General features: G+C 40.0%; 1 protein-coding gene across 1 annotated transcript; it reads left to right on the forward strand.

The window, feature by feature from the left end:
* Positions 1-23,783: 23,783 nt before the first annotated feature.
* TAF10 (TATA-box binding protein associated factor 10) lies at positions 23,784-47,854 on the forward strand. The gene is made up of 5 exons (XM_053708817.1): positions 23,784-24,096; positions 27,200-27,357; positions 31,344-31,408; positions 40,260-40,374; positions 47,328-47,854. Exons 1-5 carry the CDS (start codon positions 23,931-23,933, stop codon positions 47,415-47,417), a joined length of 594 nt encoding a protein of 197 aa, XP_053564792.1. The 5' UTR covers positions 23,784-23,930; the 3' UTR covers positions 47,418-47,854.
* Positions 47,855-72,089: the final 24,235 nt, after the last annotated feature.

Consider the following 72,089-nt stretch of genomic DNA (forward strand, 5'->3'; position numbering starts at 1 on the left):
CATTTTTGGCCAGACTTGGAAATACCGCAAATCCACTTACATAAATTGTGTATCCTCTTTTTTTTCAATGGGACTTGCATAGCGCCGGTATTATGAGTCTGACAAAAAGTGAGCGGTAAACCCTCTCCTGTCAAGACTGGTACCGCATTTTAAAGCCAGTAGATAAGAGTTTTACACTACATAGCCGTAGCATAAAACTATTAACTAAAGTGATAAAAAGTACACTAACACCCATAAACTACCATTAACCCCTAAACCGAGGCCCTCACGCATCGCAAACACTATAATAAATATATTAACCCCTAAACCGCCGCACTCCCGCCTCGCAAACACTAGTTAAATTTAATTAATCTCTAATCTGCCGCTCCTAACATCGCCGCGACACCTACCTACATTTATTAACCCCTAATCTGCCGACCCCAACGTCGTCGCCACTATATTAAAGTTATTAACCCCTAAATCTAAGTCTAACCCTAACCCCCCCTAACTTAAATATATTTAAAAGAAATCTATATATAAATTACTATCATTAACTTATTCCTCTTTAAAACTAAATACTTACCTATAAAATAAACCCTAAGCTAGCTACAATATAACTAATAGTTACATTGTAGCTAGCTTAGGGTTTATTTTTATTTTACAGGCAAGTTTGTATTTATTTTAACTAGGTAGAATAGTTATTAAATAGTTATTAACTATTTAATAAACTACCTAGCTAAAATAAACACAAATTTACCTGTAAAATAAAACCTAACCTAAGTTACACTAACACTTAACACTACACTATAATTAAATTAATTCCCTAAATTAAATACAATTAAATAAAATGAGCTAAAGTACAAAAAAAACAAACACTAAATTACAAAAAATAATAAACAAATTACAAGATTTTAAAACTAATTACACCTAATCTAACCCCCCTAACAAAATAAAAAAGCCCCCCACCAAATAAAAAAAGCCCACCCAATACCCCCTTCAAAAAGCTAACACTAACCCCTTGAAGATCACCTTACCAGGAGAAGTCTTCATCCAACCGGGCCGAAGTCCTCAATGAAGCCGGGAGAAGTCTTCATCCAAGCTAAGCGAAGTGGTCCTCCAGACGGGCAAAAGTCTTCATCCAAGCCGGGAAGAAGAGGTCCTCCAGACGGGCAGAAGTCTTCATCCAGACGGCATCTTCTATCTTCATCCATCCGGTGCAGAGCGGGTCCATCTTCAAGACATCTGATGCAGAGCATCCTCTTCTTTCCACGGCGACTGAAGAATGAAGGTACCTTTAAGTGACGTCATCCAAGATGGCGTCCCTTCAATTCTGATTGGCTGATAGAATTCTATCAGCCAATCGGAATTAAGGTAGAAAAAATCCTATTGGCTGATTGCATCAGCCAATAGGATTTTTCCTACCTTAATTCCGATTGGCTGATAGAATTCTATCAGCCAATCAGAATCTAAGGGACGCCACCTTGGATGACGTCACTTAAAGGAACCTTAATTCTTCAGTCGCCATGGAAAGAAGAGGATGCGCCGCGTCGGATGTCTTGAATATGGAGCCGCTCCGCGCCGGATGGATGAAGATAGAATATGCCGTCTGGATGAAGACTTCTGCTCGTCTGGAGGACCACTTCGCCCGGCTTGGATGAAGACTTCTCCCGGCTTCGTTGAGGAGTTCGGCCCGGGTTGGATGAAGACTTCTCCCGGTAAGGTGATCTTCAAGGGGTTAGTGTTAGGTTTTTTTAAGGGGGTATTGGGTGGGTTTTAGAGTAGGGTTGGTTGTGTGGGTGGTTGGTTTTAATGTTGGGGGGGGGATTTGTAATTTTTTTACAGGTAAAAGAGCTGATTACTTTGGGGCAATGCCCCGCAAAAGGCCCTATTAAGGGCTATTTGTAATGTAGTGTAGGGTAGGGCTTTTTTTTTGGGGGGGGGGGGGGCTTTTTTATTTTGTTAGGGGGATTAGATTAGTTTAAAAATCTTGTAATTTGTTTATTTTCTGTAATTTAGTGTTTGTTTTTTTGTACTTTAGATAATTTTATTTAATTGCATTTAATTTAGGGAATTAATTTAATTATAGTGTAGTGTTAGGTGTTAGTGTAACTTAGGTTAGGTTTTATATTACAGGTAAATTTGTCTTTATTTTAGCTAGGTAGTTTATTAAATAGTTAATAACTATTTAGTAACTATTCTACCTAGTTAAAATAAATACAAACTTCCTTGTAAAATAAAAAACATAATTTATGCTTAACTGATACATTTATTTCTCTTGTGATTTATCGAGTCCACGGATTCATCTTTACTTGTGGGATATTCTCCTCCTCTACAGGAAGTGGCAGAGAGAGCACCCACAGCAGAGCTGCCTATATAGCTCCCCCCTTAGCTCCACCCCCCAGTCATTCGACTGAAGGCTAGGAAGAAAAAGGAGAAACTATAGGGTGCAGTGGTGACTGAAAGTTTAAAAATAAATATATATATGCCTGTCTTAATAAACAGGGCGGGCCGTGGACTCGATACATCACAAGAGAAATACATTTATCAGGTAAGCATAAATTATGTTGTAAGATGTATCGAGTCCACGGATTCATCCTTACTTGTGGGATACCAATACCAAAGCTTTAGGACACGGATGAAGGGAGGGACAAGACAGGGACCTTAAACGGAAGGCACCACTGCTTGTAGAACCTTTCTCCCAAAAATAGCCTCCGAAGAAGCAAAAGTATCAAATTTGTAAAATTTGTAAAAAGTATGAAACGAAGACCAAGTCGCCGCATTACAAATCTGTTCAACAGAAGCCTCATATTTAAAAGCCATGTGGAAGCCACAGCTCTCGTAGAATGAGCAGTAATTCTTTCAGGAGACTGTTGGCCAGCAGTCTCATAAGCCAAATGGATGATGCTTTTCAGCCAAAAGGAAAGAGAGGTAGCCGTAGCCTTCTGACCTCTCCGCTTACCAGAATAAACAACAAACAATGAAGATGTTTGACGGAAATCTTTAGTTGCTTGCAAGTAGAACTTTAAAGCACGAACCACATCAAGATTGTGCAACAGACGTTCTTTCTTTGAAGAAGGATTAGGACACAGTGAAGGAACAACAATCTCTTGATTGATATTCTTATAAGAAACAACCTTAGGAAGAAACCCAGGTTTGGTACACAAAACCACCTTATCTGCATGGAAAATAAGATAAGGGGAATCACACTGTAAAGCATATAGCTCAGAAACTCTTCGAGCCGAAGAGATAGCGACTAAAAACAAAACTTTCCAAGATAGAAGCTTAATATCCATGGAATGCATAGGTTCAAACGGAACCCCTTGAAGAACTTTAAGAACTAAATTTAGGCTCCATGGCGGAGCAACAGGTTTAAATACAGGCTTGATTCTGACCAAAGCCTGACTAAATGCTCGAACGTCTGGGACATCTGCCAGACGTTTGTGTAGAAGAATAGACAAAGCAGATATTTGTCCTAGGAACTAGCTGATAATCCCTTCTCCAAACCTTCTTGGAGAAAAGACAATATTCTAGGAATCCTAATCTTACTCCACGAGTAACCTTTGGATTCACACCAATAAAGATATTTGTGCCAAATCTTATGATAGATCTTCCTGGTGACAGGCTTTCTAGCCTGAATCAGGGTATCAATGAACGACTCAGAGAAACCACGCTTTGATAGAATCAGGCGTTCAATCTCCAAGCAGTCAGACGCAGAGAAATTAGATTTGGATGTGTGAACAGACCTTGGATTAGAAGGTCCTGCCTCATTGGCAGAGTCCATGGTAGAACCAAGGACATGTCCACTAGGTCTGCATACCAAGTCCTGCGTGGCCACGCAGGTGCTATCAAAATCACTGAAGCTCTCTCCTGCTTTATTCTGGCAACCAGACGTAGAAGGAGAGGAAATACATAGGCCAGATTGAAGGACCAAGGCACTGCTAGAGCATCTATCAGTACCGCCTTGGGATCCCGGGACCTGGACCCGTAACGAGAAAGTTTGGCATTCAGATCCAATTCTGGTGTGCCCCATAGCTGAATCAGCTGGGCAAATACCTCCGGATGGAGTTCCCACTCCCCCAGATGAAAAGTCTAACGACTTTAGAAATCCGCCTCCCAGTTCTCTACACCTGGGATGTGGATTGCTGAGAGATGGCAAGAGTGATCCTCAGCCCATCGGATTATTTTGGTTACCTCCATCATCGCTAGAGAACTCCTTGATGACTGATATAAGCTACAGTCGTGATGTTGTCCGACTGAAACCTGATGAATTTGGCCGCAGCAAGCTGAGGCCACGCCTGAAGCGCATTGAATATCGCTCTCAGTTCTAGAATATTTATCGGAAGAAGGGATTCCTCCCGAGACCATAAGCCCTGTGCTTTCAGGGAGTTCCAGACTGCATCCCAGCCTAGCAGGCTGGTATCTGTCGTTACAATGAGCCACTCTGGCCTGCGGAAACACATTCCCTGAGACAGGTGGTCCTGAGACAACTACCAGAGAAGAGAATCTCTGGTCTCCTGGTCCAGATGCAGTTGAGGAGACAAATCTGCATAATCCCCATTCCACTGTTTGAGCATGCATAGATGTGGTGGTCTGAGGTGTAGGCGGGCAAAAGGAACTATGTCCATTGCCGCTACCATGAGTCTGATTACCTCCATATACTGAGCCACTGATGGCCGAGGAATGGAATGAAGAGCTCGGCAAGTGGTTAAGAGCTTTGATTTTCTGACCGCCGTCAGAAATATTTTCATTTCTACCGAGTCTATCAGAGTCCCTAGGAAGGAAACTCTTATAAGAGGGAAGAGAGAACTCTTTTTTATGTTCACCGTCCACCCGTGAGATCTCAGAAAAGCCAACACAATGTCTGTGTGAGACTTGGATAGCTGGAAAGTTGACGCCTGAAATAAGATGACGTCTAGATAAGGCGCCACTGCTATGCCCTGTGGTCGTAGAACCACCAGAAGGGACCCTAGCACCCTTGTGAAAATTCTATGAATAGGGATGTGTAGATACGCATCCTTTAACTCCACGGTGGTCATATATTGACCCTCCTGGATCAGAAGTAGAATAGACTGAATAGTCTCCATCTTGAATGATGGAACTTTGAGGAACCTGTTAGAATTTTGAGATCCAAAATTGATCTGAAAATTCCCTCTTTTTTGGAAACCACTAACAGGTATGAGTAAAAACCTAGCCCCTGTTCCTCTTTTGGGACTGGGCGGATCACCCCCATGGTATGTAGGTCTTCTACACAGCGTAAGAACGCCTCTCTCTTTGTCTGTTTACAGACAATCGAGAAATGTGAAAAGTCCCCCTTGGAAGAGAGCCTTTAAATTCCAGAAAATATCCCTGGGACACAATTTCTAAAACCCAGGGATCGTGAACATCTCTTGCCCAGGCCTGAGCAAAGAGAGAGAGTCTGCCCCCTACTAGATCCGGTCCTGGATTGGGGGCTACCCCTTCATGCTGTCTTAGAGGCAGCTGCAGGCTTATTGGCCTGTTTACCCTTGTTCCAAGCCTGGTTAGGTCTCCAGACTGACTTGGATTGGGAAAAATTCCCCTCTTGCTTTGCAGCAGAGGAAACTGAAGCGGGACCACTCTTGAAATTCCAAAAGGAACGAAAATTATTTTGTTTGGTCCTCATCTTATTTGATCTATCCTGAGGGAGGGCATGACCTTTCCCTCCAGTGATGTCTGAAATAATCTCTTTCAGTTCAGGCCCGAATAGGGTCTTTCCTTTGAAAGGGATGTTCAAAAGTTTAGTTTTAGATAACACATCAGCAGACCAGGATTAAGCCATAACGCCCTGCGTGCTAAAATGGCAAAACCTGAATTCTTTGCCGCTAATTTAGCCAGTTGAAAAGCGGCATCTGTAATAAAAGAATTAGCCAATTTAAGGGCCTTAATTCTGTCCAAAATTTCTTCTAATGGAGTCTCCATCTGAAGAGCCTCTTCTAGAGCCTCAAACCAGAAAACAGCTGCAGTAGTTGCAGGAACAATGCACGCAATAGTTTGAAGAAGAAAACCTTGATGAGCAAAAATTTTCTTCAGGAGACCCTCTAATTTTTTATCCATAGGATCTTTGAAAGCACAACTGACTTCAATAGGTATAGTTGTACGCTTAGACAGAGTAGAAATAGCTCCCTCCACCTTAGGAACTGTCTGCCACGAGTCCCGCATGGTGTCAGATATGGGAAACATTTTCTTAAAAACAGGAGGGGGAATAAACGGAATGCCTGGTCTATCCCACTCCTTAGCAATAATATTCACAATCCTCTTAGGGACTGGAAAAAAAACATCAGTGTAAACAGGAACCTCTAAGTATTTATCCATCTTACACAATTTCTCTGGGACCACTATAAAGTCACAATCATCTAGAGCCGCTAATACCTCCCTGAGCAATAAGCGGAGGTGTTCAAGCTTAAATTTAAAGGCCGTCATATCAGAATCTGTCTGAGGAAGCGTCTTTCCTGAGTCAGAAATTTCTCCCTCAGATAACAAATCCCTCACCCCTACCTCAGAGCATTGTGAGGGCATATCAGATACGGCTACTAAAGCGTCAGACTGCTCAGCATTTTTCCTTAACCCAGAGCTGTCCCGCTTTCCTTGTAAACCAGGCAGTCAGGATAAAACCTCTGTGAGGGTTGTATTCATAACTGTGGCCATGTCTTGTAAAATAAATGAATTTGACGCACTAGAGGTACTTGGCGTCACTTGTGCGGGCGTTACTGGTTGTGACACTTGGGGAGAGCTAGGTGGCGAACCCTCATTTACTTCTGACTGAGAATCATCTATTGCTCTATATTTAAGTGCTAATATATGTTCTTTATAGTTTATAGACATATCAGTACAATTGGGACACATTCTAAGAGGGGGTATCACAATGGCTTCCAAACATATTGAACAAGGATTTTCCTTGGTGTCAGACATGTTAAACAGGCAAGTAATGTAACAAGCAAGTTTGGAAAACACTGTAATCAAAGTAAATAACACTTAGAAATAAAACGGTACTGTGCCTTTAAGAGAAAAAAAGCTGCACAAATTCTGCAAAACAGTGCAAAAAAGCAGTAAACATAACAAAATTTTTACAGTAGTATCATATAGCCTTAGTAACTTTGCACAGCTATGCAAATAAACAATTAACCCCTTAATGGCAAAACCGGATTGAAAAAACATCAAAACCGGTAAAAAAGACTTTCAGCACCTTGCCACAGCTCTGCTGTGGCTCCTACCTGCCCTTCAGAACAATTTGTGGGGGAAAAAACTTCTTTTACAGCCCTCAAAAGACGGTAGGAACCTCTGGAGAAGCAGTTAGAAGTCTCAGAGGAAAAGAAACTGCACAACTGAGGCCCGAAAATAGGCCCCTCCCACCTCACTCGAGTTTTAAGGCCTAACAGACAAACACTAGTGTCTCTAAATTAACCATGTGGGTTAGAAAACTCAAAACCAAGCCACAATTACCCCTTTAGTCCCTTAAAAAAATGTTATAATTGCATCATTTACTGAATAAACAAAAACGTTTTTACCAAACAGTGTCACCAGTAACTAATGAGCCCTTCATGCAAGCTGAAATTCCTATCCAAGTGTCTGAATACAGCTTACCTTTCCCTTATGGGGAAATTGCCAGCCTTTTCTAGAAATAACATAGTCTGTCTAGAAAAAAATAGACTGAACATACCTTAATGCAGTTTAGACTGCAAACTGTTCCCCCAACTGAAGTTTTCCTGTACTCTTCAGCCCTTGTGAGAACAGCAGTGGATCTTAGTTACAAAATGCTAAGATCATCATCCTCCTTGCAGAAATCTTCATCCCTTTTTCTGCAGAGAGTAAATAGTACACACCGGTACCATTTAAAATAATAAACTTTTGCTTGAGAAATAAAAACCTAACATTTTTGTCACCACACTCCTCTTTGCCCTTCCTAGCAGTTAAGGAGGCAGAGAGAATGACTGGGGGGTGGAGCTAAGGGGGGAGCTATATAGACAGCTCTGCTGTGGGTGCTCTCTCTGCCACTTCCTGTAGGGGAGGAGAATATCCCACAAGTAAGGATGAATCCGTGGACTCGATACATCTTACAAGAGAAATAAACCCTAAGCTAGATACAATGTAACTATTAGTTATATTGTAGCTATTTTAGGGTTTATTTTATAGGTATTTAATTTTAAATAGGAATTATTTGGTTAATGATATTAATTTTATTTAGATTTATTTAAATTATATTTAAGTTAGGGGGGTTAGGGTTAGACTTAGGTTTAGGGGTTAATAACTTTAGTATAGTGGGGGCGGCAAATGAGGGGTTAATAAATGTAGGTAGGTGGCGGCGATGTTAGGGACTGCAGATTAGGGGTTAATATGTTTATTATAGTGGTGGCGACGTTGGGGGCGGCAGATTAAGGGTTAATAAGTGTAGGTTGGTTGCCGCGACATTGGTGCGGCAGATTAGGGGTTAATAAATATAATGTAGGTGTCGGCGATGTTGGGGGCAGCAGATTAGGGGTTCATAAGTATAATGTAGGTGGCGGCGTCCGGAGCGGCAGATTAGGGGTTAATAATATAATGTAGGTGTTGGCGATGTCAGGGGCGGCAGATTAGGGGTTAATAAGTGTAAAATATGGGGTATTTAGACTCGGGGTTCATGTTAGGGTGTTAGGTGTAGACATGACTTTTATTTCCCCATAGGAATCAATGGGGCTGCGTTAGGAGCTAAACGCTTCTTTTTTGCATGTGTTAAGCCTTTTTTTCAGCCGGCTCTCCCCATTGATTCCTATGGGGAAATTGTGCACAAGCACGTTACACCAGCTCATCGCTAACGTAATTAGCGCTGGTTTTGGAGTGAGATGTGGAGCAAAATTTTGCTCTACGCTCACTTCTTGTCTTTTAACGCCGGGTTTGTAAAAACCCGTAATACCAGCGCTGTCTGTAAGTGAGCGGTGAGCATAAACTGCTCGTTAGCACCGCATACCCTCTAACGCAAAACTCGTTATCTAGCCGAATGATCTCTTATCAGCTGCTTGCCTGAATACATTGTCCCTTTAGAGGGACACAATACTCATATGCTAAATCACTTGAAACTGATGTAGTATAACTGTAAAAGGCTGAGAAGAAAATATCACCTGAGCATCTCTATGTAAAAAAGGAAGATATTTTACCTCACAATTACCTCAGCTCACCAGAGTAAGTGCTGTGTAAAAAGTTATAGTTCAGCTACTGCCCAGCTGCAGGTAAAAAAAAAAATGAAGAAATGAACTGCAGCCAATCAGCATCAGCAGTGCTGAGGTCATGAAATCTTTTACTGTGATCTCATGAGATTTCACTTAACTCTCATGAGGTTTCATAGTTAACTTCCTTAAACTGAATAGGGAAATAAGCTGAGTGTGCACAAAGATCACTCCCTTAGCTGACCCGGGACATACTGATTTGCTGCTTAAAACCAATACAATGGGATGTGGCTACTGAGGACCTTTTGAGGTAAAATATCTTTCTTTTTACATAGAGATGTTTAGGTGATATTTTCTAGTCAGTTTTTTACAGCTATCATGGCCCTTTAAGTTAGCATTCACTTAGGAATCCCAATAAGTAGAATATTATAAACAGGTTTTTTATATATTATAAATAGTATAAACAGGTATTTTATATATTATAAATAGTACAAACAGGTATTTTATATATTATAAATAGTACAAACAGGTATGTTATACATTATAAATAGTATAAACAGGTACTTTATACATTATAAATAGTATAAACAGGTATTTTATACATTATAAATAGTATAAACAGGTATTTTATATATTATAAATAGTATAAACAGGTATTTTATATATTATAAATAGTATAAACAGGTATTTTATATATTATTAATAGTATAAACAGGTATTTTATATATTATAAATAGTATAAACAGGTATTTTATATATTATAAATAGTATAAACAAACTGGTATTTTATACATTATAAATAGTATAAACAGGTGTTTTATATATAATAAATAGTATAAACATGTATTTTATATATTATAAATAGTATAAACAGGTATTTTATATATTATAAATAGTATAAACAAACTGGTATTTTATACATTATAAATAGTATAAACAGGTGTTTTATATATAATAAATAGTATAAACATGTATTTTATATATTATAAACAGTATCAACAGGTATTTTATATATTATAAATAGTATAAACAGGTATTTTATGCATTATAAATAGTATAAACAGGTATTTTATATATTATAAATAGTATAAACAGGTATTTTATATATTATAAATAGTATAAACAGGTATTTTATATATTATGAGTAGTATAAACAGGTATGTTATGCATTATAAATAGTATAAACAGGTATTTTATATATTATAAATAGTATAAACAGGTATTTTATATATTATAAATAGTATAAACAGGTATTTTATGCATTATAAATAGAATAAACAGGTAGTTTATATATTATAAATAGTATAAACAGGTATTTTATATATTATACATAGTATAAACAGGTATTTTATATATTATAAATAGTATAAACAGGTAGTTTATATATTATAAATAGTATAAACAGGTATTTTATATATTATAAATAGTATAAACAGGTATTTTATATATTACACATAGTACAAACAGGTATTTTATATATTATAAATAGTACAAACAGGTATGTTATACATTATAAATAGTATAAACAGGTATTTTATACATTATAAATAGTATAAACAGGTATTTTATATATTATAAATAGTATAAACAGGTATTTTATATATTATAAATAGTATAAACAGGTATTTTATACATTACAAATAGTATAAACAGTATTTTATATATTATAAATAGTATAAAAAGGTATTTTATATATTATAAATAGTATAAACAGGTATTTTATATATATTATAAATAGTATAAACAAACTGGTATTTTATACATTATAAATAGTATAAACAGGTGTTTTATATATAATAAATAGTATAAACATGTATTTTATATATTATAAATAGTATAAACAGGTATTTTATATATTATAAATAGTATAAACAGGTATTTTATGCATTATAAATAGTATAAACATGTATTTTATATATTATAAATAGTATAAACAGGTATTTTATATATTACAAATAGTATAAACAGGTATTTTATATATTATGAATAGTATAAACAGGTATGTTATGCACTATAAATAGTATAAACAGGTATTTTATATATTATAAATAGTATAAACAGGTATTTTATATATTATAAATAGTATAAACAGGTATTTTATGCATTATAAATAGAATAAACAGGTAGTTTATATATTATAAATGGTATAAACAGGTATTTTATATATTATACATAGTATAAACAGGTAGTTTATATATTATAAATAGTATAAACAGGTATTTTATATATTATAAATAGTATAAACAGGTATTATATGCATTATAAATAGTATAAACAGGTATTTTATATATTATAAACAGTATAAACAGGTATTTTATATATTATAAATAGTATAAACAGGTATTTTATGCATTATAAATAGTATAAACAGGCATTTTATATATTATAAATAGTATAAACAGGTATTTTATATATTATAAATAGTATAAGCAGGCATTTTATACATTATAAATAGTATAAACAGGTATTTTATACATTATAAATAGAATAAACAAACAGGTATTTTATATATTATAAATAGTATAAACAGGTATTTTATATATTATAAATAGTATAAAAAGGTATTTTATATTTTATAAATAGTATAAACAAACAGGTATTTTATATATTATAAATAGTATAAGCAGGCATTTTATACATTATAAATAGTATAAACAGGTATTTTATACATTATAAATAGAATAAACAAACAGGTATTTTATATATTATAAATAGTATAAACAGGTATTTTATATATTATAAATAGTATAAACAGTTATTTTATATATTACAAATAGTATAAACAGGTATTTCTCTTGTAAAGGTGTATCCAGTCCACGGGTTCATCCATTACTTGTGGGATATTCTCCTTCCCAACAGGAAGCTGCAAGAGGACACCCACAGCAGAGCTGTCTATATAGCTCCTCCCCTAACTGCCACCCCCAGTCATTCTCTTGCAGCTCTCGACAAGAAAGGAAGTATCAAGAGATATGTGGTGACTTAGAGTAGTTTTTACTTTCAATCAAGAGTTTGTTATTTTTAAACGGTACCAGCGTTTTACTGTTTTAATCTCAGGCAGAAATTGGAAGAAGAATCTGCCTGGAGGTTGATTATCTTAGTGGTTTGTAACTAAGGTCCATTGCTGTTCTCACACATAACTGAAGAGTATGGAAAGAAAACTTCAGTTGGGGGGACGGTTTGCAGATCACCTGCTTTGAGGTATGTTCAGTATATTTTTTTCTAGAGAGATGATAAGGTCTAGAAAATGCTGACAGTGCATGGTATATTTAAGGTAAGCCTTAAACAGTGATTTAACAACGACTGGGATCATGCTTACAAGATAAGGGTAATATTCATGTTAACTCTCATATTACTTAGTGTAAAAACGTTTGCATAACTTACAGAAAAAAACATTTTTTCTCTGAGGGTGATAACATTTTTTTGGGGCCTAGTTTTCCACATGGCTTGTTAGATTACTCCTAGGAGTACTTTTTTAAGGCCCTCTGACATTGAGTGCATGGTGGGAGGGGCCTATTTTCACGCACTTTATGCGCAGTTGATATCCAGACTGAGACATCCAGCTTCCCTAAAGGAGTCCTCTGGCATCTAGGACCACTATAGAGGGTTTTTTCCTGCAAAAATCGTGTTTAAGGGCAGGTAGGAGCCACATCAGAGCTGTGGCAGTGTGTTTGACTGTTTTTTTAACGGTTTTACTGTTTTTCTAATCTGGTTTGGGGCCTAAGGGGTTAATCATCCATTTGCAAGTGGGTGCAATGCTGCTTTAGTCTCTTATACACACTGTAAACATTTTGTAGAGTTTACTACTTTTTAACACTGTTTAGCAGTTTATGTGGTAGTTTTTTTCTCTTAAAGGTACAGTACCGTTTTTGTTTAATTGCTTTTTCACATTTATTAAAGTGTTTTCCAAGCTTGCTGGTCTCATTACTAGTCTGTTAAACATGTCTGACATAGAGGAAACTCCTTGTTCATTATGTTTAGAAGCCATTGTGGAACCTCCTCTTAGACCAGTCACTGCTGCAGCGGCTTTCTGGTTCGAGTCTCTTGAAGAGGCTCTACAGGTGGAGACCCCGTTGGATGATATCCTAGACAGGTTTAAAGCTCTTAAGTTAGCCAATTCATTTATTTTGGACGCCGTTTTTCATTTAACAAAGCTAACGGCTAAGAATTCAGGTTTTGCCATTCAGGCACTTAGGGCGCTATGGCTTAAATCCTGGTCAGCTGACGTTACTTCAAAGTCTAAGCTTCTCAACATCCCCTTCAAAGGGCAGACCCTATTCGGGCCTGGATTGAAGGAGATCATTTCTGATATTACTGGAGGAAAAGGCCACGCCCTTCCCCAGGATAGGTACAACAAATTAAGGACCAAACAGACTAATTTTCGTTCCTTTCGAAACTTCAAGAGTGGCGCAGCTTCAACTTCCTCTACTGCAAAACAAGAAGGAAATTTTGCCCAGTCCAAGCCAGTCTGGAGACCTAACCAGGCTTGGAACAAGGGAAAGCAGGCCAAAAAACCTGCTGCTGCCTCTAAGACAGCATGAAAGAGTAGCCCCCGATCCGGGACCGGATCTAGTTGGGGGCAGACTTTCTCTCTTCACCCAGGCTTGGGCAAGAGACGTCCAGGATCCCTGGGCTCTGGAGATTGTTTCCCAGGGATATCTTCTGGATTTCAAAGCCTCATCTCCAAAGGGGAGATTTCATCTCTCACAATTATCTACAAACCAGATAAAGAGAGAGGCATTCTTACGTTGCGTTCAAGACCTTCTGGTTATGGGAGTGATCCACCCAATTGCAAGGGAGGAACAGGGGCAGGGATTCTATTCAAATCTTTTTATAGTTCCCAAAAAAGAGGGAACTTTCAGACCAATCTTGGATCTCAAGATCCTAAACAAATTTCTCAGTGTCCCATCCTTCAAGATGGAGACTATTCGAACCATCCTACCTATGATCCAGGAGGGTCAATATGACTACCGTGGACTTAAAGGATGCTTATCTCCACATTCCGATACACAGAGATCATCATCGGTTTCTCAGGTTTGCCTTCCTAGACAGGCATTACCAGTTTGTGGCTCTTCCCTTCGGGTTAGCCACGGCACCAAAAATCTTTACGAAGGTTCTAGGGTCCCTACTGGCGGTTCTAAGGCCACAAGGCATAGCGGTGGCTCCTTACCTAGACGACATTCTGATACAGGCGTCGAATTTTCAAATCGCCAAGTCCCATACGGACATTGTTCTGGCATTCCTGAGGTCTCACGGGTGGAAGGTGAACGAAGGAAAGAGTTCTCTCTCCCCTCTCACAAGAGTTTCCTTCCTAGGAACTCTGATAGATTCAGTAGAAATGAAGATTTTTCTGACAGAGGCCAGGTTGTCAAAGCTTCTAACTTCCTGCCATGCTCTTTATTCCACTTCTCAGCCGTCAGTGGCTCAGTGTATGGAAGTAATCGGCCTAATGGTAGCGGCAATGGACATAGTTCCGTTTGCCCGCCTACATCTCAGACCACTGCAACTTTGCATGCTCAATCAGTGGAATGGGGATTACACAGATTTGTCCCCTCTGCTAAATCTGGATCAAGAGACCAGGGATTCTCTTCTCTGGTGGCTATCTCGGGTCCATCTGTCCAGGGGAATGAGTTTCTGCAGGCCAGAATGGACTATAGTGACGACAGATGCCAGCCTTCTGGGCTGGGGCGCAGTCTGGAACTCCCTGAAGGCTCAGGGTTCATGGACTCAGGAGGAAGCCCTCCTTCCGATAAACATTCTGGAACTAAGAGCGATATTCAATGCTCTTCAGGCTTGGCCTCAGCTAGCTGCGGTCAGGTTCATCAGATTTCAGTCGGACAACATCACAACTGTAGCCTATATCAACCATCAAGGGGGTACAAGGAGCCCCCTGGCAATGTTGGAGGTTTCAAAGATAATTCTATGGGCAGAGGTTCACTCTTGCCATCTCTCAGCTATCCATATCCCAGGAGTAGAGAACTGGGAGGCGGATTTCCTAAGTCGGCAGACTTTTCATCCGGGGGAGTGGGAGCTCCATCCGGAGGTATTTGCCCAGTTGGTTCAACTATGGGGCAAACCAGAACTGGATCTCATGGTGTCTCGTCAGAACGCCAAGCTTCCTCGTTACGGGTCCAGGTCCAGGGATCCCAAGGCAGCGCTCATAGATGCTCTAGCAGTGCCCTGGTCCTTCAGCCTGGCTTATGTGTTTCCACCGTTTCCTCTGCTCCCTCGTCTGATTGCCAAGATCAAGCAGGAGAGAGCTTCTGTGATTTTGATAGCTCCTGCGTGGCCACGCAGGACTTGGTATGCAGATCTGGTGGACATGTCATCCTTTCCACCATGGACTCTGCCGCTAAGACAGGACCTTCTACTTCAAGGTCCTTTCAAACATCCAAATCTAATTTCTCAGCGTCTGACTACTTGGAGATTGAACGCTTGATTCTATCAAAGCGTGTTTTTTCCGAGTCGGTCACTGATACCTTAATTCAGGCTCGAAAGCCTGTCACCAGGAAAATCTATCATAAGATATGGTGTAAATATCTTCATTGGTGTGAATCCAAGGGTTACTCATGGAGTAAAGTCAGGATTCCTAGAATCTTATCCTTTCTCCAAGAGGGATTGGAGAAAGGATTGTCTGCTAGTTCCTTAAAGGGACAGATTTCTGCTCTGTCTATTCTTTTGCACAAACGTCTGGCTGAGGTTCCAGACGTTCAGGCGTTTTGTCAGGCTTTAGTTAGAATCAAGCCTGTGTTTAAACCTGTTGCTCCGCCATGGAGTTTAAATTTAGTTCTTAAAGTTCTTCAAGGGGTTCCGTTTGAACCTTTGCATTCCATAGATATTAAACTTTTATCTTGGAAAGTTCTGTTTTTAGTAGCTATCTCCTCGGCTTGAAGAGTTTCAGAGTTATCTGCTTTACAGTGTGATTCCCCTTATCTGATTTTCCATGCAGATAAGGTAGTTTTGCGTACCAAACCTGGGTTTCTTCCTAAGGTAGTATCTAATAAGAATATCAATCAGGAGATTGTTGTTCCTTCATTATGTCCTAATCCTTCCTCAAAGGAACGTCTTTTACACAATCTTGATGTGGTTTGTGCTTTAAAGTTTTATTTACAAGCTACGAAGGATTTTCGTCAAACATCTGCTTTGTTTGTTGTCTACTCTGGACAAAGGAGAGGCCAAAAGGCTTCGGCAACTTCTCTTTCTTTTTGGCTGAGAAGCATAATCCGCTTAGCTTATGAGACTGCTGGCCAGCAGCCTCCTGAAAGAATTACAGCTCATTCCACTAGAGCGGTGGCTTCCATATGGGCTTTTAAAAATTAGGCCTCTGTTGAACAGATTTGTAAGGCGGCGACTTGGTCTTCGCTTCATACTTTTTCTAAATTCTACAAATTCGATACTTTTGCTTCTTTGGAGGCTATTTTTGGGAGAAAGGTCTTACAGGCAGTGGTGCCCTCCGTTTAAGTTCCTGCCTTGTCAGTCCCTTCATCCGTGTCCTAAAGCTTTGGTATTGGTATCCCACAAGTAATGGATGAACCTGTGGAATGGATACACCTTTACAAGAGAAAACAAAATTTATGCTTACCTGATAAATTTATTTCTCTTGTGGTGTATCCAGTCCACGGCCCGCCCTGTCATTTTAAGGCAGGTGTTTTTTATTTTTAAACTACAGTCACCACTGCACCCTATAGTTTCTCCTTTTTTCTTGCTTGTCTTCGGTCGAATGACTGGGGGTGGCAGTTAGGGGAGGAGCTATATAGACAGCTCTGCTGTGGGTGTCCTATTGCAGCTTCCTGTTGGGAAGGAGAATATCCCACAAGTAATGGATGAACCCGTGGACTGGATACACAAGAGAAATAAATTTATCAGGTAGGCATAAATTTTGTTTTTATACATTATAAATAGTATAAACAAACAGGTATTTTATATATTATAAACAGTATAAACAGGTATTTTATATATGATAAATAGTATAAACAGGTATTTTATACATTATAAATAGTATAAACAGGTATTTTATATATTATAAATAGTATAAACAGGTATTTTATATATTAACCAAGACTGGTTCTACTAGATCTTTTATAGTGATCACACATGCATATTACGAATTACGCCACCATTTAGATTTTCTTCTGTTCTCTATTCCTTCATTATCGTCAAATAGAGACACATTGTGTTGGCTACTTTGCCCATAGCGTTAGTTTACTGACAGGTTATTTACAGATTAAGCGTATTTTCTCTATCGTCATTGGGAGTTCTTTTTCACTTTGGGGGTGGGGATTCGTATAGCTGACCAATCAGATCACCTTCCTTATGGTGGCTTGTTTAGCCTCAGTATGATTGGTCTGTTCACCACACACACACCCTCTTGTATGATAATGACCGATCGAGGGTTTATTGCAACTAAGTTTGCTAGGATAGATGTAGGATCACAAACACACAGTGGGGCGTTAGGATGTCTTAACTATATGTAAATCCCTTAGCACGTATCTCGTTCCACAAGTATAGAACGACTTGGTAATGTATGGAGGTTGGGCCTCTGTGGGTGTAGGCACTGAAGTCACCAATTCATCTATGTTAGCCTCAAGTGACTGTCCTTATTGGATAACAACCGTTACACACCCCTTCTTGAGATAAGTCCCTTTTAGTTGAGTGTAATGTTGATTGCCATCGCATGTTCAAATCATCACTTTTTAGATGGTAGGTGCCTGGGTTTTTTTATTATTAGGTATATTGAATGCATCACATTTCCCAGATCTATGTTATAAGATGACATTTAGTTACGATTAGTCTGATGTATAGGTATATGAACTAATTTTAGAATTAAGAATCATAAATTTACCCAATGCAGCAAACATAGAGAAGTATGTTTTAGACAATACATATTTTTATTATGATTATCACATTTGATGTTACTTTCTGGGCCAGTCTATTTATCCTGCGATGGGTTAATGTGTTTTCACTTAGGGAACCCTGTATGTTTGGGGGACCTTTATAATTCATTTATTTTATTTTATGTATATATCATGTTTATATTTTGTATTAGCATAACTTTTTGTATGCATATAGACTTCTTGCTGCTATGTCGCAGTTATGTTTGTATGATGGCACAGATAACATATTAATCAGGATTCTGGGCCATTGGGTGCGCTGCGTTTGTGAGTACCCATTCTTTTATATTTTAATATCCACTTGTCTGATGGTACTAGGCCATGTTGGCACCTCTGTCTCTTTTTTTTCTTCAGAATAAACAGGTATTTTATATATTATAAATAGTATAAACAGGTATTTTATATATTATAAATAGTATAAACAGGTATTTTATATATTATAAATAGTATAAACAGGCATTTTATATATTATAAATAGTATAACCAGGTATTTTATATATTATAAATAGTATAAACAGGTATTTTATATATTATAAATAGTATAAACAGGTATTTTATATATTATAAATAGTATAAATAGTATAAACAGGTATTTTATATATTATAAATAGTATAAACAGGTATTTTATATATTATAAATAGTATAAACAGGTATTTTATATATTATAAATAGTATAAACAGGTATTTTATATATTATAAATAGTATAAACAGGTATTTTATATATTATAAATAGTATAAACAGGTATTTTATATATTATAAATAGTATAAACAGGCATTTTATATATTATAAATAGTATAAACAAACAGGTATTTTATATATTATAAATAGTATAAACAGGTATTTTATATATTATAAATAGTATAAACAGGTATTTTATATATTATAAATAGTATAAACAGGTATTTTATATATTATAAATAGTATAAACAAACAGGTATTTTATGCATTATAAATAGTATAAACAGGTATTTTATATATTATAAATAGTATAAACAGGCATTTTATATATATATATAAATAGTATAAACAGGTATTATAAATAGTATAAACAGGCATTTTATATATATAAATAGTATAAACAGGTATTTTATACATTATAAATAGTATAAACAGGCATTTTATACATTATAAATAGTATAAACAAACAGGTATTTTATATATTATAAATAGTATAAACAAACAGGTATTTTATATATTATAAATAGTATAAGCAGGTATGTTATACATTATAAATAGTATAAGCAGGTATTATAAATAGTATAAACAGGTATTTTATATATTATAAATAGTATAAACTGGCATTTTATACATTATAAATAGTATAAACAAACAGGTATTTTATATATTATAAATAGTATAAACAAACAGGTATTTTATATATTATAAATAGTATAAGCAGGTATGTTATACATTATAAATATTATAAGCAGGTATTTTATACATTATAAATAGTATAAACAGGTATTATAAATAGTATAAACAGGTATTTTATATATTATAAATAGTATAAACAGGCATTTTATACATTATAAATAGTATAAACAAACAGGTATTTTATATATTATAAATAGTATAAACAAACAGGTATTTTATATATTATAAATAGTATAAGCAGGTATTTTATACATTATAAATAGTATAAGCAGGTATTTTATACATTATAAATAGTATAAACAGGTATTTTATACATTATAAATAGTATAAACAGGTATTTTATATATTATAAATAGTATAAACAGGTATTTTATATATTATTAATAGTATAAACAGGTAGTTTATATATTATAAATAGTATAAACAGGTAGTTTATATATTATAAATAGTATAAACAGGTAGTTTATATATTATAAATAGTATAAACAGGTAGTTTATATATTATAAATAGTATAAACAGGTAGTTTATATATTATAAATAGTATAAACAGGTAGTTTATATATTATAAATAGTATAAACATGTAGTTTATATATTATAAATAGTATAAGTAGGTATTTTATACATTATAAATAGTATAAGCAGGTATTTTATACATTATAAATAGTATAAACAGGTATTATAAATAGTATAAACAGGTATGTTATATATGATAAATAGTATAAACAGGTATTATAAATAGTATAAACAGGTATTTTATATATTATAAATAGTATAAACAGGTATTTTATACATTATAAATAGTATAAACAGGTATTATAAATAGTATAAACAGGTATTTTATATATTATAAATAGTATAAACAGGTATTTTATATATTATAAATAGTATAAACAGGTAGTTTATATATTATATATAGTATAAACAGGTATTTTATATATTATAAATAGTATAAACAGGCATTTTATATATTATAAATAGTATAAACAGGTATTTTATATATTAGAAACAGTATAAACAGGTATTTTATATATTATAAATAGTATAAACAGGTATTTTATATATTATAAATAGTATAAACAGGCATTTTATATATTATAAATAGTATAAACAGGTAGTTTATATATTATAAATAGTATAAGCAGGTATTTTATATATTATAAATAGTATAAACAGGTATTATAAATAGTATAAACAGGTATTTTATATATTATAAATAGTATAAACAGGTATTTTATACATTATAAATAGTATAAACAAACAGGTATTTTATATATTATAAATAGTATAAACTGGTATTTTATACATTATAAATAGTATAAACAAACAGGTATTTTATATATTATAAATAGTATAAACAAACAGGTATTTTATATATTATAAATAGTATAAGCAGGCATTTATACATTATAAATAGTATAAACAGGTATTTTATACATTATAAATAGTATAAACAGGTATTTTATACATTATAAATAGTATAAACAGGTATTTTATAAATTATAAATAGTATAAACAGGTATTTTATATATTATAAATAGTATAAACAGGTATTTTATATATTATAAATAGTATAAACAGGTAGTTTATATATTATAAATAGTATAAACAGGTATTTTATATATTATAAATAGTATAAACAGGTAGTTTATATATTATAAATAGTATAAACAGGTATTTTATATATTATAAATAGTATAAACAGGTAGTTTATACATTATAAATAGTATAAACAGGTATTATAAATAGTATAAACAGGTATTTTATATATTATAAATAGTATAAACAGGTATTTTATATATTATAAATAGTATAAACAGGTAGTTTATATATTATATATAGTATAAACAGGTATTTTATATATTATAAATAGTATAAACAGGCATTTTATATATTATAAATAGTATAAACAGGTATTTTATATATTAGAAACAGTATAAACAGGTATTTTATATATTATAAATAGTATAAACAGGTATTTTATATATTATAAATAGTATAAACAGGCATTTTATATATTATAAATAGTATAAACAGGTAGTTTATATATTATAAATAGTATAAGCAGGTATTTTATATATTATAAATAGTATAAACAGGTATTATAAATAGTATAAACAGGTATTTTATATATTATAAATAGTATAAACAGGTATTTTATACATTATAAATAGTATAAACAAACAGGTATTTTATATATTATAAATAGTATAAACAGGTATTTTATACATTATAAATAGTATAAACAAACAGGTATTTTATATATTATAAATAGTATAAACAAACAGGTATTTTATATATTATAAATAGTATAAGCAGGCATTTTATACATTATAAATAGTATAAACAGGTATTTTATACATTATAAATAGTATAAACAGGTATTTTATACATTATAAATAGTATAAACAGGTATTTTATAAATTATAAATAGTATAAACAGGTATTTTATATATTATAAATAGTATAAACAGGTATTTTATATATTATAAATAGTATAAACAGGTATTTTATATATTAGAAATAGTATAAACATGTATTTTATATATTAGAAATAGTATAAGCAGGTATTTTATATAAATAGTATAAACAGGTATTTTATATATTATAAATAGTATAAACAGGTATTTTATATATTATAAATAGTATAAACAGGTATTTTATATATTATAAATAGTATAAACAGGTAGTTTATATATTATAAATAGTATAAACAGGTATTTTATATATTATAAATAGTATAAACAGGTAGTTTATATATTATAAATAGTATAAACAGGTATTTTATATATTATAAATAGTATAAACAGGTAGTTTATATATTATAAATAGTATAAACAGGTAGTTTATATATTATAAATAGTATAAACAGGTAGTTTATATATTATAAATAGTATAAACAGGTATTTTATATATTATAAATAGTATAAACAGGTAGTTTATATATTATAAATAGTATAAACAGGTAGTTTATATATTATAAATAGTATAAACAGGTAGTTTATATATTATAAATAGTATAAACAGGTAGTTTATATATAATAAATAGTATAAACAGGTATTTTATATATTATAAATAGTATAAACAGGTAGTTTATATATTATAAATAGTATAAACAAACAGGTATTTTATATAAATAGTATAAACAGGTATTTTATATATTATAAATAGTATAAACAGGTAGTTTATATATTATAAATAGTATAAACAAACAGGTATTTTATATAAATAGTATAAACAGGTATTTTATATATTATAAATAGTATAAACAGGTAGTTTATATATTATAAATAGTATAAACAAACAGGTATTTTATATAAATAGTATAAACAGGTATTTTATATATTATAAATAGTATAAACAGGTATTTTATAGTTCACAGATGGAGGATGATTTCTTGGTACTAATGTTTTGTTTTTTGATAGTAAGAACATCTGAGCAAGCCCTAGACCTATGGTTGCCACCTTGACCGTGTTTCCTGAACACTTATGAGTTACACATGCTGCAGGGTAAGCAGAGGGGAACATGCATTTTGCTGCTGGACAGCACAACAATAGTGACCCTGGGCTAGGGTTGCCACCCGTCCCTTAAAATACAGAACACTTACACATGCTGCAGGGTGTGCAGGGAGGAATATGAATAGTGCTGTCCAGAAACACAATACATGTTCCTCCCTTCACACCCTGCAGCAGCATGTGTAACTCGTAAGTGTCCAGGAAAACATGGCTGAAGTGGCAACCCTAACCTGGGCAGCACTATTCGTGTTCCTCCCTGCAGCATGTGTAACTCGTAAGTGTCCAGGAAAACATGGCTGAGGTGGCAACGGTAGATAGACCATGCATTTACTCCCAAAGTGACAGAATTTAGAGCATCTTTTAAGAACATTGTGATGTATAGCTGGATATCTTCTACCTAATGATGCAAACTGGGAAATGACTTTGTTCTTTTTGTAACCTTTGTTGAAAAGCACACCCCTGGGAGTTACCAGATGTGCTCAGCTAGCTCACTGTAATGCATTGCTGCTCTAGATCTGACGTGACTCGATACTGCGTTAGATTTTTTTACTGCTGCATTAACAAAGAACAACACTTGTTCTATCACTGGTTGAAGGATTAGCGCATTAATCTGTTGCAACTAACTAAATGGCGATTTGCTAAGACAATCAGTCTGAGATCACCACGGATAACCGCATGTTACAAATACCAGGAGTGGAACGGTTAATAACCCGCAGGTGACTCATAACACACAGCATCCTCAGGAGTCACTGAGCGGCGCCATATTGACTCACGCAATAGCGTCACATCACGTAAGGAAATGCGTCATTACGTCACACCGAGCGACCCGGAAGTTATCGAAGAAAGTTATCATAAACTCTAATGAATATTGACGTCATCACATGGCGCCCGAAGACCGGAAGTTCCGCTCTTTAACGGAAGTCACCTCTCAGAAAAATTAGCGGTATTGGAGTCTTGGACGAAATTTCGCAGTGCTGGTAGAGTCAAGAAGACTTCGTATTGTCATATTAGCAGGATGAGCGGGACGGAACCGCCACCGCAGGACCTACAGCCTACGGGGGTTCCAGCGCAGCCCGGTCCCGCCACCGAGAACAAGCCGAGCCCGGCTAATATCCCGAAACCGGGTCTTGGGGCCACACCAGGTGTGCCAGGGAGAGACCCTGGCGAGAGAAGGGCCAGCGGTGAGAACCGATGAGAATGAGACACAGGGCTGGGGTATTGGGAAGGCAAATGTGACATAGGAAGAGTGAGAGACAGGGAGAGAGATCCTGGGGAGGGTAAGAAAGAGAGAGAGCCCGGGGAGGGTGAGAGAGAGCCCGGGGAGGGTGAGAGAGAGCCCGGGGAGGGTGAGAGAGAGCCCGGGGAGGGTGAGAGCCCGGGGAGGGTGAGAGCCCGGGGAGGGTGAGAGAGAGCCCGGGGAGGGTGAGAGAGAGCCCGGGGAGGGTGAGAGAGAGCCCGGGGAGGGTGAGAGAGAGCCTGGGGAGGGTGAGAGAGAGCCTGGGGAGGGTGAGAGAGAGCCTGGGGAGGGTGAGAGAGAGCCTGGGGAGGGTGAGAGAGAGAGCCTGGGGAGGGTGAGAGAGAGAGAGAGAGCCTGGGGAGGGTGAGAGACAGGGAGAGAGAGCCTGGGGAGGGTGAGAGACAGGGAGAGAGAGCCTGGGGAGGGTGAGAGACAGGGAGAGAGAGCCTGGGGAGGGTGAGAGACAGGGAGAGAGAGCCTGGGGAGGGTGAGAGAGAGGGAGAGAGAGCCTGGGGAGGGTGAGAGACAGGGAGAGAGAGCCTGGGGAGGGTGAGAGACAGGGAGAGAGAGCCTGGGGAGGGTGAGAGACAGGGAGAGAGAGCCTGGGGAGGGTGAGAGACAGGGAGAGAGAGCCTGGGGAGGGTGAGAGACAGGGAGAGAGAGCCTGGGGAGGGTGAGAGACAGGGAGAGAGAGCCTGGGGAGGGTGAGAGAGAGAGAGAGCCTGGGGAGGGTGAGAGAGAGAGAGAGCCTGGGGAGGGTGAGAGAGAGAGAGAGCCTGGGGAGGGTGAGAGAGAGAGAGAGCCTGGGGAGGGTGAGAGAGAGAGAGAGCCTGGGGAGGGTGAGAGAGAGAGAGAGCCTGGGGAGGGTGAGAGAGAGAGCCTGGGGAGGGTGAGAGAGAGAGAGAGCCTGGGGAGGGTGAGAGAGAGAGAGAGCCTGGGGAGGGTGAGAGAGAGAGAGAGCCTGGGGAGGGTGAGAGAGAGAGAGCCTGGGGAGGGTGTGAGAGAGAGAGCCTGGGGAGGGTGAGAGAGAGAGAGCCTGGGGAGGGTGTGAGAGAGAGAGCCTGGGGAGGGTGTGAGAGAGAGAGCCTGGGGGAGGGTGTGAGAGAGAGAGCCTGGGGAGGGTGTGAGAGAGAGAGCCTGGGGAGGGTGTGAGAGAGAGAGCCTGGGGAGGGTGTGAGAGAGAGAGCCTGGGGAGGGTGTGAGAGAGAGAGCCTGGGGAGGGTGTGAGAGAGAGAGCCTGGGGAGGGTGTGAGAGAGAGAGCCTGGGGAGGGTGTGAGAGAGAGAGCCTGGGGAGGGTGTGAGAGAGAGAGCCTGGGGAGGGTGTGAGAGAGAGAGCCTGGGGAGGGTGTGAGAGAGAGAGCCTGGGGAGGGTGTGAGAGAGAGAGCCTGGGGAGGGTGTGAGAGAGAGAGCCTGGGGAGGGTGTGAGAGAGAGAGCCTGGGGAGGGTGTGAGAGAGAGAGCCTGGGGAGGGTGTGAGAGAGAGAGCCTGGGGAGGGTGTGAGAGAGAGAGAGCCTGGGGAGGGTGAGAGAGAGAGAGCCTGGGGAGGGTGAGAGAGAGAGAGCCTGGGGAGGGTGAGAGAGAGAGTGCCTGGGGAGGGTGAGAGAGAGAGAGTGCCTGGGGAGGGTGAGAGAGAGAGAGTGCCTGGGGAGGGTGAGAGAGAGAGAGCCTGGGGTGAGAGAGAGAGAGCCTGGGGAGGGTGAGAGAGAGAGAGCCTGGGGAGGGTGAGAGAGAGAGAGAGTGCCTGGGGAGGGTGAGAGAGAGAGCCTGGGGAGGGTGAGAGAGAGAGCCTGGGGAGGGTGAGAGAGAGCGAGCCTGGGGAGGGTGAGAGAGAGCGAGCCTGGGGAGGGTGAGAGAGAGCGAGCCTGGGGAGGGTGAGAGAGAGCGAGCCTGGGGAGGGTGAGAGAGAGCGAGCCTGGGGAGGGTGAGAGAGAGAGAGCCTGGGGAGGGTGAGAGAGAGAGAGCCTGGGGAGGGTGAGAGAGAGAGAGAGCCTGGGGAGGGTGAGAGAGAGAGCGAGCCTGGGGAGGGTGAGAGAGAGAGCGAGCCTGGGGAGGGTGAGAGAGAGCGAGCCTGGGGAGGGTGAGAGAGAGAGCGAGCCTGGGGAGGGTGAGAGAGAGAGCGAGCCTGGGGAGGGTGAGAGAGAGAGCGAGCCTGGGGAGGGTGAGAGAGAGAGAGCCTGGGGAGGGTGAGAGAGAGAGCGAGCCTGGGGAGGGTGAGAGAGAGAGCGAGCCTGGGGAGGGTGAGAGAGAGAGCGAGCCTGGGGAGGGTGAGAGAGAGAGCGAGCCTGGGGAGGGTGAGAGAGAGAGAGAGCCTGGGGAGGGTGAGAGAGAGAGAGCCTGGGGAGGGTGTGAGAGAGAGAGCCTGGGGAGGGTGTGAGAGAGAGAGCCTGGGGAGGGTGAGAGAGAGCCTGGGGAGGGTGAGAGAGAGCCTGGGGAGGGTGAGAGAGAGGGAGAGAGCCCGGGGAGGGGGAGAGAGGGAGAGAGCCCGGGGAGAGAGGGAGAGAGCCCGGGGAGAGAGGGAGAGAGCCCGGGGAGAGAGGGAGAGAGGGAGAGAGCCCGGGGAGGGGGAGAGAGGGAGAGAGCCCGGAGAGAGGGAGAGAGGGAGAGAGCCCGGGGGGAGACGGAGAGAGCACGGGGAGAGAGCCCGGGGGGAGACGGAGAGAGCACGGGGAGAGAGCCCGGGGGGAGACGGGGAGAGAGCCTGGGGAGGGGGATAGACGGAGAGAGCCTGGGGAGGGGGAGAGATGGAGAGGGGGAGAGAGCCTGGGGAGGGGGAGAGAGCCTGGGGAGGCGCGGGGCGAAGAGAGAGCCTGGGGAGGGAGAGGCGCGGGGCGAAGAGAGAGCCTGGGGAGGGGGAGGCGCGGGGCGCAGAGAGAGCCTGGGGAGGCGCGGGGCGCAGAGAGAGCCTGGGGAGGCGCGGGGCGCAGAGAGAGCCTGGGGAGGCGCGGGGCGCAGAGAGAGCCTGGGGAGGGGGAGACGCAGGGCATATGTGCTTACTGAGCCGCAGGTGTTTGTCTGCCAGTCACATATAGTTTGTTTACCCTTCAGTGCCTATTTCTGCTGCTGGAGCTGCTGCACCCTCTGAAGGATCACTCTCTAATGGTGTTTACCTGCCACCTGGTGTGGCAAATGGAGACATTAAGCCTGTGATTTCTACAACTCCTTTAGTGGATTTCCTGATGCAGTTGGAAGACTACACACCCACGGTAATGCTAAAATAAATGTGTCAATTACAGATATACTTAAAGATCCAGAAAAGTGTGTTTATGATTAGTACGTAACGGGCCCCAGATCTCATATGCACTGAGCTTTATGCTTTACTTGTAACCCTCTTTATTCTGTGCACATTAATAGTGTGTTTATGATTAGTATGCAACGGGCCCCAGATCTCATATGCACAGAGCTTTATGCTTTACGTTATTCTGTGCACATTAATAGTGTGTTTATGATTAGTATGTAACGGGCCCCAGATCTCATATGCACTGAGCTTTATGCTTTACTTGTAACCCTCTTTATTCTGTGCACATTAATAGTGTGTTTATGATTAGTATGCAACGGGCCCCAGATCTCATATGCACAGAGCTTTATGCTTTACGTTATTCTGTGCACATTAATAGTGTGTTTATGATTAGTATGTAACGGGCCCCAGATCTCATATGCACAGAGCTTTATGCTTTACGTTATTCTGTGCACATTAATAGTGTGTTTATGATTAGTACGTAACGGGCCCCAGATCTCATATGCACTGAGCTTTATGCTTTACTTGTAACCCTCTTTATTCTGTGCACATTAATAGTGTGTTTATGATTAGTACGTAACGGGCCCCAGATCTCATATGCACTGAGCTTTATGCTTTACTTGTAACCCTCTTTATTCTGTGCACATTAATAGTGTGTTTATGATTAGTACGTAAGGGGCCCCAGATCTCATATGCACTGAGCTTTATGCTTTACGTTATTCTGTGCACATTAATAGTGTGTTTATGATTAGTACGTAAGGGGCCCCAGATCTCATATGCACAGAGCTTTATGCTTTACTTGTAACCCTCTTTATTCTGTGCACATTAATAGTGTGTTTATGATTAGTATGTAACGGGCCCCAGATCTCATATGCACAGAGCTTTATGCTTTACGTTATTCTGTGCACATTAATAGTGTGTTTATGATTAGTATGCAACGGGCCCCAGATCTCATATGCACAGAGCTTTATGCTTTACGTTATTCTGTGCACATTAATAGTGTGTTTATGATTAGTATGTAACGGGCCCCAGATCTCATATGCACAGAGCTTTATGCTTTACGTTATTCTGTGCACATTAATAGTGTGTTTATGATTAGTATGCAACGGGCCCCAGATCTCATATGCACAGAGCTTTATGCTTTACTTGTAACCCTCTTTATTCTGTGCACATTAATAGTGTGTTTATGATTAGTATGTAACGGGCCCCAGATCTCATATGCACAGAGCTTTATGCTTTACGTTATTCTGTGCACATTAATAGTGTGTTTATGATTAGTATGTAACGGGCCCCAGATCTCATATGCACTGAGCTTTATGCTTTACGTTATTCTGTGCACATTAATAGTGTGTTTATGATTAGTATGTAACGGGCCCCAGATCTCATATGTACAGAGCTTTATGCTTTACTTGTAACCCTCTTTATTCTGTGCACATTAATAGTGTGTTTATGATTAGTATGCAACGGGCCCCAGATCTCATATGCACAGAGCTTTATGCTTTACGTTATTCTGTGCACATTAATAGTGTGTTTATGATTAGTATGTAACGGGCCCCAGATCTCATATGTACAGAGCTTTATGCTTTACTTGTAACCCTCTTTATTCTGTGCACATTAATAGTGTGTTTATGATTAGTATGCAACGGGCCCCAGATCTCATATGCACTGAGCTTTATGCTTTACTTGTAACCCTCTTTATTCTGTGCACATTAATAGTGTGTTTATGATTAGTATGCAACGGGCCCCAGATCTCATATGCACAGAGCTTTATGCTTTACGTTATTCTGTGCACATTAATAGTGTGTTTATGATTAGTATGTAACGGGCCCCAGATCTCATATGCACTGAGCTTTATGCTTTACTTGTAACCCTCTTTATTCTGTGCACATTAATAGTGTGTTTATGATTAGTACGTAACGGGCCCCAGATCTCATATGCACTGAGCTTTATGCTTTACTTGTAACCCTCTTTATTCTGTGCACATTAATAGTGTGTTTATGATTAGTACGTAAGGGGCCCCAGATCTCATATGCACTGAGCTTTATGCTTTACGTTATTCTGTGCACATTAATAGTGTGTTTATGATTAATACGTAACGGGCCCCAGATCTCATATGCACTGAGCTTTATGCTTTACTTGTAACCCTCTTTATTCTGTGCACATTAATAGTGTGTTTATGATTAGTATGTAACGGGCCCCAGATCTCATATGCACAGAGCTTTATGCTTTACGTTATTCTGTGCACATTAATAGTGTGTTTATGATTAGTACGTAAGGGGCCCCAGATCTCATATGCACAGAGCTTTATGCTTTACTTGTAACCCTCTTTATTCTGTGCACATTAATAGTGTGTTTATGATTAGTATGTAACGGGCCCCAGATCTCATATGCACAGAGCTTTATGCTTTACGTTATTCTGTGCACATTAATAGTGTGTTTATGATTAGTATGCAACGGGCCCCAGATCTCATATGCACAGAGCTTTATGCTTTACGTTATTCTGTGCACATTAATAGTGTGTTTATGATTAGTATGTAACGGGCCCCAGATCTCATATGCACTGAGCTTTATGCTTTACTTGTAACCCTCTTTATTCTGTGCACATTAATAGTGTGTTTATGATTAGTATGTAACGGGCCCCAGATCTCATATGCACAGAGCTTTATGCTTTACGTTATTCTGTGCACATTAATAGTGTGTTTATGATTAGTATGTAACGGGCCCCAGATCTCATATGCACTGAGCTTTATGCTTTACGTTATTCTGTGCACATTAATAGTGTGTTTATGATTAGTATGTAACGGGCCCCAGATCTCATATGCACTGAGCTTTATGCTTTACTTGTAACCCTCTTTATTCTGTGCACATTAATAGTGTGTTTATGATTAGTATGTAACGGGCCCCAGATCTCATATGCACTGAGCTTTATGCTTTACGTTATTCTGTGCACATTAATAGTGTGTTTATGATTAGTATGTAACGGGCCCCAGATCTCATATGCACTGAGCTTTATGCTTTACTTGTAACCCTCTTTATTCTGTGCACATTAATAGTGTGTTTATGATTAGTATGTAACGGGCCCCAGATCTCATATGTACAGAGCTTTATGCTTTACTTGTAACCCTCTTTATTCTGTGCACATTAATAGTGTGTTTATGATTAGTACGTAACGGGCCCCAGATCTCATATGCACAGAGCTTTATGCTTTACTTGTAACCCTCTTTATTCTGTGCACATTAATAGTGTGTTTATGATTAGTATGCAACGGGCCCCAGATCTCATATGCACAGAGCTTTATGCTTTACGTTATTCTGTGCACATTAATAGTGTGTTTATGATTAGTATGTAACGGGCCCCAGATCTCATATGCACTGAGCTTTATGCTTTACGTTATTCTGTGCACATTAATAGTGTGTTTATGATTAGTATGTAACGGGCCCCTGATCTCATATGCACAGAGCTTTATGCTTTACGTTATTCTGTGCACATTAATAGTGTGTTTATGATTAGTATGCAACGGGCCCCAGATCTCATATGCACAGAGCTTTATGCTTTACGTTATTCTGTGCACATTAATAGTGTCACAATACACACTAATGCTTACAGATAAATATATTTTTATTTGCATACACTGAAAGAAATCTAACCTTAGGGACTAATTTAACATAAAAGGAGGGGGGGTCTGTTTCAGTATTTAAAGCTGCATTTTAATCACTAAATCATTTTTCAACTGAAAATAAAAACTGGCTTTAGTTTATGACTGAGATACGGGATTTCACAGAATCACTAAATGTTACTAATATGCTTGTTTGTAATGTAACTTATGTTTTGAAGCTTTACATTTTATTCTCTTTGAGTTTCAATTTTTTTATTGCATGGCCTTTAAAACAAGTTTAAATGCCTTTAACCGTCTCTGTGCCCATATAGTGACTGACAATAAATGCTTTTATTCAGATCCCAGACGCTGTGACGGGGTATTACCTAAACCGAGCTGGCTTTGAGGCCTCAGACCCACGCATGTAAGTTGATTTACTCTCTTGTAGTTTCATGTACGCGTCTGACACTTATACAGGGAACACGATTTCCTTGCTTCATCAAATTCTCTGGTAACATTTATAGACTTAGGGCAGCATTAAATTAGTCTCTTTCTGTCATCAAATTATGACTTTTGGTGTTTTTCATCATTTGTGATTTTCATTTGCACATTTAGAAGTGATATTAGCTATTAGGTAAGTCATTCTGTGCTGCAGTAATAAGGTGACGACCCCTCTCAGTAACCTTCCACACGTGCTACAGATCCAACACAATAACCATACAGTGTATTCCCAGCAGAGGTGTGGGGGGGGGGTCATGTGGTTACTTTTCCCCTTTTTTAAGTATATATTTTTTTTTTAATTACATTTGAAGATGCATAATTACAGGAAAAATGAAACCTAATATAATACATCATTTGGTACATATATCTAATAACCTAAAGATACATTGCATACATTTTTTTTCTAATATTTCAGGCCACTCGTCTTAAAGTTATTTTGACTTGGGTCGCAAAAACAAATACTTTTCATCAGTAAATCTATATCCGGCAGGTTTAGAGGGGGAATAGCAAATAAGAGAGTAGGGGGGAAAAAGGAATACTTTCCATGGGGTGGTTACCTTTTTTAATTAATATTTTTTTTTTTTTCTCATTTGAAAGCACATGGAAGTCTTTTGCATACAAGCACTATGCTGAATTGAATATGTTAAGGGGACGTTTAATGACGTTTTATGGTATATTTTAATTGGTCAAATAATAGCGCATTGCATCCCTTAAGATTTGATTCCTGCAACAGAAAAATTTATAAAATATGTAGTACATGCTAATAAGCAGCAGGGTATTACGGTCTCACGTGTTTATTCTGGTACATCAACTACATTGTAAATTCATTTTCTCTGCTACTGTAAATACTGTGAGATGCAGCACTTAATATCTGTGCACTGATTCGTGATGTAAAGGAAACACTCTCTGCCTAAAAACGTTATCAGAATACTTGCTTGGTAGCTGTATATATTGCAGAATGAGGCTCCTCAATCTTAGTATCCCCTGCAGCATTTCTGATGTAGTGATGAGGTGTCCAGAGACAGTTGCACTTCCTCTGTGCTTGCTGGGGCATTTCTGATGCAGTGATGAGGTGTCCAGGGGCAGTTGCACTTCCTCTGTGCTTGCTGGGGCATTTCTGATGCAGTGATGAGGTGTCCAGGGGCAGTTGCACTTCTTTGGTGCTTGCTGGGGCATTTCTGATGCAGTGATGAGGTGTCCAGGGGCAGTTGGACTTCCTCGGTGCTTGCTGGGGCATTTCTGATGCAGTGATGAGGTGTCCAGGGGCAGTTGCACTTCCTCGGTGCTTGCTGGGGCATTTCTGATGCAGTGATGAGGTGTCCAGAGGCAGTTGCACTTCTTTGGTGCTTGCTGGGGCATTTCTGATGCAGTGATGAGGTGTCCAGGGGCAGTTGCACTTCCTCTGTGCTTGCTGGGGCATTTCTGATGCAGTGATGAGGTGTCCAGGGGCAGTTGCACTTCCTCGGTGCTTGCTGGGGCATTTCTGATGCAGTGATGAGGTGTCCAGGGGCAGTTGCACTTCTTTGGTGCTTGCTGGGGCATTTCTGATGCAGTGATGAGGTGTCCAGGGGCAGTTGCACTTCCTCGGTGCTTGCTGGGGCATTTCTGATGCAGTGATGAGGTGTCCAGGGGCAGTTGCACTTCTTTGGTGCTTGCTGGGGCATTTCTGATGCAGTGATGAGGTGTCCAGGGGCAGTTGCACTTCCTCGGTGCTTGCTGGGGCATTTCTGATGCAGTGTCCAGGGGCAGTTGCACTTCCTCTGTGCTTGCTGGGGCATTTCTGATGCAGTGTCCAGGGGCAGTTGCACTTCCTCGGTGCTTGCTGGGGCATTTCTGATGCAGTGATGAGGTGTCCAGGGGCAGTTGCACTTCCTCGGTGCTTGCTGGGGCATTTCTGATGCAGTGATGAGGTGTCCAGGGGCAGTTGCACTTCCTCGGTGCTTGCTGGGGCATTTCTGATGCAGTGATGAGGTGTCCAGAGGCAGTTGAACTTCTTTGGTGCTTGCTGGGGCATTTCTGATGCAGTGATGAGGTGTCCAGGGGCAGTTGCACTTCCTCGGTGCTTGCTGGGGCATTTCTGATGCAGTGATGAGGTGTCCAGGGGCAGTTGCACTTCTTTGGTGCTTGCTGGGGCATTTCTGATGCAGTGATGAGGTGTCCAGGGGCAGTTGCACTTCCTCGGTGCTTGCTGGGGCATTTCTGATGCAGTGATGAGGTGTCCAGAGGCAGTTGCACTTCCTCGGTGCTTGCTGGGGCATTTCTGATGCAGTGATGAGGTGTCCAGGGGCAGTTGCACTTCCTCGGTGCTTGCTGGGGCATTTCTGATGCAGTGATGAGGTGTCCAGGGGCAGTTGCACTTCCTCGGTGCTTGCTGGGGCATTTCTGATGCAGTGATGAGGTGTCCAGGGGCAGTTGCACTTCCTCGGTGCTTGCTGGGGCATTTCTGATGCAGTGATGAGGTGTCCAGGGGCAGTTGCACTTCCTCGGTGCTTGCTGGGGCATTTCTGATGCAGTGATGAGGTGTCCAGGGGCAGTTGCACTTCCTCGGTGCTTGCTGGGGCATTTCTGATGCAGTGTCCAGGGGCAGTTGCACTTCCTCGGTGCTTGCTGGGGCATTTCTACAAACGCAGTTTTAGAAATATATGTAAGAGAATAAATAGTTTGTGTGAGTACCTCACTATTTCTATACAACCAGTGCAAGTAGAAAATGCTGCAGTCAATAGTGCGATTTCTCCAACATAGGTGTGTCCGGTCCACGGCGTCATCCTTACTTGTGGGATATTCTCTTCCCCAACAGGAAATGGCAAAGAGCCCAGCAAAGCTGGTCACATGATCCCTCCTAGGCTCCGCCTACCCTAGTCATTCTCTTTGCCGTTGTACAGGCAACATCTCCACGGAGATGGCTTAGAGTTTTTTAGTGTTTAACTGTAGTTTTTTATTATTCAATCAAGAGTTTGTTATTTTGAAATAGTGCTGGTATGTACTATTTACTCAGAAACAGAAAAGAGATGAAGATTTCTGTTTGTATGAGGAAAATGATTTTAGCAACCGTAACTAAAATCCATGGCTGTTCCACACAGGACTGTTGAGAGCAATTAACTTCAGTTGGGGGAACAGTGTGCAGTCTCTTGCTGCTTGAGGTATGACACATTCTAACAAGACGATGTAATGCTGGAAGCTGTCATTTTCCCTATGGGATCCGGTAAGCCATGTTTATTACGATCGTAAATAAGGGCTTCACAAGGGCTTATTTAGACTGTAGACTTTTCTGGGCTAAATCGATTCATTATTAACACATATTTAGCCTTGAGGAATCATTTTATCTGGGTATTTTGATATAATAATATCGGCAGGCACTGTATTAGACACCTTATTTCTTAGGGGCTTTCCCAAAGCATAAGCAGAGTCTCATTTTCGCGCCGGTGTGGCGCACTTGTTTTTGAGAGGCATGGCATGCAGTCGCATGTGAGAGGAGCTCTGATACTTAGAAAAGACTTTCTGAAGGCGTCATTGGTATCGTATTCCCCTTTGGGTTTGGTTGGGTCTCAGCAAAGCAGATACCAGGGACTGTAAAGGGGTTAAAGCTTAAAACGGCTCCGGTTCCGTTATTTTAAGGGTTAAAGCTTCCAAATTTGGTGTGCAATATTTTTAAGGCTTTAAGACACTGTGGTGAAAATTTGGTGAATTTTGAACAATTCCTTCATGTTTTTTCGCAATTGCAGTAATAAAGTGTGTTCAGTTTAAAATTTAAAGTGACAGTAACGGTTTTATTTTAAAACGTTTTTTGTACTTTCTTATCAAGTTTATGCCTGTTTAACATGTCTGAACTACCAGATAGACTGTGTTCTGAATGTGGGGAAGCCAGAATTCCTATTCATTTAAATAAATGTGATTTATGTGATAATGACAATGATGCCCAAGATGATTCCTCAAGTGAGGGGAGTAAGCATGGTACTGCATCATTCCCTCCTTCGTCTACACGAGTCTTGCCCACTCAGGAGGCCCCTAGTACATCTAGCGCGCCAATACTCCTTACTATGCAACAATTAACGGCTGTAATGGATAATTCTGTCAAAAACATTTTAGCCAAAATGAACCCTTGTCAGCGTAAGCGTGGCTGCTCTGTTTTAGTTACTGAAGAGCATGACGACGCTGATATTAATATCTCTGAAGGGCCCCTAACCCAATCTGAGGGGGCCAGGGAGGTTTTGTCTGAGGGAGAAATTACTGATTCAGGGAACATTTCTCATCAGGCTGAATCGGATGTGATTACATTTAAATTTAAGTTGGAACATCTCCGCATTTTGCTTAAGGAGGTATTATCCACTCTGGATGATTGTGAAAAGTTGGTCATCCCAGAGAAACTATGTAAAATGGACAAGTTCCTAGAGGTGCCGGGGCTCCCAGAAGCTTTTCCTATACCCAAGCGGGTGGCGGACATTGTTAATAAAGAATGGGAAAGGCCCGGTATTCCTTTCGTCCCTCCCCCCATATTTAAAAAATTGTTTCCTATGGTCGACCCCAGAAAGGACTTATGGCAGTCAGTCCCCAAGGTCGAGGGAGCGGTTTCTACTTTAAACAAACGCACCACTATACCCATAGAGGATAGTTGTGCTTTCAAAGATCCTATGGATAAAAAATTAGAAGGTTTGCTTAAAAAGATGTTTGTTCAGCAGGGTTACCTTCTACAACCCATTTCATGCATTGTCCCTGTCACTACAGCCGCATATTTCTGGTTTGATGAACTGATAAAGGTGCTCGATAGTGATTCTCCTCCTTATGAGGAGATTATGGACAGAATCAATGCTCTCAAATTGGCTAATTCTTTCACTCTAGACGCCACTTTGCAATTGGCTAGGTTAGCGGCTAAGAATTCTGGGTTTGCTATTGTGGCGCGCAGAGCGCTTTGGTTGAAATCTTGGTCGGCTGATGCGTCTTCCAAGAACAAGCTACTAAACATTCCTTTCAAGGGGAAAACGCTGTTTGGCCCTGACTTGAAAGAGATTATCTCTGATATCACTGGGGGTAAGGGCCACGCCCTTCCTCAGGATCGGCCTTTCAAGGCAAAAAATAGACCTAATTTTCGTCCCTTTCGTAAAAACGGACCAGCCCAAAGTGCTACGTCCTCTAAGCAAGAGGGTAATACTTCTCAAGCCAAGCCAGCTTGGAGACCAATGCAAGGCTGGAACAAGGGAAAGCAGGCCAAGAAACCTGCCACTGCTACCAAGACAGCATGAAATATTGGCCCCCGATCCGGGACCGGATCTGGTGGGGGGCAGACTCTCTCTCTTCGCTCAGGCTTGGGCAAGAGATGTTCTGGATCCTTGGGCGCTAGAAATAGTCTCCCAGGGTTATCTTCTGGAATTCAAGGGACTTCCCCCAAGGGGAAGGTTCCACAGGTCTCAGTTGTCTTCAGACCACATAAAAAGACAGGCGTTCTTACATTGTGTAGAAGACCTGTTAAAAATGGGAGGGATTCATCCTGTTCCATTAAGAGAACAAGGGATGGGGTTCTACTCCAATCTGTTCATAGTTCCCAAAAAAGAGGGAACGTTCAGACCAATCTTAGATCTCAAGATCTTAAACAAATTTCTCAAGGTCCCATCGTTCAAGATGGAAACCATTCGAACTATCCTTCCTTCCATCCAGGAAGGTCAATTCATGACCACGGTGGATTTAAAGGATGCGTATCTACATATTCCTATCCACAAGGAACATCATCGGTTCCTAAGGTTTGCATTCCTGGACAAACATTACCAGTTTGTGGCACTTCCTTTCGGATTAGCCACTGCTCCAAGGATTTTCACAAAGGTACTAGGGTCCCTTCTAGCGGTGCTAAGACCAAGGGGCATTGCAGTAGTACCTTACCTGGACGACATTCTGATTCAAGCGTCGTCCCTCCCTCGAGCAAAGGCTCACACGGACATCGTCCTGGCCTTTCTCAGATCTCACGGCTGGAAAGTGAACGTGGAATAGAGTTCACTATCCCCGTCAACAAGGGTTCCCTTCTTGGGAACAATTATAGACTCCTCAGAAATGAGGATTTTTCTAACAGAGGCCAGAAAAACAAAACTTCTGGACTCTTGTCGGATACTTCATTCCGTTCCTCTTCCTTCCGTAGCTCAGTGCATGGAAGTGATCGGGTTGATGGTAGCGGCAATGGACATAGTTCCTTTTGCGCGCATTCATCTAAGACCATTACAACTGTGCATGCTCAGTCAGTGGAATGGGGACTATACAGACTTGTCTCCAAAGATACAAGTAAATCAGAGGACCAGAGACTCACTCCGTTGGTGGCTGTCCCTGGACAACCTGTCACAAGGGATGACATTCCGCAGACCAGAGTGGGTCATTGTCACGACCGACGCCAGTCTGATGGGCTGGGGCGCGGTCTGGGGATCCCTGAAAGCTCAGGGTCTTTGGTCTCGGGAAGAATCTCTTCTACCGATAAATATTCTGGAACTGAGAGCGATATTCAATGCTCTCAAGGCTTGGCCTCAGCTAGCGAGGACCAAGTTCATACGGTTTCAATCAGACAACATGACGACTGTTGCATACATCAACCATCAGGGGGGAACAAGGAGTTCCCTAGCGATGGAAGAAGTGACCAAGATCATTCTATGGGCGGAGTCTCACTCCTGCCACCTGTCTGCTATCCACATCCCGGGAGTGGAAAATTGGGAAGCGGATTTTCTGAGTCGTCAGACATTGCATCCGGGGGAGTGGGAACTCCATCCGGAAATCTTTGCCCAAGTCACTCAGCTGTGGGGCATTCCAGACATGGATCTAATGGCCTCTCGTCAGAACTTCAAAGTTCCCTCCTACGGGTCCAGATCCAGGGATCCCAAGGCGGCTCTAGTGGATGCACTAGTAGCACCTTGGACCTTCAAACTAGCTTATGTGTTCCCGCCGTTTCCTCTCATCCCCAGGCTGGTAGCCAGGATCAATCAGGAGTGGGCGTCGGTGATCTTGATAGCTCCTGCGTGGCCACGCAGGACTTGGTATGCAGATCTGGTGAATATGTCATCGGCTCCACCTTGGAAGCTACCTTTGAGACGAGACCTTCTTGTTCAGGGTCCGTTCGAACATCCGAATCTGGTTTCACTCCAGCTGACTGCTTGGAGATTGAACGCTTGATTTTATCGAAGCGAGGTTTCTCAGATTCTGTTATCGATACTCTTGTTCAGGCCAGAAAGCCTGTAACTAGAAAGATTTACCACAAAATTTGGAAAAAATATATCTGTTGGTGTGAATCTAAAGGATTCCCTTGGGACAAGGTTAAGATTCCTAGGATTCTATCCTTCCTTCAAGAAGGATTGGAAAAAGGATTATCGGCAAGTTCCCTGAAAGGACAGATTTCTGCCTTGTCGGTGTTACTTCACAAAAAGCTGGCAGCTGTGCCAGATGTTCAAGCCTTTGTTCAGGCTCTGGTTAGAATCAAGCCTGTTTACAAACCTTTGACTCCTCCTTGGAGTCTCAATTTAGTTCTTTCAGTTCTTCAGGGGGTTCCGTTTGAACCCTTACATTCCGTTGATATTAAGTTATTATCTTGGAAAGTTTTGTTTTTAGTTGCAATTTCTTCTGCTAGAAGAGTTTCAGAATTATCTGCTCTGCAGTGTTCTCCTCCTTATCTGGTGTTCCATGCAGATAAGGTGGTTTTACGTACTAAACCTGGTTTTCTTCCAAAAGTTGTTTCTAACAAAAACATTAACCAGGAGATTATCGTACCTTCTCTGTGTCCGAAACCAGTTTCAAAGAAGGAACGTTTGTTGCACAATTTGGATGTTGTTCGCGCTCTAAAATTCTATTTAGATGTTACAAAGGATTTTAGACAAACATCTTCCTTGTTTGTTGTTTATTCAGGTAAAAGGAGAGGTCAAAAAGCAACTTCTACCTCTCTCTCTTTTCGGATTAAAAGCATCATCAGATTGGCTTACGAGACTGCCGGACGGCAGCCTCCCGAAAGAATCACAGCTCATTCCACTAGGGCTGTGGCTTCCACATGGGCCTTCAAGAACGAGGCTTCTGTTGATCAGATATGTAGGGCAGCGACTTGGTCTTCACTGCACACTTTTACCAAATTTTACAAGTTTGATACTTTTGCTTCTTCTGAGGCTATTTTTGGGAGAAAGGTTTTGCAAGCCGTGGTGCCTTCCATTTAGGTGACCTGATTTGCTCCCTCCCTTCATCCGTGTCCTAAAGCTTTGGTATTGGTTCCCACAAGTAAGGATGACGCCGTGGACCGGACACACCTATGTTGGAGAAAACAGAATTTATGTTTACCTGATAAATTTCTTTCTCCAACGGTGTGTCCGGTCCACGGCCCGCCCTGGTTTTTTAATCAGGTCTGATAATTTATTTTCTTTAACTACAGTCACCACGGTACCATATGGTTTCTCCTATGCAAATATTCCTCCTTAACGTCGGTCGAATGACTGGGGTAGGCGGAGCCTAGGAGGGATCATGTGACCAGCTTTGCTGGGCTCTTTGCCATTTCCTGTTGGGGAAGAGAATATCCCACAAGTAAGGATGACGCCGTGGACCGGACACACCGTTGGAGAAAGAAATTTATCAGGTAAACATAAATTCTGTTATTAATGATCTATTTGTTAAGCTCCTGCAAACAATATAGTTAATTAAAGGTCCAGCAACTGTGAGCTAGCTGAGCACATTGGGTGAGCCAACGACACAAGGCATATGTGTAGTGACCAATCACCAGCTAGCTCCCTGTTCTCTTTGCTGTTACTGAACAAGTTTTCTTTTTCTCTACCTAGAATCCGACTGATCTCCTTAGCTGCCCAGAAGTTCATCTCGGATATTGCAAATGATGCTCTGCAGCACTGTAAGATGAAGGGCACAGCGTCTGGAAGCTCGCGCAACAAAAGCAAGGTATAGCGTTCCCTCTGTAATCCCTGGGCACCTTAGGATACGCTTACTGTCTTGTGCTTAAAGGGACAGTCTACAATAGAATTTTTATTCTTTAAAAAGATAGATAATCTCTCTATTCCCCATTCCCCAGTTTTGCACAACCAACACTGTTATAGAAATACACTTTTTACCTCTGTGATTACCGTGTATCTAAGCCTCTTCTGACAACCCCCTGATCACATGACTTTTTATTTATCATCTATTGACTTGCATTTAATATTGTGTTGTGCTAACGCTTAACTCCCCGGGCGTTAACACATTGTTATCTATATGGCCCACAAGAACTAGCAGTCTCCTGTTGGGAAAAACAAATAAAAAAGCATGTGATAAGAGGCTGTCTGTAGGGGCTTAGAAACGAGCAGAAATGTAGAGGTTTAAATGTTATAAAGTATATTAAAGGGACACTAAACTCCAAATTTTTTCTTTCATGATTCAGATAGAGAATACAGATGTAAACGACGTTACAATTTACTTCTATTATATATTTTGCTTCATTTTTTAAATATCCTTAGTTGAAGAAAATGCAATGCACATGGGTGAGCTAATCACACAAGGCTTCTAAGTACAGCAACCAATCAGCAGCTACTGAGCCTATCTAGATATGCTCTTCAGCAAAGAATATCATGAGAATAAAAACAAATTGGATAATAGAAGTAAATTAGAAAGTTGTTTAAAATTGCATGCTCTTTCTAAATCATGAAAGAAAAAAATGTGTGTTTCATATCCCTTTAATATATTAACCCTTTGGCTGCTAAGCCATTTCCCACCTGGGTGCTAATATTTTATTTATTTTTTATTATTATTATTTAAAAAAAAATTTAGCTTTTTTTATTTTTTTTTTACCCCCAAGACTTACACTGTTGGAAATGTTAGGCGATTACCTTTCCAACAATGGGTCTTGGGGGTCTGTAGCTGCTTAGATGCCTGAGATACAGGCTTCTAAGCAGCATGCCCCCTCCTCCTATACTTAACATTGTTAAGTATAAATAAAGTTGCGCAGTGACATCATCGCGTAATTGCGCGTGACGTCACTGCGCATCACGTGAAGCCCTGGCGATGCCTGTCACTCTACAGGCCCGATCGCCGGGGTAGGAGCAGTAAGGAGCCCCTAGATCTCCCTCAAAGTGGGAGAGTGCTCATGACGGCTCTGAGCCGTCATTAGCACCAGAGTGAGAAACTCTGTGACGGCTCAGAGCCGTCATTAGCACTCAAAGGGTTAAAGGGACACTGAACCCAAATTTTTTTCTTTCGTGATTCAGATAGAGCATGCAATTTGAAGCAACTTTCTAATTTACGCCTATTAAATTATTTTCATTCTCTTGGTATCTTTATTTGAAATGCAAGAATGTAAGTTTAGATGCCGGACCATTTTTGGTGAACACACTGTGTTGTTCTTGCTGATTGGTGGATAAATTCACTCACCAATAAACAAGTGCTTTCCATGGTTCTAAACCAATAAAATAGCTGATGCCTTCTTTTTCAAATAAAGAAAGCAAGAGAACGAAGAAAAATTGATAGTAGGAGTAAATTAGAAAGTTGTTTAAAACTGCATGCCCTATCTGAATCACAGAAGAAAAAAAAATGGGTTCAGTGTCCCTTTAATGTTGGTTGTGCAAAGCTGGGGAATGGGTAGTAAAAGTGTTATCTATCTTTTTAAACAATAAAAATTTTAGTGTAGACTGTCCCTTTAATCTTTTTAAAGGGAGAGTCTAGTGGAAAAGTGACCTGCTCAAATTCATCAGAGCAGCATGCAATTGTAGCCTTGCTAATAAAGATAACTGCATTGCAGCTCCCTATTGGGACACAGACTATCAGCCAGTCAGGAGCCAAAGTCACAAATACCCATCTCGGTTCTGCTCCAGATTCATAATGTTCGTCATCAGATTGTGACTTTACCTATGTGCTTAACGTCCTAATCCTACAGCTGGGGTTGGTAATGCTATAATTGGTTTGAGGATGTCATCTTTGCAGTAGAATGCCCCTTTAAGACTTCCCTGAGTCTCCCTGGCATTGTATAGGATGCCAATGCACTTTACACCTAAATCATCACCTCCCTCCGCTAGTGAGGAAGACAGAAGAATATTGTATAACTCCAGCTTCTGCTGACTGCCTCCTTATCTCAGATCTTTTGACAGACTTGCATTTCAGGCAATTAGTGCTGACGGCGTTCAAGGGGTTAGAAATTAGCATATGAGCTTTAAATAAAGAATACCAAGGGAACAAAGCAAATTTGATGATAAAAGTAAATTAGAAAGTTGTTTAAAATGATGTCCTATCTGAATCATGAAAATTTAATTTGGACTTTACTATCCCTTTAGGTTTCGCTACAGCTGTTTATAGAAACAAGTACACGTGTCCTGCAGCTCTTTATAGAAGCTAAACCTAGGAGCCTCATATGCTGATTTTGAAGGCTGCCTCTTATCTGAATGCATTTTACAGTTTTTCACAGCTAGAGGATGTTTTTTTTTGTGTGTGCCATACAGATAACATTGTGACCACGCCCATTAAGTTACAAATGAGGGCACTGATTGGCTAAATGCAAGTCTGTCAAAAGAACTGAAATAAGGGGCCAGTCTGCAAAGGCTTAGATGCAGGGTAATCACAGAGGTAAAAAGTATATTAATATAACTGAGATAAGGAGCAGTCTGCAGAGGCTTAGATACAGGGTAATCACAGAGGTAAAAAGTATATTAATATAACTGAGATAAGGAGCAGTCTGCAAAGGCTTAGATACAGGGTAATCACAGAGGTAAAAAGTATATTAATATAACTGAGATAAGGAGCAGTCTGCAGAGGCTTAGATACAGGGTAATCACAGAGGTAAAAAGTATATTAATATAACTGAGATAAGGAGCAGTCTGCAAAGGCTTAGATACAGGGTAATCACAGAGGTAAAAAGTATATTAATATAACTGAGATAAGGGGCAGTCTGCAGAGGCTTAGATACAGGGTAATCACAGAGGTAAAAAGTATATTAATATAACTGAGATAAGGAGCAGTCTGCAAAGGCTTAGATACAGGGTAATCACAGAGGTAAAAAGTATATTAATATAACTGAAATAAGGAGCAGTCTGCAGAGGCTTAGATACAGGGTAATCAGAGGTAAAAAGTATATTAATATAACTGAGATAAGGAGCAGTCTGCAAAGGCTTAGATACAAGGTAATCACAGAGGTAAAAAGTATATTAATATAACTGAGATAAGGGGGCAGCCTGCAGAGGCTTAGATACAAGGTAATCACAGAGGTGAAAAGTATATTAATATAACTGAGTTAAGGAGCAGTCTGCAGAGGGTTAGATACAAGGTAATCACAGAGGTAAAAAGTATATTAATATAACTGAGATAAGGGGGGCAGTCTGCAGAGGCTTAGATACAAGGTAATCACAGAGGTAAAAAGTATATTAATATAACTGAGATAAGGGACAGTCTGCAGAGGGTTAGATACAAGGTAATCACAGAGGTAAAAAATATATTAATTAACTGAGATAAGGGGGCAGTCTGCAGAGGGTTAGATACAAGGTAATCACAGAGGTAAAACGTATATTAATATAACTGAGATAAGGGGGCAGTCTGCAGAGGGTTAGATACAAGGTAATCACAGAGGTAAAACGTATATTAATATAACTGAGATAAGGGGGCAGTCTGCAGAGGGTTAGATACAAGGTAATCACAGAGGTAAAAAGTGTATTAATATAACTGTGTTGGTTACGCAAAACTGGGGAATGGGTAATAAGGGGATTATCTATCTTTTTAAACAATACAAATTCTGGAGTAGACTGTCCCTTTTAATCACAGAACAGTTAATCATTTACTATTACTTGAATATAACACATTATTTTCTTTGGTGGGTAGGAAATTCAGACTAAACGCTATTGCATCTGGTCTGTGCGTAAACTGGTGAATACTATAGGTTAGATGAACTTGTTTGTCAGCAAAATTCTGTTTTTATTGTGGATCCTTTTAGAGCTAATCAGTATTGGTGTAGATGTCCTAAAGCAGGTAGTATCCCCTCTCTTTTGTGCTTAAAGGGACAGTTTACGCAAAAAAAATCTCCCCTTTAATTTGTTCCCAATGATCCACTTTACCTGCTGGTGTGTATTAAAGGGCCATAATACCCAAATGTTTAAACACTTGAAAGTGATGCAGCATAGCTGTAAAAAGCTGATTAGAAAATATCACCTGAACATCTCTATGTAAAAAAGAAAGATATTTTACCTCAAAAGTTTCTCAGTAGCCACATCCCATTGTAAAGGATTTCTAAGCAGCATATTAGTGTGTCTGTCCCGGGACAGGCGAAGGGATGAGCCTCGTGCACTCTCATGTTATTTCCCTATTCAGTGTAAGGAAGTTTACAATGAAATCTCATGAGACCACAGTAAAATAGTTCATGACCTCAGCACTGCTGATGCTGATTGGCTGCTGTTAATTTCTTCATTTTTTATTTTTTTTTATTTATTTTTTTACCTGCAGCTGGGCAGCAGCTGAGTATAACTTTTTACACAGAACTTACTCTGCTGAGCTGAGGAGATTGTGAGGTAAAATATCTTCCTTTTCTACATAGAGATGCTCAGGTGATATTTTCCTGTCAGCTTTTTACAGTTATACTGCATCAGTTTCAAGTGATTTAGCATATGAGTATTATGTCCCTTTAAATTGTTTACAAGTATTTCCATTACCCTTATATTGGCATTTGGAATAGTTTATTTAGCCTGTGATAATCCCCACCCATCCTGAAAGTTTTTGGCCTTAAGGCCAAGCTGTGTAAACACAGCCAGTAGAAGAAATTACAATCCCAGTGGGTTATTAGAAGAGATAAGGTAATAAAATGTTAATTTTACAATGTTCTCTCCAGGTATTGGTGATTGGTTTATGGACAGATATAAGATAAAGAGGCAGCTATATGTACACAATGTGATAAAGCAATGAGATCTGATTATACCTACAAGCTGAAACCCATTGTATTAGGTTGTAGCTTCAAAACACAAAATCAGTTAATTCATATACACAAATAAGCCTTAAAAAGCAAATTTCATACATTTTGTACTGTGCAGCTGTTAAAAAAACGTAATAGGAAACACATTAAGGGAAATACAATTTTATAGTATTCTGTCCCTTTAAGTGAGTTTTTACTGGTGCAGAAGTGTTAGCTTTACACAGATGAAGAAAGAAGGGTTAGCAAGAATGCTGTACTGAGGGGGTTACCAGCTGTCCCATGTGGTCCCTCCAGTGCATTTATGGTGTGTGACTGCCTGATACTTCCCTCCTAGTGTGATCTAGCAGGCAGGATACTATTGGGAGTTCTCTGGCTGGGTATTGGCAATGTGTCTATTTTTTTTTTTTTTTTTTTTTTATATTTTATTTTATAAACAGACACAATACAAAAAAAGGCAAATCAACACTCAAAAAATCGCTTAATATTAATACAGAAAGAAAATCTTGAGAAAGCTGAGATTGAACCCGTGTATGGACCCAAGCAAAAACCACTTGGTCCACTAGGATCTAATGGCATAATCTTCCTAACAGGATAACACTTGCTTACAACAGCCAATAACCATTCACCCAACATTGACAGTAAAAGGAAGGAAGGGAAAGAAGAGAGAAAAAAAAAAGGGGGGATTACCTAAAAACCTCCTGTCCCCTCCGCTCCGGCCCCACCCCTCCAAGGAGTCCCTCTCCATCCTAGCACATTAAATTTGATTTATTTGTTTAAATTCCTCCCATTGGAAACGTATCAGCTGGAAAACCTCTTCTCTGCTCGATCTTAAATATGTATATTCTTCCAACAACAATAACTCATTAATTCTATCAATTAGCATTCCCTCCCCTGGGACATTTGGTTTTTTCCAGTTTCTGGCCAATAAGGATTTAAATGCATTTAATACATACATTATTAATTTGGCTCTTATTTTACCTATACCTTTAATGGGTTTATTTAATAGTGCTATGTATATATCCAACTCTAAATCCTCCTTCCCACTCAACTGCTGAATATATCCTGTAATTAGTTCCCACATACTTTTTACCCTGGGGCAATCCCACCATATATGTTGCATGTTACCTACTCCACCACAACCTCTCCAGCAGTACTTGGAGGCATTAGGATATATGCTATGCAGCCTAGCTGGCGTCAGATACCATCTAGTAAGTATCTTATAATTTAATTCCTGGATGTTAGAGGAGGAAGATGATCTAGCTACATTAATGCATATAGACCGCCAGTCTGAGTCTTCTATTTGTCGTCCGGTCTCTATCTCCCATTTTTGCATATAACTCAGTTTTAAATACTCTGATGAATTGTTAAGAAGTTTATAACTGAATGAAACGGCAATGTGTCTACTCTTATGCAGATTATCCATAACCTCAGTGATGTCTGAGACAGGCAGAAATAGTGCAGTCTCGCTGCTGTAGGTGAGACCTGTGCTGTTAAAGCCCCATAGCACATCAGGCAGCCAATGTAAAGGGTGTGGGAGCTGTGGTTAAGGAGTAAATATGCTTCGGGGAGCCGGTTATATGTGGTTACAAGATGTATGTATCTGTTTTTTCCCTGTGTGTATTCATGTTCCCAGTCTTAGTTCTTTTCACCAATTTATGTTGCTGTTTCTTAAAAATATTATGTTATTTGCAGTTTAAATACCATTTTAAGAGGTATTTGTGGGGGATTGGCACACCTAGTTGTGTTTTTGGTAAATGTGAACCCTCTGTTGTGATCACACTTGTACAATAGATTCTTCCTGCTTTATAATAAAAATATATATAGAGAGATAGCTGTTGGCTAAGGTAGTCATTTACCTGTGAGAGGGTCCCCTATTAGCTGCATTTGTAGCTTTTGTGAGTATCGCAGGGTTATTTGCTGTGGTTGAGACCGCACAGGGGGGTTTCCTTCTAATCCTGTTTTTCCCCGTTTCTTCGTGCAGGATAAAAAGTATACGCTAACGATGGAGGATCTCACCCCAGCACTTGCTGAATATGGCATCAACGTAAAGAAGCCGCATTATTTCACCTAGAGGCTCCACTGCAAACTGATCTCTGATGAACTGTTTTATAGAAAATCAGATTCCTGTGGGAGCAAATTTACTGTGTATAGAGGTGTAAAATGTTGTGCTTTTGCTGCTCCCAGCGCCACGAACTGCACAGATCTGTTAGGGTGACCGTCAAAGGAAAAAGAGAGTGAAGAAAGAATGTTTTGATAGCGTTAAGAAGAAGAAAAAAACCTGTTATGTTTAGTTCCCGTCTTTGTAAAAGTGTTCCTGTCTGCTTGTGCTGCTGTAAAGATTCAGATGCTTTAAATCAGTCTGTAGCTTATTTCTGTTGTGTAGATTTTTTTTTTTATTTTGCTGAGTGAACGTTGTAAACTTGCAACTGCCAAAGCCTTCTGACTGCATAGGAAAATGTGTAAATAGCTCACTTATATTCAGTGTGAGAAATAAATTGTACAATTGTGTCTTGTTTTTTTTTTTTTTTTTACTAAATAGCCAACCTTCTCAGCAAACTGTAAAACAAAAACAAGTTAAAGATACTAAAATATAGGTTTGTACAGAACGCACGTCCCTAATAAGCGTCTTGCACTTTACAAGAAGAAATGCAGCGCCAACAATAGCCGCTTCGTTTGCTAGCAAAAAGTGCTTATTATACATAAATATTAGATTCGTTTTATTGTCATTGTACAATGTAAGAAAACAGAGACAAAGAAATTATAATTGAAAATCTAACCAATCCCATACACAGATAGCACTATAATGATAAGACTAATAGATAACAAAAATTCAAGTGACTTGTGCAAAAAAATTCTATACCGCAAAAAATAAATACAATGCGAGTGTAATAAAGTGCAAGTGCGAAAAAAAAACAGTTCCATACAAAGGAGTATATATATATATGTGTAAAAAAATTACAATATAAAAAATTGGTCATCTTGCACACATATGTGTATATTTGCATTATGTATATAATGTGAATCGTGAGGTTTTTTTTTATATAAATCACGTGTATTTTGTATTATATGTGTTATGTGAATAAAAGGTGAAGTGAAAAAGGACCATTAACAGGATAATCAATAGATTAAATTAAAACCATTAATTTAGCACTTTCTTCATTATAAAAAAAAAAAAAAAAATCTAATCATATTTACACGGAAGCTGCGAATAATGACAAAGAGAATGGGACTTTGTAGCTGTATTCTGGGTTTAGCGAAACTATTTCTTGTCTTGCCTGACTGTTTTGTTATTAAACAGTAACTTTTTATTAGAAGAAAATACTCACAATACAATATGCCAGATACTGTCTACGTGAAGACCGTTATACAATCAACAATAAGGTATACGTTTAGAAACGGTCAGTCCATATATAGGTGCAAGTGGAAAAAGAACTTGAAAAAAAGGAGGGACTTCAATTGGATGCTGGAAGACTGGGAGTTCAGAGTGGCCTCTCACACACATACTTATCCATATCTAATAGTCCATATGGAGCTATCTTCAGAGAGTGAAAGCGGAGTTAAAGGGACACTGAACCCAAATATTTTCTTTTGTGATTCAAATAGAGCATTTCATTTTAAGCAGCTTTCTAATTTACTCCTATTATCAAATGTTCTTTATTCTCTTGGTATCTTTATTTGAAGTGCAAGAATGTAAGTTTAGATGCCGGCCCATTTTTGGTGAACAACCTAGGTTATCCTTGCTGATTGGTGGATAAATTCATCCACCAATCAAAAACGGCTGTCCAGAGTTCTGAACCAAGAAAAAAAAAAAGCGTAGATGCCTTCTTTTTCAGATAAAGATAACAAGAGAACGAAGAAAAATTGATAATAGGAGTAAATTAGAAAGTTGCTTAAAATTGCATGCTCTATCTGAATCACGAAAGAAAAATATTGGGTTCAGTGTCCCTTTAAATATAAGGTCCATATACATTAGCCAATTCAATAACTACAAGTTTCTCAAACATTTTACGCAACAAGGTCTAGTAATCATGCAGTATAGACAACTATATTCTATACTTTTTATAGAAAGCAACGAGCCATTCCATTCCAATGAATCTCCCCCTGAGGAGGAGAGATGTAAGGCATGAAAAAGGGGGGGGGGGTCCGATTGGTATACAAGATAAATTATACTAATGCACTAATCTAGGTGGAGAGTGAAGAAGTGTTTGCCAGTAAAACTGATTGTTGTGGATGAACGGTAGGCTGCCATTTCTGAAATGAGAGTATTCCTGCACTCCAAGGAGCTCTGAGGTGTTATGTACCATTCCTGCAAGGAGTAGGACCTCCACTTGCGTGCAATGAGCAGTCTCGCACTGTTAAGGCTATATTGCAATAGTTTCCATTTGATTTTGCACAGTTTACCTGGTTTAAGGTTGAGGAGAGCGGTACTAGGAGACAAAGAACTGAGCACCCATAACAGTTTTTAGATGATTGGTGATATCCCTCCAAAAAGGGAGTAGCTTTGGGCAATCCCACCAAATATGGGCCATTGTGCCCGGAAACCCACACCCCCTCCAACATGATGCGCAAGCATTGGGGTATATACGCTTTAGTCTAACTGGGGTGTGGTACCATCAGACTTGCTTCACTGTTTTATTTATCTTGTTCTTAGAACTGGCATACAATGCATTTGGCAATTTTTTTAAAGTATGCTCATATACTGATCTGTTCTATAAATGTGCATCTGAAGCATTTAATAGTATTTTAGCTGTAATTTTGTAATCTAGCGATGCACACCATGAGTATATCATCTTTCCTTTGCTGTGGTTAATTAGTTTCTACCCTGAAAAAGCAATTGCAGTGTTGCAGGTTTATGGTTGGCTGGGGGTCCTGTAAACTTAAAAATGACAAGAAACCCTGGCAAAAATAAGTCCTAATCATATACAGCAGCTATTTAATACATAGAATGCAGCATTTAATGAGGACTTACATTTTAAATGTAAACCCTTTAATAGCATACAATGACCATGTTAGCAGGGGGTGTTTTTTTGAAGCAAAGTAACACGCACGCTCACTCACCCCCTCATATGTAATTTTCCTTATCACTGGCACAATCAGAGGATACCACACATGCCCCGTTAGGAACTTGAGTTAGCTGAATGGAGTAGTAAATATTCTAACCTATCAAGCTCTTCTTAAAGGGACAGTATACTCTAATTGTCATATAACTACATGTAATAGACACTACTATAAAGAAGAATGTGCATAGATACTGATATAAAATTACAGTATAAAACCTTTAAAAAACGTATTTAAACGCTTACAGATTAGCACTGTTGAAGAGATTAGGCTGGGACACTCAGTGAAAGGGGCTGGGAAAGCAGCAAGAGCAGACCCTTCCCTTCATATGAAAAGACAGATTACACAAACTGAAATCTGTAGACCTGGGTCTACATCTGATCATTTGGGGCTTGGTTAAGAGTTTAAAAATCAGCACAATATTATAATAATAAAAATAAAATTATAAGCAAAACTATACATTGTTATAAAAACACTCCCAGATGAGTTATATACATGAGTACAATGTCCCTTTAAGCCCAAGAAATACCTGAGAGCCACCATTTGAAAGATAATTGCCTGCTCTTTCAAACTGTGTGTGCCTTTGGCTTATAAAGTTAAAAATACAATTTATTAAAAACATCCACATTTAAACATATTTTGACTTCTAATAGCCCACCATGATCCCTTGTTATAGAGCCCATAAACCCTTCTTTAAAATAAAATCTGTACATATGTTTTAATCTCCAGGTGGTAATAGTGATCTCCTGGTGTAAATAAATGTGCCGTTTATTTAATGAACAGGTAACAAACAAGTAAGAGCAAAATTAGACACAAAAGTACACAGAAAAAAAAAGAAAACAAAAATGCTATAGCAAGTCAAGAATATGTAATTAAAGGGACACTCAAGTCAAAATTAAACTTTCATTATTCAGATAGAGCAGCAATTTTAAACAACTTTCCAATTTACTTCCATTAACAAAATGTGCAAAGTCTTTTTATATTTAAACTTTCTGAGTCACCAGCTCCTACTGAGCATGTGCAAGAATAAGTGTGCATGCATTTGTGATTGGCTGATGGGTGTCACATGGTACAGGGGGAGTGGAAATAGACATAACTTTTAAAATTGTCAGAAACAAATCTACTACTTATTTCAAGTTCAAACTAAGTGCTATTGCACTGTCTTGTTATCTTGCATTTGTTGATTATGCAAATCTACTGTGTTGACTGGTCCTTTAAGATTGGTGGACAATTCTCAGTGAAGAGATATTATCAATCCAACTTAATCAGTCCATATACGAGTATTTGCTTACGTGATTCCCATAGAAATAGCATGTTATAATAAAAACCTAGGTTACTTATAGAGAAATAAAAAACCTAAATTATGCTTACCTGATAATTTCATTTCTCTTGCAAGATGTATCGAGTCCACGGATTCATCCAATACTTGTGGTATATTCTCCTTCCCAACAGGAAGTGGCAAAGAGAGCACCCACAGCAGAGCTGTCTATATAGCTCCTCCCCTAACTCCACCCCCCAGTCATTCTCTTTGCCGGCTCTAAGCAATAAGGAAGGGTAAAGTGATTGTGGTGACAAAATATTAGTATTATTTTCTTCAAGCAAGAGTTTGTTATTTTAAATGGTACCGGTGTGTACTATTTACTCTCAAGCAGAAAAAAGGATGAAGATTTCTGCCTAGAGGATGATGATCTTAGCATTTGTAACTAAGATCCATTGCTGTTCCCACAGAGGCTGAGGAGTGCAGGAAACTTCAGTTGAGGAACGGTTTTGCAGGCTATGCTGCACTGAGGTGTGTTCAGTCATTTTTTTCTAGAAAGACTGTGATATTTCCAGAAAAGGGCTGACATTATCCCCATGAGGGGAAGGGTAAGCTGTAATCAAACACTTGGGTAGTATTTCAAGCTTACATAAGGGCTAAGTTACTCTGCTGGTTGAAACTTATATAATAGAGCAAACGTTTTTTGGAAAAATTAGATTAAACGTTTTGGGACTGTTTATTGAGAGCTTTCATTTGGCTTATTTTTGGGATTTACATCCCACATGGCTGTTTTTAACACTTGAGGTGTCACTTTAAGGCCCAACAGACATCGTGTAAGAGGTGGGTGGGGCCTAATTTTGCGCCTTAGATGCGCAGTTTTTATTCATTTTGGACAGCAAGCTGCAACACTGGAGGGTCCTGAAGCGGTTTTGGGGCCAAAATCAAGCTTTATTACCTCAAATTCAACCCCTAAGGGCAGGTAGGCACCACAGCAGAGCTGTGGCAAGGTGCTGACTGTATTTATTCCGTTTTTTTTGACTCTTGTCAATCCGGTTGGAGTATTAAGGGGTTCATTTCATTTTTTACTGGTGGTGCAACCTTACTAAGGCTTAATACATATACTGTAAAAAATGTGGGGCATTTTTAAGCAGTTTTGCAGAATGTGTACATGTTTTTTTCTCTTAAAGGCACAGTACCGTTTTTTGAAATTGTTGTTTTACATTGAATAAAGTGTTTTCCAAGTTTGCTTGTCTTATTACTAGCCTGTTAAACATGTCTGACATCAAGGAAACTCCTTGTTCAATATGTTTAGAAGCCATTGTAGAACACCCTCTTAGAATGTGTCCCACTTGTACTGATATGTCTATAAATTTTAAAGAGCATATTGTAGCACTTAATAATGTAGCGCTGGAGGATTGTCAGACAGAAAGAAATGAGGTTATGTCATCTAGTTCTCCCCAAGTGTCACAACCAGTTACGCCCGCACAAGCGACGCCAAGTACTTCTAGTGCGTCTAATTCATTTACCTTACAAGACATGGTGGCAGTTATGAATTCTACCCTCACAGAGGTTTTATCTAAACTGCCTGGGTTGCAAGGGAAGCGTGATAGCTCTGGGTTAAGAACAAATGCTGAGCTTTCTGACGCTTTAGTAGCTGTATCCGATATACCCTCACAATGTTCTGAAGTAGGGGTACGGGATTTGCTATCTGAGGGAGAGATATATGATTCAGGAAAGACGCTCACTCAGACAGACTCTGATATGACGGCCTTTAAATTCAAGCTAGAACACCTCCGCTTGTTGCTCAGGGAGGTATTGGCGACTCTGGACGATTGTGACCCTATTGTGGTTCCAGAGAAGTTGTGTAAAATGGACAAATACTTAGAGGTTCCTGTTTACACTGATGTTTTTCTGGTCCCTAAGAGGATTGCGGATATTGTTTCTAAGGAGTGGGATAGACCAGGTATACTGTTCGCTTCCCCTCCTACTTTCAAGAAAATGTTTCCCATATCTAACACCATGCGGGACTCGTGGCAGACGGTCCCTAAGGTAGAGGGAGCTATTTCTACACTAGCTAAGCGTACAACTATACCTATTGAGGACAGTTGTGCTTTCAAAGATCCTATGGATAAAAAATTAGAGGGTCTCCTAAAGAAAATTTTTGTTCATCAAGGTTTTCTTCTCCAACCTACTGCAGCTGCTTTTTGGTTCAAGGCTCTCCAGGGGGAGACCCCATTAGATGATATTCTGGATAGAATTAAGACTCTTAAGCTGGCTAATTCTTTCATTACTGATGCCGCTTTTCAATTGGCTAAATTAGCGGCAAAAAATTCAGGTTTTGCCATTTTAGCGCGTAGAGCGTTATGGCTTAAGTCCTGGTCAGCTGATGTGTCATCAAAATCAAAGCTTTTGACCATCTCTTTCAAAGGTAAGACCCTATTCGGGCCTGAACTGAAGGAGATTATTTCAGACATCACTGGAGGGAAGGGTCATACCCTCCCTCAGGATAAAACAAATAAAATCAAGACCAAACAAAATCATTTTCGTTCCTTTCGGAACTTCAAGAGTGGTCCCGCTTCTGCTTCCCCTGCTGCAAAGCAAGAGGGGAATTTTGCTCAATCCAAGTCAGCCTGGAGACCTAACCAGGCCTGGAACAAGGGTAAACAGGCCAAGAAGCCTGCAGCTGCCTCCAAGACAGCATGAAGGGGTAGCCCCCGATCCGGGACCGGATCTAGTAGGGGGCAGACTCTCTCTCTTCGCTCAGGCTTGGGCAAGAGATGTTCACGATTCCTGGGCTTTAGAAATTGTTTCCCAGGGATATCTTCTGTACTTCAAAGATTCCCCCCAAGGGGGAGATTTCACATTTCTCAATTGTCTGCAAACCAGACAAAAAGAGAGGCGTTCTTACGCTGTGTAGATGACCTACATACCATGGGAGTGATTCACCCCGTTCCAAGAGCGGAACAGGGGCAAGGGTTTTACTCCAACCTGTTTGTGGTTCCCAAAAAAGAAGGAACTTTCAGACCAATTTTGGATCTCAAGATCCTAAACAAATTCCTCAGAGTCCCGTCTTTCAAGATGGAGACTATTCGGACTATTCTGCCACTGATCCAAGAGGGTCAATATATGAACACCGTGGACTTAAAGGATGCGTATCTGCACATCCCTATCCACAGAGATCATCACCGATTCCTCAGGTTCGCCTTTCTGGACAGACATTACCAGTTCGTGGCCCTTCCCTTCGGGTTGGCCACGGCTCCCAGAATTTTCACAAAAGTGCTTGGGTCACTCCTAGCGGTTCTAAGACCGTGGGGCATAGCAGTTGGGCCTTATCTAGACGACATCTTAATTCAATCGTCAACTTTCCAACTAGCCAAGTCTCACACGGACATCGTGTTGGCTTTTCTAAGGTCTCATGGGTGGAAGGTGAACATAAAAAAGAGTTCTCTCTTCCCTCTCACAAAAGTTTCCTTCCTAGGAACTCTGATAGACTCGGTAGAAATGAAAATATTTCTGACGGAGGTCAGGAAATTAAAACTCGTAAACACCTGCCGAGCTCTTCATTCCATTCTGCGGCCGTCAGTGGCTCAGTGTATGGAGGTAATCTGACTTATGGACATAGTTCCATTTGCTCGCTTACACCTCAGACCACTGCAACTATGCATGCTCAAACAGTGGAATGGGGATTATGCAGATTTATCTCCTCAGATAGATCTGGATCAGGAGACCAGAGATTCTCTTCTCTGGTGGTTATCACAGGTTCACCTGTCTCGGGGAATGTGTTTCCGCAGACCAGAGTGGATCATAGTTACGACAGATGCCAGCCTGTTAGGCTGGGGTGCAGTCTGGAACTCCCTGAAAGCTCAGGGGTTATGGTCTCAGGAGGAGACTCTCCTCCCGATAAACATTCTGGAATTGAGAGCGATATTCAATGTGCTTCAGGCGTGGCCTCAACTGGCTGCGGCCAAATTCATCAGATTTCAGTCGGACAACATCACGACTGTAGCTTATACCAATCATCAAGGGGGAACAAGGAGTTCTCTAGCGATGATAGAGGTTTCCAAAATAATTCGATGGGCAGAGACTCACTCTTGCCATCTTTCAGCAATCTATATCCCAGGAGTAGAGAACTGGGAGGCGGATTTCCTAAATCGACAGACTTTTCATCCGGGGGAGTGGGAGCTCCATCCGGAGGTGTTTGCCCAACTGATTCGGCTATGGGGCACACCAGAATTAAATCTGATGGCGTCTCGTCAGAGCGCCAAACTTCCTTGTTACGGGTCCAGGTCAATGGATCCCCAGGCAGTGCTGATAGATGCTCTAGCAATGCCCTGGTCCTTCAACCTGGCCTATGTGTTTCCACCATTCCCTCTCCTTCCTCGTTTGATTGCCAGAATCAAGCAGGAGAGAGCTTTGGTGATTCTGATAGCACCTGCGTGGCCACGCAGGGCTTGGTATGCAGACCTGGTGGACATGTCATCCGTCCCACCATGGACTCTGCCTCTGAGGCAGGACCTTCTGATTCAAGGTCCATTCAAGCATCCAAACCTATGTTCTCTGTGTCTGACTGCTTGGAGATTGAACGCTTGATTTTAGCAAAGCGTAATTTCTCTGAATCGGTCATTGTGTAACAATTCAGACATACAGAGTGTTGTTATTGTAGCTTCCAGTAATGTTACTGACTATATCATGCATAGCAAAAGGTAGATATGTAATCCCTAATTGAAATAATATAGGCATAAGCTTATTCCTATATAGATATTTAGGATAGTTAATATAGTTGTTTGCTAGTTCAGTATCAATGTCTGTATGATACTGAAGCTAACAAGTTAACATGATGGCACAAACTATTTCTAAGTTACAATGATAGACAGTCTGACATGATTTCAGCGTAAGTGTTAAGTTAAGAACTTAAATATAATCAGAGTTATAGTTGAATGATATTGGCAGTTCAGAGTTCGCTTACCAAGCGTGGAATTAGGTTAGGTGAGGAATCTGAGTGATTGAGGATGATGCGGTAAACACTGTGCAGAGTTGGGTAGAGCAGCCTGTAATAGAGTCTGGAGCGTGGCGTTGCAGAGGAGTACGGAGCGGCCGTCGGTGACGTCACCCGCCAGACAGCTGATCTTGAGCTGGAACTGGTAGTTTGTAGGAGAGGGTCTCAGGAAGAAACCAAGCAATTAGGAACGTGTCCAAAATGACAGTAAGTGCTGAGTGGCCAGTATCAGCTGGGTTAAAACGAGCAATACCAAGCAATGTTAGCATGTATGGGCGTTCCTTATATAGGAAGACCAAAGTGAAAAAGAGGCATATAGAGTTTAACCCCTAAGAACCCAAGAGTTGTTACACATTGATACCTTGATTCAGGCTCGAAAGCCTGTCACCAGAAAAATTTATCATAAGATATGGTGTAAATATCTTTACTGGTGTGATTCCAAGGGTTACTCATGGAGTAAGATTAGGATTCCTAGGCTATTAGCTTTTCTCCAAGAAGGATTGGAGAAAGGATTATCAGCTAGTTCCTTAAAGGGACAAATATCTGCTTTGTCTATCCTTTTACACAAGCGTCTGGCAGATGTTCCAGACGTTCAGGCGTTTTGTCAGGCTTTAGTCAGAATAAAGCCTGTGTTTAAACCTGTTGCTCCCCCATGGAGTTTAAATTTGGTTCTTAAAGTTCTTCAAGGGGTTCCGTTTGAACCTATGCATTCCATAGATATTAAGCTTTTATCTTGGAGAGTTCAGTTTTTGGTAGCTATCTCTTCGGCTTGAAGAGTTTCTGAGTTATCTGCTTTACAGTGTGACTCCCCTTATCTTGTTTTCCATGCGGATAAGGTGGTTTTGCGTACCAAACCTGGGTTTCTTCCTAAGGTTGTTTCTAATTGGAATATCAATCAGGAAATTGTTGTTCCTTCTCTATGTCCTAATCCTTCTTCCAAGAAGGAACGTCTGTTTCACAACCTAGATGTGGTTCGTGCTTTAAAGTTCTACTTACAAGCAACTAAAGATTTCCGTCAAACATCTTCATTGTTTGTTGTCTATTCTGGAAAGCGGAGAGGTCAAAAGGCTACGGCAACCTCTCTTTCTTTTTGGCTGAAAAGAATCATCCGTTTGGCTTATGAGACTGCTGGCCAGCAGCCTCCTGAAAGAATTACTGCTCACTCTACTAGAGCGGTGGCTTCCACATGGGCTTTTAAAAATTAGGCTTCTGTTGAACAGATTTGTAATGCGGCGACTTGGTCTTCGCTTCATATTTTTTCCAAATTTTACAAATTTGATACTTTTGCTTCTTCGGAGGCTATTTTTGGGAGAAAGGTTCTACAAGCAGTGGTGCCTTCCGTTTAGGTACCTGTCTTGTCCCTCCCTTCATCCGTGTGACATGTATGTCCTAAAGCTTTGGTATGGGTATCCCACAAATATTGGATGAATCCATGGACTCAATACATTTTGCAAGAGAAAACAGAATTTATGCTTACCTGATAAATTTCTTTCTCTTGCGATGTGTCGAGTCCACGGCCCGTCCTGTTTATTTAAGACAGGTAGTATATTTTATAAAAAACTTCAGTCACCTCTGCACCCTCTAGTTTCTCCTTTTTCTTCTTAGCCTTCGGTCGAATGACTGGGGGGTGGAGTTAGGGGAGGAGCTATATAGACAGCTCTGCTGTGGGTGCTCTCTTTTCCACTTCCTGTTAGGAAGGAGAATATCCAACAAGTATTGGATGAAACCGTGGACTCGATACATCGCAAGAGAAAGACATTTATCAGGTAAGCATAAATTCTCTTTTTCTTCTGAAAGGAAGAGTCTACAGCTGCATTCATTACTTTTGGGAATTCAGAACCTGGCCACCAGGAGGAGGCTTAAATACCTCCCCCACTCCCCTCATTCCCCAGTCATTCTGCCAAGGGAACAAGGAACAGTAGAAGAAATATCAGGGTGAAAAAAGGTGCCAGAAGAACAAAAAAAATGTACAGCCGCCTCATAGAGATAAAAACACAGACGGGAGCTATGGACTCTTCCCTTCAGAAGAAAATTAAATTATCAGGTAAGCATGATTTATGTTTTTCTTCTTAAAAGGGAAGCTGCATTCATTGCTTTTGGGAAAACATTACCCAAGCTAGAGGACCCTGAATGCAATTAACGGATGGGTACAAAAGGCGTTTTCAACACCTAGAAAACAACCCATGGTTGTCTTTACAAAGGCAATGCCCAGGGAGACAAACTACCTAGAACACAAGGACCCAAAAAAGAAGGATCCGTACACAGGGAACATGTTCCCAAAATGACTTGATGAACCCCTCACGTCCCTAATTCTATACCAAACCCTAAGGTACTCCAGGAAATACATGAGTCCCCCAATGCTCCATAACAGATCTAGATCTGGAGGCTAGATAGGTGGAGACAGCAGAAACAGGCAGGACAGAGCTCTCCCAGAGAAACTTGAACCACCTGAACAGGAACTCTCAAAGACCAGCCTCCAAAAGGAAGGCTCACCCTAATGCTAACACAAACCTCCTAAAGGCACACCAAAGCTAGTTAGCATCCAGCCAAAAGCAATTAGCTGTAACTGGATACACCATCACTGACCAAATCGCTGTAGATAGCTCCAACTGCAAGCTTACAGCCCACCGAATAGCAGCTCCAAGGAGTGCCCTCTCCCGGCACCAGACGCAAGTAGAAGATGGAGGACATCCAAAGTTCGCCCTCAAAGGAGAGGGCCAACAGCAGAAAACGGCTAACACTGCATAGAGTAACCAATCCCCAACCTTCCCTCCAGGATAACGGTCCAAGCACAAGGCAGTAAAAAGACCAAAGACAAGAGTCCCAGACTGCAGGAAAAGAAAAAGAGGATCAACGAGGAACAAAGTCCCCTGTTAGACCGCTGCTACAAATGGCATGCTACCGTGAGTCAGGAGAAACATTGTGCTCGGGTACGAGACCCCCTACACGCAGTCGTGGGCAAAAAAAGGGCACACTTCTCAAGAGAAGTCCCCCAAAAACCTCAGCATCCATATATTGGATACACTTAGTTGAAAGTCCCCATGGGAGCAAAACCTCAGCCTCCTTCTGCAGGAATGGAGGAACCAGACACAACATCACAGCTCTCCTCCCAGGAACCTAAAACGCAGGAAGGGTCTGCAAGGCAGGACCAAGGACCCCCAGGACTCCACGAATACTAAGGTAATTTCCAAAGCCGGAGATCCCAAACCCCACTCTGGAAGAAAAACCACCTACCATAGAGGCGAGACCCCACGACCACATTGCCAACCAAGTTGAAAAACACCTATAGTCTACAGGACCATCATAAATGCACCAGAAGACTGGTAGAGCCTGTCAGAAGGACCTAAAGCCTAAACCACAGTCAGATAGGCATCTCTCACAGAGCCCCAGCTCCTACCAAAGGGGCCTGCGGGACTACAAACATCAAGCGTGAACCGAACCGGTCACACCCATCCATGGAGAGACATGGACCAAGGCCAGGGTCCTCGACAATGGTCGATCAAAAGATTCAATCTCCGAAAGAATCCTAAACTGCCTCCTCCAAGGAGGAGCGCACTTCTAAAGTCCGTAGACTTGGCGATCTAGAAATAGCCTCAAACCCAAGAGTCACAAAGGACTCCTGAACAGTCTGAGAATCAGCCCCCAATGCAAATGGAACACAAGAAATCTTGTAGGCAAGCGGCAACACGTGATACACACACAGGGAGGGTAACACCAATACCCGAAGGCAAATGATAAGCCCTGCTTGCCATCTCAGAGAATTAACGTAAGGCACCGCCCACGAGACCCCAAATGGAGTATCGAGGAAAAATGGACAATGCCTGACCCTCGTAGGGTGGCCCTCCATACCCAACCTCGACACTTCTACTGACAAGCCTCAAGGCTAGTGTAACATCGAGGACGCAATACACCCGCACGTCAAAGACCGTAGTCCGACTGAGCTTGAAGAAGCTATTATTTAAAGAAACTACCTTAAGCAGGCAAACGCTGGAGCTGGAGCTCCCACAGAAGGCAGGGAACCTCAGCACACCACCTCTCAGAGTAATATAATTCGGAACGGAGAAAGACAAACATGCGCACGCACTCGACCAGACGATCCCCCCAAAAGTGGGAAAGGATTATACTCCGCCACCGCAAGAAAGAGGGCAATAGGCTAAAGAGTCAGCGTCCGGAGGAACCTCGAGTGAAAACCCACACGTTAACGTCAGGGCGGACGCGTGCACAGGTAGGGAGCGGGTGGGAACCGCTACACTGCAAAAAAATATTGCACAAAAAAATTGCACAGAAAAAAATACAGCTGCCAGTACCCAATATGGCTACCAATAAGTTAGAGGGGGAGGGTTAGAGAGCTGTTTGGGGGGTGGGTCAGGGAGGTTGGGGGCTAAGGGGGATCCTACAGAGCAGCTTATCCCCTTAAAGGGACACTGTACCCAAAAATTTTCTTTCGTGATTCAGATTAAGCATGACATTTTAAGCAACTTTCTAATTTACTCCTATTATCAAATTTTCTTCATTCTCTTGGTATCTTTATTTGATATGCAAGAATGTAAGTTTAGATGCCGGCCCATTTTTGGTGAACAACCTGGGTTGTCCTTGCTGATTGGTGGATAAATTCATCCACCAATAAAAAAGTGCTGTCCAGAGTACTGAAACCAAAAAAAGCTTAGATGCCTTCTTTTTCAAATAAAGATAGCAAGAGAACAAAGAATAATTGATAATAGGAGTAAATTAGAAAGTTGCTTAAAATTGCATGCTCTTTCTGAATTACAAAATAAAAAAATTGAGTACAGTGTCCCTTTAATGACCACAGCACTTTTCCATTTTCTGTCCGTTTGGGACCAAGGCTATTTTTACATTTTTGTGGTGTTTGTGTTTAGCTGTAATTTTCCTCTTACTCATTTACTGTACCCACACATATTATATACCGTTTTTCTCGCCATTAAATGGACTTTCAAAATATACCATTATTTTCATCATATCTTATAATTTACTATAAAAAATATTATAAAATATGAGGAAAAAATGGAAAAAAACACACTTTTTCTAACTTTGACCCCCAAAATCTGTTACACATCTACAACCACCAAAAAACACCCATGCTAAATAGTTTCTAAATTTTGTCCTGAGTTTAGAAATACCCAATGTTTACATGTTCTTTACTTTTTTTGCAAGTTATAGGGCTATAAGTACAAGTAGCACTTTGCCATTTCCAAACCACTTTTTTTCAAAATTAGCGCTAGTTACATTGGGACACTAATATCTTTCAGGAATCTCTGAATATCCATTGACATGTATATATTTTTTTTTAGAAGACATCCCAAAGTATTGATCTAGGCCCATTTTGGTATATTTCATGGCACCATTTCACCGCCGAATGCGATCAAATAAAAAAATTATTTTACTTTTTCACAAACTTTAGGTTTCTCACTGAAATTATTTACAAACAACTCATGAAATTATGGAATAAATGGTTGTAAATGCTTCTCTGGGATCCCCTTTGTTCATAAATAGCAGACATATATGGCTTTGGCTTTGCTTTTTGGTAATTAGAAGGCTGCTAAATGCCACTGCGCACCAACCGTGTATTATGCCCAGCAGTGAATGGGTTAATTAGGGAGCATGTAGGGAGCTTCTAGGGTTAATTTTAGCTCTAGTGTAGTGTAGTAGACAACCCCAAGTATTGATCTAGGCCCATTTTGGTATATTTCATGCCACCATTTCACCGCCAAAAGCAATCAAATAAAAAAAAATTGTTCACTTTTTCAAACTTTAGGTTTTTCACTAAAATTATTTACAAACAGCTTGTGCAATTATGGCACAAATGGTTTTAAATGCTTCTCTGGGATCCCCTTTGTTCATAAATAGCAGACATATATGGCTTTGGCGTTGCTTTTTGGTAATTATAAGGCCGCTAAATGCTGCTGCGCATCACATGTGTATTATGGCCAGCAGTGAAGGGGTTAATTAGGTAGTTTGTAGGGAGCTTGCAGGGTTAATTTTAGCTTTAGTGTAGAGATCAGACTCCCACCTGACACATCCCACCCCCTGATCCCTCCCAAACAGCACTCTTCCCTCCCCCACCCCACAATTGTCCCCGCCATCTTAAGTACTGGCAGAAAGTCTGCCAGTACTAAAATAAAAGGTATAAAAAAAAAAAAAAAAAAAATTTTTTTTTAAGCATATTTACATATGCTGCTATGTAGGGTCCCCCCTTAGCCCCCAACCTCCCTGATCCCCCCAAAATAGCTCCCTAACCCTCCCCCTCTGCCTTATTGGGGCCATCTTGGGTACTGGCAGCTGTCTGCCAGTACCCAGTTTGCAAATAAAAATGTTTTTTTTTTTTATGTTTTACTATTTGTTTCTGTAGTGTAGCTTCCCCCCCACAGTCCAATACCCCACCAGCCAAACCGATCACCAAAAAAACCATATTAACCCCTTTGATCCCCACTTCTAACAAAAACATTTTCTGTAGCGTAGTGGTTCCCACCCGCTCCCTCCCCGTGCACGCGCCCGCCCGGCCTCCCCGTGCACGCGCGCGCGTCCGTGCGCGTCCCCCCGGTCGTCCCCGCCCCCGATCCCGCCCCCCTCCGCATCACAAAGGCCATCGATGGCCGCCACCCACCTCCCACACCGGCTCCCACCCACCAACGAAGGTAGCCGTTAATGTCCGGTGCAGAGAGGGCCACAGAGTGGCTCTCTCTGCACCGGATGGCTACAAATGGTTATTGCAGGATGCCTCGATATCGAGGCATCACTGCAATAACCGGAAAGCAGCTGGAAGCGAGCAGGATCGCTTCCAGCTGCTTTCCAAACCGAGGACGTGCAGGGTACGTTCTCAGGCATTAACTGCCTTTTTTTTGAGGACGTACCCTGCACGTCCTCGGTCATTAGGGGTTATGTAAATATGCTTACATTAAAAAAATTTTTTTATCAAAGATAGCTTTTATTTTAGTACTTGCAGACTTTCTGCCAGTACATAGTTGCCAACAGTCCCTGATTTCCAGGGACAGTCCCTGGATTTTATTGTATGTCCCTGGATTTTTTTTGTCCCTGGAAATGTCCCTGAAAATCTCTTTTGCATAACATTTGTTGTTTATATATATATATACACACACACACATACACATATACAGATAGATAGATGATAAATAGATATAGTGTATTATTTAAATATAATTCATTCCTAATGGAATATTGTTATTATTATTATTGAATGGGTTCACATATTATTTGTCTTTCTAATTTTGATGCTGTGGTATAAAAATAACCACCTACTGGGTATGTGTAAGAGTTTGGTGCTGTAATCTGTATAATAACCTATGGATAAGTCTAAATTATACTATTACTTTCAAATGGGTGTGTTTTGATTGCAGAACTGAGTGGGCGGAGCAGTTAAACAGTAGGTCGTCAATACTCCAGTAACCCGCTTGCTTGCTCTGCTGCAAAGTGTCCCTGGAATTTTTTTTTTTAAATGTTGGCAACTATGCCAGTACTTAACATGGCGGGGACAATTGTGGGGTGGGGAGGGAAGAGAGCTGTTTGGGAGGGATCAGGGGGTGTAATGTGCCAGGTGGGAGGCTGATCTCTACACTAAAGCTAAAATTAAACCTGCAATCTCCCTACAAGCTACCTAATTAACCCCTTCACTGCTAGCCATAATACACGTGTGATGCGCAGCGGCATTTAGCGGCCTTCTAATTACCAAAAAGCAACGCCAAAGCCATATATGTCTGCTATTTCTCAACAAAGGGGATCCCAGAGAAGCATTTACAACCATTTGTGCCATATTTGCACAAGCTGTTTGTAAATAATTTTAGTGAGAAACCTAAAGTTTGTGAAAAAAGCGAATATTTTTTTTTATTTGATCGCATTTGCCAGTGAATTGGTTGCATGAAATATACCAAAATGGGCCTAGATCAATACTTTGGGTTGTCTACTACACTACACTAAAGCTAAAATAAACCCTACAAGCTCCCTAATTAACCCCTGCACTGCTGGGCATAATACACATGTGGTGCGCAATGGCATTTAGCAGCCTTCTAATAACCAAAAAGCAACGCCAAAGCCATATATGTCTGCTATTTCTGAACAAAGGGGATCCCAGATAAGCATTTACAACCATATGTGCCATAATTGAACAAGTTGTTTGTAAATAATTTCAGTGAGAAACCTAAAGTTTGTGAAAAAGTGAACAATTTTTTTTTATTTGATCGCATTTGGTGGTGAAATGAAGGCATGAAATATACCAAAATGGGCCTAGATAAATACTTTGGGATGCCTTCTAAAAAAAATATATACATGTCAATGGATATTCAGGGATTCCTGACAGATAGCAGTGTTCCAATGTAACTAGCGCTAATTTTGAAAAAAAGTGGTTTGGAAATAGCAAAGTGCTACTTGTATTTATTGCCCTATAACTTGCAAAAAAAGCAAAGAACATGTAAACATTGGGTATATCTAAACTCAGGACAAAATTTGGAAACTATTTAGCATGGGTGTTTTTTGGTGGTTGTAGATGTGTAACAGATTTTGGGGGTCAAAGTTAGAAAAAGTGTGTTTTTTTCCATTTTTTCCTCATATTTTATAATTTATTTTATAGTAAATTAAGATATGATGAAAATAATGTTATCTTTAGAAATTCCATTTAATTGCGAGAAAAACAGTATATAGTATGTGTGGGTACAGTAAATGAGTAAAAGGAAAATTACAGCTAAACACAAACACTGCAAAAATGTAAAAATAACCTTGGTCCCAAACGGACAGACAATGGAAAAGTGCTGTGGTCATTAAGGGGTTAAAAGAACCCGAAGGCGAGCCAGCCTATAAAGGAAGACAAAATCATCCCTCGACGGATCTTCTGGAGACCTCGGCTCCGAGATTGAGGCCCCTGAAGCCTCAGGGGCCAACGTTTCCCCAGAAGGCCGAACTGAATCGGCGATCCCACGCTCGATGGACCTAGGTTAATGGAGCACGGACAGTATCGAAGAAATACTTCACTTGGGAGACATAAATGAGACAGTGCCATAGAAATGGCCGTGCGGAACCATGCCGTAACCTCCGGCGGAAACAAGCCGTAGTGAAGGCCATAGGGATACCTGCGTGCGCAGCCGGGAAAGGGTCTTGGGCATGCGCCTCACGGGTCATGGAAACCTCGGAAGTGGATGACTCAACGCACTCTAAGCTCCCAGATTCAGGAGAAGAGAGTACTCTAGAACGGCACCCGGAACATAACTGATGGACATTGATTACCCAGGCCATTTCATATTAATTGCAAGACACATTCTCCGTATCGGAGGCATCCGTGTCGCGTGTATTAGAATCCTCCATAATCTTGGGATTACAAAAAAAACAAAACTAACTGGCACACTTTGACACCCCCAATGGCTGGGGCACTCACCACCTCCTGTGAACCAGACAACCCACGAGCTAGACTCTCTCGGTCGCACACAGTCAGCATACGGAAGTGAAGAAAACTAACGTAACCGCACCCGTCACGAAGTGCACCGTGCCAGTCACAAAAAGGGCACGCAATCTTGAGAGATTGCATCATTAAAAGTAGGCCGTTACGTTCCGTAAAGGCCGTGAGCCTAAGTACAGTTACACATTGCAGATAGAACCACATAACAAACATGATTAAAGTCCCCCCTGTTCAATAACCCCCCTCAGGAGATATTAACCCATGATTCCTCATTTAATATAAAAGGAGTCCCACTGGGACCCTACCTTGTTTCTTTAACAATACATCTAATATTGAAATAAAATGAAACGATCTTACCAGAATCTACGCCATGGAACAGGAACACGGCCCTTCAAGTGTGACAGATAGTAGCCTTGCTTCTGACATGGACTTGAGTGAAGAAAGGTAGGCAGCGAAACTCGTCAACGCTGATTACCAAGGAGCTGTTAATATGAGTCGGGATTGGTTCACAGGAAAACTCTCCCTGCATCTCCGGACTCTAACTTTCATTAATGCTCTCACTGAGAGGCTGACAAGATTACTTAAAACTCCAGTCCCATTGCGAAGAGTACTACCCTCCATAAAAGACTATCTCGAACATCTGACACTTCTCTGCCAACCTCCTGTGACGAAAGGCAAAGAATGACTTGGGGATGAGGGAAGTGGGGGAGTTATTTAAGCCTTTGGCTGAGGTGTCTTTGCCTCTTCCTGGTGGCCAGGTTCTGAATTCCCAAAACTAATGAATGCAGCTGTGGACTCTTCCCTTTTAAGAAGAAAATACCTCTCTGGATTATCTATAGACAGTGGTCACTTGTTTCTAGTATCTTAGCATTAATTGCTTAGCACTATTAAGTAGTATTTGAAAAAGCCTATAATGTATTTTGGATTGCAGTTTTTGGAATATAGTTAAATACAAATATTTGTGGGTCTAGGGTGCTAGCAAGATCTAAAGTTTGTTTGAGATAAAACTGTACCTTTTTCCAAAGAACAATTATTATACATGGATCCTGCCTGTTTGCAATTTCTCCAACACCGATGAAAACATGCTTCAGTCTCGGTGGAGTAAGGTACCATTGCCTGATAAATTTCTAGGTAACTCCTAGTAGAGATATCGAATTGGACAACTTGGCTCTTTTAGAGAAAATATTTCCAATCACATATAGAAATTAGGAAAGGGAGTACTTTCTGTATAGCCTGGACATATTTTGGAAGATGGGTAGGAGTTGGGTTGAATAAAGTATACAAAAGGGAGATCAAATGTTTAGGCAGGAGGTCCATATAATCTAATCCCCCTACACCGCTGCCACCTACATTAAATGTTTAACCCCCTAATGTGATCCCCCTACACCGCCGCCACCTACATTAAAATTATTACCCCCTAATGTGAGCCCCCTACCCCGCCGCCACCTACATTAAAATTATTACCCCCTAATGTGAGCCCCCTACCCCGCCGCCATCTATATTAAAATTATTACCCCCTAATGTGAGCCCCCTACCCCGCCGCCATCTATATTAAAATTATTACCCCCTAATGTGAGCCCCCTACCCCGCCGCCATCTATATTAAAATTATTACCCCCTAATGTGAGCCCCCTACCCCGCCGCCATCTATATTAAAATTATTACCCCCTAATGTGAGCCCCCCTACACCGCCGCCACCTATAGTAAATGTATTACCCCCTAATCTAATCCCCCTACATCGCCGCCACCTATATTAAAATGATTAGCCCCTAATCTAATCCCCCTACACCGCCGACACCTATAATAAATGTATTACCCACTAAAATACTAAAATGTCCCTACCCTAAAATAAATTACAAATAGCCCTGAAAAGGGCCTTTTGCGTGGCATTGCCCCAAAGTAACCAGCTCTATTGCCAGCCCTTAAAAGGGCCTTTTGCGGGGCATTGCCTCAAAGTAAGCAGCTCTATTACCAGCCCTTAAAAGGGCCTTATGCGGGGCATTGTCACAAAGTAATCAGCTCTTTTACCTGTAATCTGACCCCCCTACACCGCCGCCACCTATATTAAATATATTAACCCCTAATCGAATCCCCTACACCGCCGCCACCTATATTAACTATATTAATCCCTAATCTGACCCCCCTACACCGCCGCCACCTATATTAACTATATTAACCCTAATTATATTAGGGTTAATATAGTTAATATAGTTAATAATTAATATAGTTATTATATTATATATATTAACTATATTAACCCTATCTAACCCTAACACCCCTAACTTAATTATTATCGCAATAAATCTAAATAATATTAATCTTATTAACTAAAATATTCCTATTTAAAACTAAATACCTATAAAATAAACCTTAAGATAGCTACAATATTATTAATAATTACATTGTAGCTATTTTAGGGTTTATATTTATTTTACAGGTAACTTGGTATTTATTTTAACTAGGTACAATAGCTATTAAATAGTTAATAACTATTTAATAGCTACCTAGTTAAAATAATTACCAATTTACCTGTAAAATAAATCCTAACCTAAGTTACAAATACACCTACACTATCAATAAATTAATTAAATAAACTACAATTATCTAAACCAAAATATAATTAAATACACTAAACTAAATTACAAAAACAATCACTAAATTACAAAAAATAAAAAAAATTACAAGAATTTTAAGCTAATTACACCTAATCTAAGCCCCCTAATAAAATAACAAAGCCCCCCAAAATAAAAAAAATGTCCCTACCCTAAACTAAATTACAAAAAGTAATCAGCTCTATTACCAACCCTTAAAAGGGCCTTTTGTGGGGCATTGCCCCAAAGTAATCAGCTCTTTTACCTGTGAAAAAAAAGAACAACCCCCCCATTACAACCCACCACCCACACACCCCTACTCTAAAACCCACCCTATCCCCCCTTTAAAAAACCTAAGTCTAACCCCCAAGTGCTCCTTACCTGTCCTGAAGACCGGCGGAGAAGGTTCTGTTCCAGGCGGAGAAGTCTTCTTCCAGGCGGCGACCTCTTCTTCTTCCAGGAACCAGCCGGCGCGGAGCGGAGGAGTTGAAGACCGATGACCGCAGAGCTGAAGACCGTCCTCCCTGGAACTGAAGACCGGCGATGCAGGAACTGAAGGAACTGAAGATCGGCGACGCTGGAACTGAAGACCGGACCCATGGAGCGTGGAGGATCCTCTTCATTCGATCGCCGCCGTACACTGAATCGGAATTAAAGGTACACGATTAAAAATGGTGTCCCTTGAATTCCTATTGGCTAATTTGAGCCTTCAAATTCAAATCAGCCAATCAGATGAAAGCTACTTTAATTCTATTGGCTGATTTGAATAGCCAATAGAATAAGAGCTACTGTAATTCTATTGGCTGATTAGAATAGCCAATAGAATTAAAGTTTTTTTCACAGGTAAAAGAGCTGATTACTTTGGGGCAATGCCCCACAAAAGGCACTTTTAAGGGCTGGTAACAGAGCTGATTACTTTTTGTAATTTAGTTTAGGGTAGGGACATTTTTTTTTATTTTGGGGGGCTTTGTTATTTTATTAGGGGGCTTAGATTAGGTGTAATTAAATTAAAATTCTTATAATCTTTTTTATTTTTTGTAATTTAGTGTTTGTTTGTTTTTGTAATTTAGTTTAGTGTATTTAATTATATTTTAGTTTAGATAATTGTAGTTTAATTAATTTATTGATAGTGTAGGTGTATTTGTAACTTAGGTTAGGATTTATTTTACAGGTAAATTGGTAATTATTTTAACTAGGTAGCTATTAAATAGTTATTAACTATTTAATAGCTATTGTACCTAGTTAAAATAAATACCAAGTTACCTGTAAAATAAATATAAACCCTAAAATAGCTACAATGTAATTATTAATTATATTGTAGCTATCTTAAGGTTTTTTTTATAGGTAAGTATTTAGTTTTAAATAGGAATATTTTAGTTAATAAGATTAATATTATTTAGATTTATTGCAATAATAATTAAGTTAGGGGTGTTAGGGTTAGATAGGGTTAATATAGTTAATATATATAATATAATAACTATATTAACCCTAATATAATTAGGGTTAATATAGTTAATATAGGTGGCGGTGGTGTAGGGGGGTCAGATTAGGGGTTAATATAGTTAATATAGGTGGCGGCTGTGTAGGGGGATTAGATTAGGGATTAATATATTTAATATAGGTGGCGGCGGTGTAGGGGGGTCAGATTGCAGGCAAAAGAGCTGATTACTTTGTGACAATGCCCCGCAAAAGGCCCTTTTAAGGGCTGGTAATAGAGCTGGTAACTTTGGGGCAATGCCACGCAAAAGGCCCTTTTCAGGGCTATTTGTAATTTAGTTTAGGGTAGGGACATTTTAGTATTTTAGGGATAATACATTTATTATAGGTGGCGGCGGTGTAGGGGGATTAGATTAGTGGGTAATACATTTATTATAGGTGGCGGCGGTGTAGGGGGATTAGATTACAGGTAAAAGAGCTGATTACTTTGTGACAATGCCCCGCAAAAGGCCCTTTTAAGGGCTGGTAATAGAGCTGGTTACTTTGGGGCAATGCCCCGCAAAAGGCCCTTTTAAGGGCTGGTAATAGAGCTGGTTACTTTGGGGCAATGCCACTCAAAAAGCCCTTTTCAGGGCTATTTGTAATTTAGTTTAGGGTAGGGGCATTTTAGTATTTTAGGGGGTAATACATTTATTATAGGTGGCGGTGGTGTAGGGGAATTAGATTAGGGGTTAATACATTTAATATAGGTGGCAGCATGTAGGGAGATTACATTAGGGGTTAATACACTTAATATAGATGGCGGCGGTGTAGGGGGATTACATTAGGGGTTAATAATTTTAATGTAGGTGGCGGCGGTGTAGGGGGATAACATTAGGGGGTTAGACATTTAATGTAGGAGCGGCGGTTTAGGGGTTAAACACTTTATTAGGGATTGCGGCGGGGGGATTGCGGTTGACAGGTAGATAGACATTGCGCATGCGTTAGGTGTTGTTTTATTTTATGAGAGTTGTACTAGAGAGCGCAGGAAGGTACACCAAACTCCTAAAATTACCTATCAGTCCCTAACTAGGTAGCAAAAATGAACATGAAAATGATAAAAGTAGATAGGAGCGCTAAAAGCTAAAGGTGATATTGGGAATTAACGTTGAGACTTATTAAAAATAGAAATTAGAAACAGAGTAAATAAATGTCTAAATAAACAAAGATTTATTCACATTAAGTGATATGTAAAAACGGACGTCTCCGTAAATAAAAACAAAAGTTACAAAATAGTTGCCACCATTTGATATAAACTTGAATTGCAGAGTTCACAATAAAGTAAGCATAGTCCGATTCCACACTGAAATCTCAATCGGAAGTTGGTTTGCTAGCAAAACAGGGGCTTACCCAGACGAGTGCACATTCAGTCTTCTCCGTGACTAGTTGTACGGCCGTAATTACGTCACTATTGAGGGTGCTGTCCCAAACACACCTTCTGATTGGTGTAAATGCGAGGTCGGTAAGTTGCAGTATTACTTGGCTTTCTTTGTTATTATGTCACGATCATCGGAGAAAGATTCCTGCACTTAGCGCTAAATAGCACGCAGGATACCAAACACAGGTCTGAAGAATGTAGATTAGAGTAATGTCCAATAATGACCCGTTACAGGTCTAGTGACAAAATTGGAAATGGCTAACAGTGTTAGCAGTATTGCACACTTTTCATATAAAGAATAGTAACTCCAGCTTGTATGTAAAAGATTGTCTTTATCTTGTCTTTATCAGTTGCAGCACATCAACGCGTTTCTCCCTCTGCAGAGCTTTTTCAAGATGAATATTCTGCAAGAGGTGTATCTTCTTTTAAAGGTGTAGCTTGTTTCCCATTGGTCAGATTCCACCTGGGAGATTGGAGCTGAGGCAGTCTTTGGTTTTAAGGTGGTCATACTTTTAAGGTGGTATTGGCAACATTAGTATGGCTTAGGCAACTCATATCTAAAAACATAT

Source organism: Bombina bombina, chromosome 3, assembly GCF_027579735.1.
Source record: "Bombina bombina isolate aBomBom1 chromosome 3, aBomBom1.pri, whole genome shotgun sequence".
Taxonomy (NCBI): domain Eukaryota; kingdom Metazoa; phylum Chordata; class Amphibia; order Anura; family Bombinatoridae; genus Bombina; species Bombina bombina.

What these genes read in the sequence shown, in the direction of transcription:
- TAF10 (XM_053708817.1), top strand. Translation starts at nt 23,931, where the DNA reads ATGAGCGGGACGGAACCGCCACCGCAGGACCTACAGCCTACGGGGGTT. An exon ending in TGGCGAGAGAAGGGCCAGCG is followed by an intron (nt 24,097 to 27,199) that starts GTGAGAACCGAT and finishes TTTACCCTTCAG; the next exon opens with TGCCTATTTCTGCTGCTGGA. An exon ending in TGGAAGACTACACACCCACG is followed by an intron (nt 27,358 to 31,343) that starts GTAATGCTAAAA and finishes GCTTTTATTCAG; the next exon opens with ATCCCAGACGCTGTGACGGG.